This window comes from Lathyrus oleraceus, chromosome 7 (assembly GCF_024323335.1).
Source record: "Lathyrus oleraceus cultivar Zhongwan6 chromosome 7, CAAS_Psat_ZW6_1.0, whole genome shotgun sequence".
Lineage (NCBI taxonomy): Eukaryota > Viridiplantae > Streptophyta > Magnoliopsida > Fabales > Fabaceae > Lathyrus > Lathyrus oleraceus.
Genome location: NC_066585.1, coordinates 25,771,962 through 25,844,050, shown reverse-complemented (window position 1 = coordinate 25,844,050; position 72,089 = coordinate 25,771,962). Strand labels below are relative to the sequence as shown.

The window sequence follows — 72,089 nt, the reverse complement described above, 5'->3', positions numbered from 1 at the left end:
ATAAATGTCTATGGGCCCAATATTGAACTGGACAAGGATGACACGGTCTATGCCTTGTGTTCAATATAGACATAAGGGCAAAAGGGTAATTATACACATAAGTATTATCACAGAAGGAATTGTCAGATCACATGACATTTTCGTGTCTTGGGTAGCAGTGATGTGTTGCTAGATACCGCTCACTATTTATTATGTTAAATACATGATTTAATATAACTGCCAATGCCGTGAAAACCTACAGGGTTACACACAAAGGACGGATTGATGAGAGATAGAGTAACTAAGGAATACCGTAAGGGACAGTGCCCTTAAGTGAATTGTAGAACATCGTAAAGGTACGGTGTACTTAAGTAGAATACGAAATATGGTAAGGTACCATGAGCTTAAGTGATTTTGGGCATATTATAAGATATGGGCCAAAATACACTTAAGTGGGCTTTTTAGCTTGAAGCCCACACAAGTGGTTCTATAAATAGAACCCTTGTGCAGAAGCATTCATTGCGGTTGCATTATTTTCGTTTTCTCTCTCTCTCTCTCTCTCTCTCTCTCTCTCTCTCTCTCTCACACACACACACACACACACACACATACTCAAAGCCTTCATTCGTACCAGCTAGCACTGAGATTGAAGGAATCCGTTCGTGTGGACTGAGTAGAGACATTGTCATCATTCAATGTTCGTGATCGCTCCGTGGATCTGCATCAAAGGTTTTGATCGTCACAAGAGATTTGCACCAAAGGTTTCAATCGTCACAAGAGGTAAATATTCTATCACTGATCATGACCATTCGTAAGGATCTCTAAAGGAGAAAATTTTAATTTCCGCTGCGTTTTGGATCGCAATTCTCCTTCAGTGGTATCAGAGCCACTTACGAAACCATGAATCGGATAGCTGTTTATTTTCTATATTAATATGATTAAAAGACATAATGAATCAATTAATTAAACGGGTAATTAAATTTGGCATCATATGTGTACGAGTTGGATGATTGATGTTGACTATGCTTCGGAACCGACATTTGTATGGTGAAGCAGCGATACATCGATCGTCCATAGGTTACGCAATTGAGATCGATCAACTTATATATGATATAAGTAATCCTAATGCAAAGTACAATATATATGATAAACCGTTTCTGTTTCGTTCGTTCAAACACTAAATGATTGTTTTCCTTTGAGCGATCAATGGTCATTTGCTTCGGAATCTGGCATTAGTATGGTGAAGCAATGACCTGTTGATCAATCATACTGAATCAACAATCGAGGTGTGTTTGACGGTCTGAAATTGGTGCATTAGGGTTAGTGACGGCGCAAGGGTTATGCCGTCAAGAAGTTGTGAATTAAGGGCTTGTTGGAACACGTCTGTTGACTATTTCAAAGCGCTGGTTTTTGGCCGCGTGACGATCGTCATGGACTTGTGACGATCGTAACAAGCTGAACGTGACGGTCTTCACGTGCTTTGTGACGGTCGTCACATTCACAAATCCAGAATTCTAGGCGTTTCTGTTTTTGGCCGCGTGACGTTCGTCATGGGCCTGTGACGGTCGTCATGGGCCTGTGACGGTCGTAACATGCTTGTGACGATCGTCACACTCACAGAGTCAGAATTCTCGGGGTTTCTGTTTTGTGACTGCGCAAGAGTCTGCGTAGTATGATCGGTCGCCGAAATTTAATTTGGTTTTAATTAATTAAAGGAATTAAAAATTAATAATAATAATAATGTGTTTATCATTATTGCCTTATGGTGATCAGTTATGGCCTTAGTCTTCCTTCATTTTGTTTTGGGTTTTTAAATACGACCTGCGTGTCGTGCCTCTCCTTTTAATCTCTTAATGTAACTTCTTTTCTCATCTCAATCCCTCGTATGTAAAATGAGTTTCTTCTGTAATGTAATGTTATGAAGAATGAGAAGAAGACAATATTATGAAGATAGAGAAGATTTCAATATCAAAGGAGACAACCTTGAAGATCAAAGGAGGACAGCCTTGAAGATCTTGCTTGGAGAAGCTTAGATCGTTATTAGGTTAGCTTAGGTTCTCTCATTGGCTTGGGAGAACAATTGCGCTAGGGGCCATAAATGTTTCATTATGTATGTATGTTGATGCATGTGAATATATATGTTGATGCATGTGAGAGACGATTTATATGATAAATAAGTCGGTGAGATCATAACGATTACAATTCCCTCAAATTAAATATTAAGTTTATGCTTTCCAAGTTTTAGCACTCATCAAGACTAGTATCGGATAATGTAGGTTTCGCCTACGCGAGGTGCATGTTCTATATTAGTAAGGTGCGATGGGATAATTGTAATATCCAACTGCTAAAACAATGGGTCAAACTTAACTAAACAAATTATAATAAGATTATATATGTTTAGAAGTAAGAGTTGGGAATGATCCATATGATGGATTGGAATAAGGAGTTATTCACCCAACTGAAATTTTCGAGAGTTGTATGAGATACAATTGGAAGGAGTTCCTACCTAAATAACCTAGTTTTATGTAATCCGCCTACGCGGACTTAGAACAAAGTGAAATATGGATCTCGACCCACTAGAAAATCTTCCAACGGGATTTTCCGAATCAAATGATGAGGGTCATTTGTTTTGAGTAAAATAGTGGGAGCATATTTAATTAAAGGCCTAATTAAATATGTTATTGATACTTATATTTTCATTAATTCTTATGTATATTACCATGACAACAAACACCTCTAACAACATCTTGCGATCAATCCTTGACAAGGAAAAATTGTCTGGGACAAATTTCCTGGATTGGCACCGAAACCTGAGGATTATCCTCAAACATGATAAAAAGCTGTATGTCTTGGAGAAACCTGTTCCTGAAGAGGAACCTCCTAGTTCTGCACCTAAGGCAGAAAGAGATGCTTATAAGAAGCATGTCGATGATGCCAATGAAACTGCTTGTCTCATGCTAGCTACCATGAACTCAAAATTGCAAAAGCAACATGAGAACATGGCAGCATTCGATATGATGATGCTCTATCAAGAGCAAGCAAGGCATGAGAGGTTTGAAGTTTCAAAAGCCCTTTTTCAAAGCAAGTTAACTGAGGGAGCCCCTGTAAGTCCCCATGTGCTCAAGATGATTGGGTATGTGGAAAACCTTGAGAGGTTGGGTTTTCCCCTCGGAAAGGAACTTGCGACTGATTTGATCTTGCAATCGTTGCCAGATAGATTCAGTCAATTTGTCCTAAATTTCAATATGAATGATATGGTTAAATCTCTTCCTGAACTGCTAGGCATGTTAAGAACAGCTGAGCAGAATCTGAAGACAAAAGGGAAGTCCATTCTGATGATCGGAAATGGAAAGAGACAGAACAAAAGGCCCACCAAGCAGGGTGATAAAGGGAAAGGCAAGAAAGTTGTCAAACCCAGACCCACTGTTGCTGCTTTGAAGCCTAGTGGAGGCATAGCAAAGGCAGGCACCTGCTTCCATTGCGGTAAGACCGGACACTGGAAGAGAAACTGCCCAAAGTACCTGGAAGATACGAAGAATGGAGTAGAGACTTCAACTTCAGGTATTTTTGTTATTGAAATATATTTATCTACTTCTGCATCATGGGTATTAGATACTGGATGCGGTTCTCACATTTGTATAAATGTGCAGGGGCTAAAAAGGAGTAGAGATTTGGCAAAAGGTGAAGTTGACCTACGAGTTGGCAATGGAGCAAAGGTTGCTGCTTTAGCCGTAGGAACTTATGTATTAACTTTACCTAGTGGTTTAATAATTCAGTTAGAGAACTGTTATTATGTACATGCAATTAGCAGGAATATTATTTCCATTTCTTGTTTGGACAAGTTTGGTTTTTCATTTATAATAAAGAACAATTGTTGCTCAATTTATTTGAATGATATATTCTATGCTACTGCACAAATGAGCAATGGACTGTATGTCCTTGACCTCGAAATGCCTATATATAACATTAATACTAAAAGGATGAAACCTAACGAGTTAAATCCAACTTACCTTTGGCATTGTCGATTAGGCCACATAAATGAGAAACGCATTTTCAAACTCCATAAAGATGGACTCTTGGACTCTTTTGATTATGAATCATATGAGACATGCATATCTTGTTTAATTGGAAAGATGACAAAGTCTCCATTCACAGGAAAAGGTGAAAGAGCGAATGATCTTTTGGGCCTAATACCTACTGATGTATGTGGACCACTGAACATACCAGCCAGAGGAGGTTTTCAGTACTTCATCACATTCACTGATGATTTCAGTAGATATGGTTATGTGTATTTAATGAAACACAAATCAGAGTCCTTTGAAAAGTTCAAGGAATTCAAGAATGAAGTACAAAACCAACTAGGTAAGAATATTAAAACTCTTCGATCGGATCGAGGTGGTGAGTATTTAAGCCTAGAGTTTGATGACCATCTGAAAGAGTGTGGGATCCTATCCCAACTTAGTCCTCCTGGAACACCCCAATGGAATGGTGTATCTGAGAGAAGAAATCGAACCCTGTTAGACATGGTCCGATCCATGATGAGTCACGCCGATCTTCCAAACTCCTTTTGGGGACATGCACTATTGACAACAGCTTACACACTAAGTCGTGTTCCATCCAAAAAGGTTGAGAAGACACCATATGAGATATGGAGTGGTAAGAAACCACATATGTCTTACATAAAGATTTGAGGTTGCGAGGTTTATGTGAAACGACAAATTTCAACTAAGCTTGAGCCCAAATCTAACAAATGCTTATTTGTGGGGTATCCTAAAGAAACAAGAGGGTATTACTTCTACAATCCTTTTGAGGGCAAAGTGTTTGTCGCTCGAACTGGAGTTTTCCTAGAAAAGGATTTTATTTCCAAAGGAACTAGTGGGAGGAAAGTAGAGCTTGAAGAAATTCAAGAATCACAAAGCATAGATACACCTATGGAGGAATTAGAGCAGGAAACACAAGAAGTTGTGGAAGAGCAACCTGCTCAAGTAGAACAAGACCAGCGTAGGTCAAGCAGGATACGTCAACTACCTGAGAGATATGGATATCTCATAACTGATCAAGGTGATGTATTACTCGTGGATCAAGATGAGCCTGTGACCTACCAAGAGGCCATAACTGGTCCCGAGTCTGAGAAGTGGCTAGAAGCCATGAAATCTGAAATGGATTCCATGTACACAAACCAAGTTTGGACCTTGGTAGAGCCTCCTGTAGGAGTTAACCCTATAGGATGCAAGTGGGTCTTCAAAAGGAAGACTGACATGGATGGTAAGGTACATACCTATAAGGCAAGACTGGTTGCAAAAAGGATATAAACAAATTCATGGGATTGACTATGATGAAACCTTTTCACCAGTTGCAATGCTTAAATCTGTTCGGATTTTACTTGCTATCGCTGCATATCATGATTATGAAATATGGCAGATGGATGTCAAAACTGCTTTCCTTAATGGAAATCTTCTTGAGGATGTGTACATGACACAACCTGAAGGATTGACATACTAGAGGAAGCCCAAAAGATATGTAAGTTACAAAGATCAATCTATGGATTGAAGCAAGCTTCCAGAAGCTGGAATCTTCGTTTTGATGAAACAGTAAAACAATATGGATTCATCAAGAACGAAGATGATCCTTGTGTCTACAAGAAGGTTAGTGGGAGCATGATCATTTTCCTGGTATTATATGTAGATGACATATTACTCATTGGAAACGATATCCCTACCCTACAACAAGTAAAGTCTTGGTTGGGGAAATGCTTTTCTATGAAGGACCTAGGTGAAGCAGCCTATATATTAGGAATCAGAATCTATAGAGATAGATCACAAAAACTGCTTGGCCTAAGTCAGAGTACATACATAGACAAAGTGTTGAGACGCTTTAATATGCATGATTCCAAAAAAGGATTCATAGCTATGCAACATGGCCCGTGTCTATCAAAAACACAATCCCCTTTAACTAAGGAAGAAAGGGATCGCATGAATAAGATTCCATATGCATCTGCAATAGGATCTATCATGTATGCCATGTTATGTACTCGACCAGATGTCTCGTATGCTTTAAGTGCAATGAGTAGGTACCAATCTGATCCTGGTGATGCTCACTGGGTAGCTGTCAAGAATATCCTTAAGTATTTGAGAAGGACTAAGGACTCATTCTTGATATATGGAGGTCAGGAAGAGTTGGCTGTAATTGGATACACCGATGCTAGCTTCCAGACAGATAAGGATGACTTTAGATCACAATCTAGTTATGTGTTTTGCTTAAACGGTGGCGCTGTGAGCCGGAAAAGTTCAAAGCAAGATACAGTTTCTGATTCTACAACCGAGGCCGAGTATATTGTTGCCTCAAGTGCAGCAAAGGAAGTTGTTTTGATCAAAAAGTTCATTAGTGAACTTGGCATAGTTCCTAGCATTGTGGATCCCATTGGTCTCTACTGTGATAACAATGGTGCTATCGCACAAGCCAAGGAGCCTAGATCTCACCAACGATCCAAACACATACTTAGGCGTTATCATCTCATTCGAGAGATAATAGATAGAGGAGATGTGAAAATATGCAGAGTACCTACACTTGACAATATTGCTGACCCACTGACAAAGCCTCTTGCGCAGCAGAAGCATGATGGCCATACTAGATCTATGGGTATTAAGGGTATGCCTGATTGGCTCTAGTGCTAGTGGGAGATTGTTGGTGTAAGCCCTAGAGGCCAATACTTTTGGTACTTGTATCGAATTATTTATTAATAATAAAAGGCTTTTTCTTTATTACGTTTGTTTAATAAAGTCCCTAGAATAGCTAGTCTGTTTAATGTATCAAGTATGACTTAATCATGAGACCACATTAAACATAAGGACACTATTCTTAAAGTATCCGTAGTCGAGCTTTATTGTGAAATGGGATGACATTAAAGCATTAAGACTATTATGTATATAGACTGATGATCACATCTCATGGATCATGGATAAGGAGTTATCAAGTCTTAAACATATGTATGAATATTAAGAGTAATATTTATACCGGATTGACCCGCTATGAGAATATTATATAGAAAGTTATGCAAAGTGTCATAAGTTATTCTCATGGTGATAATGGTGTATACCACTCTTCGACCTGAAACCACTATGGACCCTAGATGTAGAGTCGAGTGCTTTATTGCTGATCAAACGTTGTCCGTAACTGGATAACCATAAAGACAGTTGATGGGTACTCCACGAAGCATGCTGAGGGACATGAGTGACCTAGATGGAATTTGCCCATCCTGCATAACAGGATAAATGTCTATGGGCCTAATATTGAACTAGACAAGGATGACACGGTCTATGCCTTGTGTTCAATATAGACATAAGGGCAAAAGGGTAATTATACACATAAGTATTATCACAGAAGGAATTGTCAGATCACATGACATTTTCGTGTCTTGGATAGCAGTGATGTGTTGCTAGATACCACTCACTATTTATTATGTTAAATACATGATTTAATATAATTTCCAATGCCGTGAAAACCTACATGGTCACACACAAAGGACGGATTGATGAGAGATAGAGTAACTAAGGAACACCGTAAGGTACGGTGCCCTTAAGTGAATTGTAGAACATCGTAAAGGTACGGTGTACTTAAGTAGAATACGAAATATGGTAAGGTACCATGAGCTTAAGTGATTTTGGGCATATTATAAGATATGGGCCAAAATACACTTAAGTGGGCTTTTTAGCTTGAAGCCCACACAAGTGGTTCTATAAATAGAACCATTGTGCAGAAGCATTCATTGCGGTTGCATTATTTTCGTTCTCTCTCTCTCTCTCTCTCTCTCTCTCTCTCTCTCTCTCTCTCTCTCTCTCTCTCTCACTCAAAGCCTTCATTCGTACCAGCTAGCACTGAGATTGAAGGAATCCGTTCGTGTGGACTGAGTAGAGACGTTGTCATCATTCAACGTTCGTGATCGCTCCGTGGATCTGCATTAAAGGTTTTGATCGTCACAAGAGATCTGCACCAAAGGTTTCAATCGTCACAAGAGGTAAATATTCTATCACTGATCATGACCATTCGTTAGGATCTCTAAAGGAGAAAATTTTAATTTCCTCTGCATTTTGGATCGCAATTCTCCTTCATTTATTAGTAGCAAGTTCGTTGAAAATAGGCTTCCCAAGTGCATTTAAATGATTAATGAGATGAGTGAATCTCTTTTGCATGTCGGATATGGATTCTCCTTGTTTCATGCGAAAGAGTTCAAACTCTTGAGTAAGTGTGTTTATGTGGGACTATTTAACTTCGTTAGTTCCCTCATGGGTAACTTGTAACGCATCCCATATTGTCGCATCCGCGAAAAAACAACCGGCGGGCTAAAACAAAAAAAACAAACAGAGCCGCCACCTTGCGTTATTTATCCCAAAAGAGGGAAAGGAAACGCTCAGAGTAAACCTGGAAAAAGCATGGTCTCGCGACCAAAGAGAATGGGATCGGGAGTCGGTTATGCGAAGGGAAGGTATTAGCACCCCTACGCATCTGTCGTACTCGACGGGATCCACGCTCTAAAGAAAGAAAAGGTTGCTAACACAAACACCACACACACACGCACCGAAACAACACAGGTGGGGGAAAAGAGGAACGGGCTCGCTAGGATATCGCATCCTATGCCTACGTATCTCATCTGGAATGAGAATCAGAGCTACCGTAGTTCGGCTCACGCACGCCAAACAAAACAAACACACAAGCAGGCAAACATGGAACCCGAATGCCAATCGCTGGACTTACATCAGCTTCCGAACCAAACAAACCCACACTGGAAACCAGATGCCACTGAATGGACTTATACCGGACTCCAAGCACACAACAAGAGGATACAGACTGCCAATCGCTGGGCTTACATCCATCTCCTACACACACAAGAAGAAACAAGCAACAAGTTACTAAGGAGTCGGGAACTCGAGCCTAGCAACTGTCAAGCAAACACACACAAAAAGAAAAAGGGTGCCCGGAGAGATCTCGGAAGACCTCCTGCCTACGTACCTCATCTGGTATGAGGATCAGGGCAACGTAGTTCCCCTTAACAGGGGAGAAACTATCTCCTAACCAGAGACCGGGAAATGACAAACTAAAAGGGAGAGTGACTCGAGCCTAATAGTTATCATGTATTCCACAATGGCCCTAGGTTGAATTTTCTATCTACTTGCACAACAGCAAGCTAATCCTATCCAGGCAAAGCAAGCATGCAAGCATAAACAAAACAAAGCAAACATTCCAAATAGCACACACTATATCCAGTCAAAGTGGGCTCAAACAAGGGGTTAGACTGCCAAAGCAAGTCAACTGTATCAGGGTGGGGTTAGCTCTTAACCCTGACATTGAGAGTCAGGGTGAAGCAGATGAAAGGTGAGTGAAGATAAGACTTCACAGCTCTTATCCCTGGCCAGGGAGAGCTTCAGACAAAGAAGTGTGGGTTCAGAAAATGGGAACCCTTCTACACTTATGACACTGACTCAACTGTACAACTGTACAAGGATCTTGGGTTAGTATCCCAATGCATCAACACCAATTGTGTGAGCAGAGGGATGACTCAACAAGAATAGCAGGAGATGGATTGCACATCTCTTGTATCTGCCAATTGCCTTAAACAAGGTCTTTTCCTGCTTGGCACAAATATAAACAAGCACAAGCATTGCCTCTTAAGGAGGACTTCAGACAGGTGCCTGGCCAAGTAACAGGCCAGGTCTTCCAGACTACATGGAGTTAGTGAGCACTACCTCAATTGGTTAAGCAACCAAGCAATAGCCAACACAAGTTCAAATGAACTATAGCAACTAAAGTACCTGAAATCAATCTAACACAATTAGTATTCAACCCAAACAGTTAAACATACAAGTTAATGGTCACACAGTTAACTGTACACAAGCAATGCATCAAGCAAAGCATAAGCCAATGCTCAACACAAATGACTTATAAACCACCTACAAAACAAAATTAATGTTAATCAACATCATTCAAATGAGCAACTTAAGCCAAGTGCATTAATTCCTCCATTCCATTTGCCTTTTGTCCTGAAACACACTTCAAACATGAGAAGCAAAACCCTAGGACAAAGCCTAGGGTCCAATAGGGATCAAAAGTTCAAAACAGAACATGAAATTTATCAAAAATCAAGTTCAAACAATCAAGAATCAAATCCAATTGGTCTCATGTTCATATCATTCACCATTATCATTTCATGAAGCAAATAGTGCAAAACATGCCATTTAGAAGCTCATTGGACCAAACAGAATGATTTAACTCAAACTCAATCCAAAACAATTCAATAAATACTCAAAAAATTCATGGTTAAACACCATTCATAACATCTCAATCACACCAAATTTCAAGCCAATTGGACAATGGGAAGCAAGTCAATTAAATTCATCAAGTCAACACAAGTTCATACAAGTCCAATACAAGGCATCAAAACATGCATTAACTTCAATCAATCATAAAACAGAAACAAAACATGATAAATGAATGGGACTAAAACCATGGCAAACTTCAATATGTCTATAATACACATGCCAAATTTCAAATCCATCCAATAAACAACCAGAATTTCCCAAATCATATAAAAACATGTCTCACAAGAAGTCAACAATTGGTCAAGCAGGGGAGAAAATGTCACACCTCCAAAGATCATGTCATAACTCTCAATCCAGGAACTCAAAAATTACAAACCACATACCAAAATGACCAGGAACGAGTCTTGTTTAAGCACAAAAAATTTCATGAATTTCTAATGAAGCATCATCATTTTATGAGCAAAAGAGTGAGCATGATGCACAAAATGACATGTCAAAGCAAACCCTAAGCATTTTCAAAATCTACCCGTGCACAATATTATTAAAAATCATTAAAAAATAAAGCACATGATAAGGAGAATGGTGCAAAAAATTGCATGAAATTTGGATTAGAATTGGATGAGTTATGGATTTTTGATTATGGAAAGAAAATAAAAAAAAAGTGAAATGGAGGATGTGAAACATGGATAACATATGAAAATAAATGGCAAGGCAATATGAGAACTGGCGCCACACGGAATCGAATCCGGTCCCCATTCAAACAGGTAGCGCGCGCTCAAACAGGTTAACGCATGAACAGTAGTATACACGAAGATCTAAACCACAATTCTGGAATTTTTTAACGTGTTCTTCGCGCGTTCATCACCAAATTCCAGCATGAACAAATCATCACGAAAATGGACAAATGATATATGGATCGAACCGTCTTCTCAAGCACAACAACAATATCAACATAATTTTCCTTAATTCTAACTATACAACATGAATCGATCAAAGAAAGTTTTGGTGTTCAAACTTTAAATCCAGATTTCTTCATCAGTTCTCAATGAAAACACACGATTCAACTTGCATTGTGCTCAGCAATAAGAGATCTATCAAAGCCATAACCTAATTCTAAAATTAAAAGATTCGAGATCCAACCTCTTGAAGTTGCAGCTGCTCGATTTGATGAATTCAAGGCTCCAAAGTGCAAAACAGATGTAGATTGATGCTTTAGGAGATGAATGAAGTAGATCTTTTAGCTCAATTATGCTCCAGCTCCAAGAATCTTCAAAATGCCATGTGAATGCAAGGTGATGACAGTTGCGATTCTTCAAGGATTTGGCCACAATCTCGTGCAACAGATGCTCAATATCCTATGCAAATGATGATCAATGCAAAAAGAAGCAAGAAGAACGATGCAATTTGATGAAAAATGAGAAAAAAGCTTGAACAAAATTGAGAGAATTTGGATGAATTTTCTGTTTGGATCTGAAAAAGTGATTGTGATTATTTGCATTCAGTTACAATTAAGCATATATACCACTTCCTAATCCAATTGTTAATCAAGATTAGCAAAATCAAGTGAATTAGCAAAATGCAATTTCATGTAACTTGGCCAAAATGCCCTTTTCCAAATAGAACCAATGTAACAGTAAAAATGCCTTTGAAGCAAGTCCAATTTTCTGTTTAGAATGTGTTAGAAGTGGTTTGGCATGAAAATCATGTGTAGTTTTCAAATTCACTATTTTTCCCACCAAAATGCAAATGGATCACTTGAAAAATGCCATTTTGATTTGATGGTTTTTGATGAAATGTAATGATGCATCATGAAAGTACATGTCAAATGTGGTTTGCTCAAAAAAGAATCACCCAAATTGGCCAAATGGTTCAAAAGTTATGGCACTTTGAAGTTCAACTTTTTTCTGAAAATGATTTGATCATAACTTGCCAACCACACATGAGAAATTCATGTTCTTGGACTTTTTGGAAATGGGAGAACAAGATCTTCAACTTTCATGTTGGACAAAATTTCATTTGAAGCATTTTTGGACATGTAATTTTGAGGTGAAAAACTTTCCATTTTTGGCAGTTTTCAATTACAAGTCACTTTCTATTTTTGGAAAGTTTCCATCTGACTTTATTTTCTTCATTCTTGATGTTTGAAATGTCAAATGAAACTTGTTTGGACATGAATGAAGTGTCTCTAACTCTCTCCCACCTCCAAATCCATGAATTCAGGCACAGTTGACCACAGTTGACTTTTCTGACTAATAGATGAATTTCAGCTTGACTGTTGAATTTGAGCCTCAAACTCCTGATGAAATGGCTCAATGATGAAACCCTAGCTTCCATAAGCTCAATATAACCATATGATGATCCCTATATCCATTGAAAACCCCATCTCCTTGCCAAGCCCTGATTGGCACCATGCAGATGATTAGGGTTGACCAGTGGTCAAAACCCTAATCTCAAGGTATCTGATCAATCTCTTGAATCTCTGGGATGATGACAAAACCATGATGATGATGATGTACCATTGCAACCAAGATCAAGCTAAACCCCCTTGAGAATCAAAAACCCTAATTTGAATCACACATCCTCAGATGATTAGTGATCCATTCAATGAAACCCTCAGCTTGCATATCTCAACCTCTTATCTTCTGATCAAAACCTAGGAGGATGACTTGATTGTTGTGGCCAAATGATATGCAAATATGCAATGCCTAATGACCTACAAAATGATATGCAATATGTTAAGCTAGTCCCAAGAGAGGAGGGCAAATTTTGAGGTGTTACACATATCTCCTTGACAGTCGTACAATGGGATACCCTATAATACTCATCAAAATTGAGTGCTGAAATTAAAAAGTTTCGGGCTTTCCAATCGTACGCCCACTTCTTTTCATCATCGACAATCCATTGTACCTCTGGTTTTGGTACAATGTTGCCTTCCGCGTTGGTCTTAGTAATTTCAAAAGGACCATCACGGATGGCAAACCATACATTCCTTTTTATGGAATTTATGTGTACTCGCATGCAGTCTTTCCAATAGCCGTAATTTTCATCGTTGAAAACTGAAGCTCTATTGTAAGCCCCCTTTGGTTCAAAAGCCATATCGTTACGAGAAGATACAAAGCACTAGCGAACCAGCGCTCTGATACCACTTGTTAGACGGTGTGGCAGGTGATCGAGAGGGGGGGGGGGTGAATAGATCACCACAGAGAGATCACGAATTTTAAAACTTTTAATTGATTTTTAAAGGCTAGCGGAAAAGCGCAGTCCCGAATCGACTTCCGTCTATTCTAAACCAACTACTAGAAAACCGGACATGCGATAAACCGATGGATAACGGTATACTGATAACAAATAAACACGCTTGGATAATCGTTTTAATGAAATTCACACACAATATTATATTCCAATGAACAAAAACAACCTTAGATTCTCTTCATGCATTTGAAAAACATCCTAGAGAAGATAACATTGAAAAGATTCTTGGTGAAAAATCTATAGAAAATTCGGTTGTTGATATTCCTATAATAGACATATTTATTGATGACATTCCAAATGATAAAGGCGTGGATGATGAATAATTAAGTGATGAAGAGCCTATAGTCAGACAAGATAACACGGTGAAGGATGTTATCAACAATGATGATGACGTAGCAAAATCCTTGAAAACAAATCTTGATGGTGAAGATGTTAGTGAAGAAACTAATACTAAGGAAGTAGTTGAAGATGTTGAAAAGGAGTCGTTAGAAGAATATGCATATATACAAATGGAAGCCCTCATGAAGAAGAAGTATAAGAGGATGCTAATCACGTAACCCAATAACCTGATCTGGAAAGTGAAGATGTCAAACAAGATATTCTTGACAATATGTTTGACATGTTGGAGATTGAGTTTCCAACTCAAAAGGAGGATGAGAAATTAGCTCCTGATAATCATGAGGTGAAGGATGATGTGAACAATGTAAGTAACAACATTGATGAGAATGTTGATAATTCTGTGAATTTTGATGAAGACCATGTCCCTGAAAATGCTGAACCTATTAATGATACAGTCGTGAGTAAAAAGTCTGCCAAAAAGTCCAAAGTGAAGGCAGGAAAGAAGAAAGCTGCTCTAAAGGCTAAGAGGAATCCTTCGAAGAAGACTCTTAGTATTTCCAAGGCTAAGAATATGTTCAAAAAGAAGGAATATACCCGTAATAAGAAGAAATCTACAACCACCAGTGAGAATTCAGAAAGGAAATAAGAAGGAAACTCCTAATAGGAAAACAACTCCCCTTGTGGAAGATGTTGAGAACAATCTGGATGACATTATGATACCCCTACTCAAGAAAAATAAGAAAATAGTTGGTGGTAAGAATATTCCTATTAATGTTCCTATTGCTCACTTAAACAATGTGTCATTCCACTATAAGGAAAGTTTTCTGAAATGGAAGTTCGTTTATCACAGGAGGACAACCCCTGAAAAGGAGCCGTCAAAAGAGGCTTTTAAATGTGAAGAAAATTTTGAGATCCTCATGGATACTCAGATCCTGAAGATTGTGTCAAATCTTAATCATATTATCCTAAGCTTGTCAAAGAACTCATTGTCAATTATGAAAGACTTCAACAATGTTGGAAGCAAAACTTCAGAAAGGTCCATTTTTGAGGTTGGTGTTTTGGATTCTCTCTTGTTATTATCAATGAGTATTTTGGAAAAGGCAAGTTGATCACTGCCGATAAGGTTCCCTCTCTAAAGGTCATTGCCCAGAAAATCACTGGAAGTGTGCGTGAAGACTGGTCAAGAAAAGGCTTACTTACTCCCTAATGCTAGCTTAAGTGTGAAGTATGCAATTCTGAATAAAATTGGAGTCTCCAACTAATCATAATTTAGATATCACCATTTCTCTTGCCATATTGCTATATCAAATAGGCACTAGGGCAACCTTCAATTTTGGTGAGTATGTGTTTGAACATATTTTGAACCAAGATGAGTCTTTTACTGTAAAGTTACCCATATCTTTTCCATCCATTAATTTTGATGTTTTTATCCATCAAAATCCCGACATTTTAAGTAGTGATGATGTAGTTTGTGTTAAGTCTAGTCCCTTGAACTTTAGTTACCATATGTTTGCTAGAAATTATGTTCCAGACATTATGCTTCCCATGATTCAACAATTCGATATTAATGATCTGAGTGCAAAGGGAAACCTATCTGAGGTCCCTCCCATGTCTGGTACAACTAGAAGTCATGTTTTTTATGGAGTTAATGGTGGTTTCCAAGAGCTTGCAGGATGTGATACTCACATCCATTCCTAGAAAGAATAAGGTGGATGTCTTAATCAAAATGATGAGTTCAAAAGTGGTTGAGGTATCTACTTCCCATGTCACAGGACATGATGTAGGCAATAATAAGGAGAAACAGGACAGTGAAGTCGAGGCTGAAGCCGATGGAAATGGATAAGAGTATGGACTTGTTTCTTCCGATGAATCAGAGGATTAAAGTTTCTCAGAAAATTAGTCATTGTGCATCTGCATGCTATGTCTGCATGCTATGTCATTGTGCATCTGCATGCTATGTCTGTTTTTTCGCTGCTTTATGATAATATCTATATCATGTCACGAAGTTTGTTCTTAGTATTGTGCTACACATCTTACATGTTGTATTTGTCTAAAAAATGGCCAAAAGGGGAGATTGTTGTTACATATGATTGATGTCATTTTAATAGGAAACATGTGGAGTAAGATATCATGACATTATGTGAACATTTTGTCTCTATGAACTCAAACCAATGAGGTAACATGTAGAGCAAGATGTTCCATAGATTGTCATACATTCTGCCTTATGCCAAAGCCAATATGCGCTGAGTAAATCTCACACATGTTGGAGATTTGTTTCCTTTCTTGATCAATCTGATTTAATTGACTTATGCACTTTACAAAAAAAGGAAAGTTTTTCCAAAAGATCAATTTGCTAGATTTAAAGAGACTAAATATGAATGTAGAAGATTTATTAAATCAAAGAATTTAAATCAATTTAGTGAAGAATAATTCTTTAGGCCTTTGGATTTGCTTCTGCCACACGTAATGATACAAGTCTTTTGGGAGGGGCTCTCCATGTAAAGACTCGAATCTTGAGAATATTTTAGTTGTATTAAGTCTTTTGTTTTGAATTTATTTTTGTGTTGTTGAAACTATATTCGGTAATCATATTCCTATATAGAGGAATATAGTTTATTTGAATTGTAATTGGTTTCATCATTCATACAAATATTGTAACTCTCCAAAGACTTGGGAGAGTTCTTAAGACAAAGTGAGAGGAGTCACATATTCAGGGGGAGTCCTAAATAGAAATTCACCGGTAGTATTAAAAAAAGAGGTTTTGAACTAGAAGGGTTCAACTAAGACCAATTTGTACTTTTATTAATAAGAATGGATTTTATTTATTGGGTTAACGCACTCAAGACATATGTGACTTTACACTCAGCTGGATTAGCAACTATGTGTGTCCTTTTATTTTAATCTCATTTTATTTATTTCTACATTAATCTTATCATACACATTGTTCCTCACATTGTGTCTGACATCTTTTCAGTAGACGAACATACTTTCATATATAGTCAAAGTAATAATCAAAATAAAAAAAAATAATACTATCCATAATCCATAATACAAATACTATACTACTACATATGTCAGACCCCCTGTTCTTTCGATGCCTCCCGCACTGCAATATCGCCAATGCCTCAGTAAGAATGACATCTACAATGACCCTCCTAGAAGTGCCTTCCGAAAATTCTTCTCTGTCTATACCCTATCACGCAAGATCCTTAATACGATGACATTCAGGTAACACATCAACAAAATGATATGCCCTAGTCTTCCCTCTCCTTTAATATCTCTTGATGAGCTAGCCTGGGTGGCCCTCCCTCATCATCTGGTATCATGAAAGGATGTGACACTCTAAAATACCACTGAATGTAGCTGAATGCACGACTCCATTCACTAGGAGCTACGACACCTCATGCTTCAACCAGTACCAAATGATTAAGGAAATCATCATACATGACATCTACATATCTACATACCATAGTAAGAGGAGCATATACAAATGGATCTCTTGGAACAACCTCCATATAGCCGAACTGGCGCATGACTCCCTCAGAAAGATGTTGATACTTCATACGTGACCCATAAGCCAACCATTCGGAGTCGAGTGTTATGTCATCTAAGGGACATGTCTAACAGTGAAAATCGTACAATCGGAAGCGTATATCATCTGCTATTGTATGTTCAAGATACACTCTGAAAGACTCAATCAACTGATTTTCTTTTTGTTTGACAAATGCACAAGCATGTGACATATCCTCAATGTAGTATAACCGGTCATGCATAAATCTTGCAATCCAGATAGCTGCATGACATCATGAAACCACTACTCATCAGGCTGTTGCTGCCTAGTTATCCCCCGACCATGGCTGATGCATTTTAAAGCATCACGACACTGCAAAAGTACAGCATCGTCAGAAAGTTCAATATTTTAACAAATGTATTTCAAATAATAAATACAGATAAATTTTACCTCTCCGTCCTACAAATGCCCGATAACATAATCTACATACAGAGGCAAGAGTAATGTGTCATACGGGCCTCCTCCAAATTCCTCAAAAACGACTACATCAACACTATATGCATTAACCTATATAGGTGGAGCTTCTGAGACAGCAGCAGGTGACACATATCTCCTTCGGGAAGACGAAGCTGAAGATGCTTGAACCTTAGAAGTTGACGCATCTTCATCAAATGAACTGACATCGACCGATGGTAGCGAAAGCCAGACTCTTTCCCTACGAACCGGTGCATGCTACGACACTTTACCGAGCCGCAATCGATCTTAGTTATCAGTCATGTTACCTATAATTAAACCATACAAGCAATACAAAGCAAAAAAAAAACCCAAGTGACATTGAAAATCAAACCAGACAATACATACATGCAAAATATAGAAATGCACTTCCGAATTATTTGAAAATCAAATTCTAAACAAATACAAAAGTACGCTTCCGTATTAACCTGCAACTCAGAAAAACGAAATGACAGAAATGTAGGGTACCAAAAATTCACAAAACGCATTTCTCAACTACACTACCTAACAACGACTATAACTACATATATATTAATGTATATTGCCCAGCTTAATGTTCCTATTTTTAAATGCATGTATAGAAAATCAAATGTGAAAAATTTGGATTAAAAAATTTACCAAATGTGTAATTAATGTTGAGAGTAAAAATTTGGAAGTGACTTGTAAGAGTTTATGAGTTTGAGAGTTTGTTGAAAACAAGTAAGAGGAGGATTTTTGACGCATTTTTGATTAAAACCTTCGTCCAGAGATGCACTTTTGTAAGTTATATGGAGATGCATTCTCGGAAATTTTACGGAAATATATTTTCATAATAATTTTTGTCAAAAACGAGGGTCTATATTAATGAGTATAAACTGAGGTGCGTCCGAAATTGACGTCTTTTTACAATGTGAACTCAAGATTGAAGTGTTGCAGCTTTTCAAGCCCACTAATTGAAGTCTTTACTATATGAACTCAAGATTGAAGTGTTGCAGCCCATTCCAATGATGATTGATAACCATACAGCCCATTCCAATGATGATTGATAACCATACATCTATGAATCTTGCCAAAAATGCCAAAAATCCAGTGTGCCATGGTAGAAGTAAATACATTGAAACCATATTTCATTTTTTGAGAAAATGTGACTAAAGGAAACCTTAAAATCCATCATTAAAGGGGAGGGTATGATGCATTTTTGATTTCATATTGACAAATTTAAAGAGCTTAGAAGAAAGCTTGGAGTGATTAGTTTTATGCACATAGATTAAGATTAAGGGATCACGTTAGTAGTTTGTTATAATCCAATTACAAAGTCGTTAGGTGTAATTTATTGAAGTTGGTTATTGTATAACTAACTTGTTAGGTGGTGTTTTTCTTGCAAATTAATAACTTGTTAGTTAATAACTATTATTATAAATAACACTACACATTGTGAACAAGATCATCACATTTTACGTCATTCTATTACTCTCCTTTCTCTATATTCTGTGTTTATACAAGTAAGATAGACAGAGTTACTCTCCTTTATCTATATACTATAGTGTGTTATGCAAGTAAGATAGATAGAAGTGTTCTAAGAGAAAGTATGTCATAGACTATTTTTTAAAGTTATTCTAATAGTCAAATATTTAATTTATATTCAGACTGCGCTAAATTCTTATTAGAGATCAGTGATTGAAATGTAAACGTTTTCTTTATTCAGAGAAAGAAATTCAAGTGCGGTTTCTTTCTATCAATTTTCTCCAGACTAAAATACAAAAGACTAAACTACAACAAAAGTGGAGTAGCTGGGAGAATAAATTATTGCTCAAGATATGAAATCTAGCTATCTTGAGATTTTGATCTATATAATTATTTTAGACATGTCCAATCAGGCACAAAACACAGATAATAAATCATGTTATTATGTAAAACATGGATTGAATAATAGAGAAATACATGGTGTCCAAAATAGTTTTCTGACCAACATTCATATCATAAACAACTCTTGTTTCAAGCTTGTCACCAAGTGCAAGTAGTTCTAAAGAAATTTGAAAAATCACAACTGCAAAACTTTCTTAAGCAATATCAGACACTCCAAGCTAATGAAACATCAAATGATCAAACTTAGGGCCAAATGTTAACTTCTCTAACATATTTAGAATGCATGCAGGGAATTGTAATTGTGAAACCTTCAATTTGAAATTGACACTGTGAATTCATTGTTTTGGTGCCACGATCAAAGATGTCAAATGAACAAACCTATATACGTACAAAGAGCTTTCAAAATTTCTGATTGGTGTTACCTTGCATGCTCTTGCAACAAGCAAAGACTATCAACTCATTCCTTGTCAATTGTTGCTGCAATTCAACCAAATGATCAATTTGGGGCAGAAAGAGAATCCAAAATTCTTGAATTAAAGCAACATAACTATGTAACTCCCTTTTCTCTAGTTGAAAACAATGACAATTTGCACAAACCATAGAAATCACAGAAATCTCCAATATGAATTATTCCTTGGTGCATTCTCATCCAGAGTGCTTAAACTGATTTGTTCATCAAAAGTAGCAGCATCAGGAGTACATTCCTGTAGATAGTGGCATCCATATGTGGCATTGTTGCCATTTTTCATCCTTCAGACAATATATTCAGTAGAAAAGGAGGTCCTGCAAAGGTAAAGATATGGACTGATACTGAGCATCACCAAATTTAGTTTACCAGTTAGTTATCAGACGAAAATGAAATATACATCAACTTATTCAAACCTTGAACCACACTTGAAACAAAACTAGATTCAATACTTTCATCCCTAGAATGAGATCACAAATTAACCTCGGCAAGGGTCAAATTGTGCAACCTACAAGTAAAGAAGTGCTTGTTTAGCATCAGAGTTATAATAAACACTTTAAACAAGCTGATAAAACATAAATAAGTACCTGTTCAGCATCAGTTATAATTAAAAAAACATAGAACAAGTTGATAAGATCAAAGACAAACTGAAAATTTCTTATCAATACAAATTTTGATCTATGCAGGACAGATTTTTTCTCATCTAATAAAAAACTTCAAGATTTCAGCCAACGTGATAAATTTCAAACGGTGAGATACAGATATTGATAATTAAATCAGCCCATCACCCAAATAACAGACAAGCATGAAATAGTGAGTGTGAATAGATGCCCCCAAGAACTACCTTTGAAAATTCATAAGAAACCATTATTTCAGTGACCTTTCAGCCATAATATTTGCCTGTGTATCAATATCAATATTATTTTATTTTGGATAACCTGGTCATTAACAAGAAAAAGTGCAAATTACCATCATGAGATGAGATAATGTGATCAAAGAAAACAAGTCTAAATGACAAGAATTTATATTTATGAAACTCAGTTTAGAGCTCACTCATCCTATGAAAAAAATTTATGCATGATTTCTAAACATGATATGTGTGATATAGAAGTGCAAGTGTACTGTTTCTAGTTCAGACAGCAAAAATGAACAAGTAAACGGAGAAACAACGCCTATCAAATAATGCGTTTAAATATTTCTAAAAAACACATTTACAATTCATAATATTGTTCCATCAATTTAAAATTTTTAACCAAGCTGTGTTGCCAATTATCATATGGTATAGGGATAATAATCTTCGGGTAACATAACAAGAAAAGGGGCTACTTCACACATTAATGTTACATGGAAACACGAATACACCATGCTCTGTGCCACATTTGACATCTATGTACAGCACCGACACTCAAGCCTAGATAGACCATATTTTGTACTTCATAATTGTTTGTAGTCAGTCACCTCAAATAGGGGCTATGCAAATTTGTCAACCATCCAGCACACCAGCACATTCACGGCGTCCATGTCAATGGATACATCACTTGAATATTCTTGACCAAACACTTGGGGAAAGATGCAAGCAAACCACGATGCATTTGCAGCTTCACATATGTATTCTAGGAATCTTCAGACGATTCAAGCCCGGAGATAGAAATACTACAGAATGCAAACAATAAAGGATCAGTGTAGTTACAAATAAAACTCAAGCAGCAAAAGGGACAAGACAACGGTGCGAACCAGAAATCTTTTAAAACACAGCATGTAGAAGAAAATGACCACACTTGACGTTCATTTGGAAGAAGATATGCGCTGCAGAGATGACATCCAGCTACTTGAAGGGCCGATTTTAATCCCTTGCTCATGTCGAGGGTTAGAAGGTTCGGCAGACAAGGCAGGATTCAAGGGGTTCCTTTTTGAAGTACCAGCAGGAGAATGCGAAGTAGAGGGCATATTTGCTTCTCCGAAAATCTACCAAAAAGAGAATAATTAGTAAATGCTAATCTATTTAGTTTTTACAAATAATGTTGGGCAACCACAGAACAATAACTTCAATATTGCATCACAGCCATCATGGGAAGAGTGCGTTTTCTAGGGCAAGCTGACTTACATTCTTGTCAAGAGGGTTATCAGAACTCAAGTTTCTACCAGTTGGTGATTTAAACTGAACTTTAACACCAGAACCAGTAGCGTTTCCTGATTTAATTCGTTCTTCACCGTGCCCTGAATATGCATTAAAAACTGACAATTAGGTCATAACACACAAGGTAATTGATTAAGTAGAAAACTAATTGTCATTCAATCCAATCCAAGACAAGACTTCGACACAAGGATTTAGCCAACCTTGCAGGTTGTCAACGAAAAATACTTTTGTCGCCTTTGCTATAAATTTGTGTAGCAACCAACACAAGTTATTTCTTGATGGGAATTTAGGAAACATCTAAAATTTATAATTAATATAACATACATAAGACACACAAACCTTGATGGTTATCAACATCCATTGGGATTGCACGATTGTTACTTGCCCCGGGAACTGGCTGTGATAAGACAATTTTAATATTGTCAGAAGCAGGGGAAGATTCTAGTTGTGAAATCATCATATTTACCCCACCCCCAAAAAAACTAAATGACAGAGAAAGATCAAAAGATAGGGACTCAAAAATCAAATATACTCACAGATAAGGAAGGTGGCACTCTTTGCTTCTGTGATTGCTGATACTTTAAAATGGTCCAATCAAAAATGAAATCAAACTCATAACCTGATATAAATAAAGGAAAAGTAGAGGGAGGAAAATTATATTTGGTGTAGCAATGAAAAATAAGAGGCCCTTTTGGCATGCTTGACTACTTGGTAAACAACAAAAGGATTCATGTGGATAAATTAAGTAGCACATATATATTAAATCAGAGTCCTCATTCTTGAAAAAATAAGGACTTCTCCTAATCTAATCTCCTCAATGTCCGGCTACATGACTTCTTTGACATCAAGGATATATTTTTTTATTCCTCTAACATACTATTCAAATTTAGACAATCTTGTTTTCACTTTTCGGTAACCAAAACCCAAACATTTTATATCTATACAATTAAACTTTAGTAGATTTAAGTTAGAAAGTTAAATCTTCGGGTGTATTTGAAATTTGTTTAGTTATAACTTGCTAGCTTACGCCCACTCATCTTTTAAAGTATAGGGTGTATTTGACAAATTTGTAGGTATTACTTACTAACTGCTAGTTACAAAGATTGTAGAATAATATCAACACATTACATAGTGTAATGTTTGTAAAGAGTAATACTGTGTATGCTGTGTATCTTCTGAAGAATCTAGCTAATGCCCTAAGTTATTCACTTTCATTGTATTTTTATTTGAAGAAACAAAATTCCCTCCACTTTGATCTCCAAGTGAGATACTTGTTGAAATCCAACTTTTTATGTATTAAAAAGGGAGTACTGTGCGTCGTACAATATTATGAAAATTTTAATATAAATCAGAAGAAAATATTTGAAATTTGTGAATTTGAAATTAAATAGTTATGAAGAGTTTAGACGTTAAGAACCAAAAAAAAATCTGAGTGACTAAATTATATAAGGAGCCCCATGACGCATTGAAAGGAAAATTAGATTAGAAGAGTCAAATTTTATAAAGATTAATAATAATGTCCATGCCTACAAAAAAAATTGCAAAGGCATTCAAATAAAATGGTGCAATTCATTTTTTATATCATTTGAAAAATGAAAAACAATCACCTTCCTGGGCAAATAGGTCTCTAAATAGGCGCTTCAAGAATCCATAATCAGGCCGTTGATCAAACGTCAACGAGTGGCAGTAATGGAAGTATGAAGCAAACTCTACGGGATGAGATTTGCATAGTACCTTTTGGAAAGGAAAAATAAAAAATAAGTATGCCAGTTATTTAGTTTTATTCCGGGTGGCCAATGTGCTTCACAGTACATATATATGCTTTAATACTAACCTCGATAGGAGTTGATACCTTCTTCTGACATATCTTATCATACTTCTGTTTCTTTGTTGCAGCCCTTAAACCTTGCCAAGGAAGGCTAAACAAAAAATATTTAGGAGAGTTCATTATATAGTCACCAGAGATGATATGTTATGGACAAAATACTTAAGGAAAGATCGGGTGGAACAGAATGTCATACCTTCCTCTAAGGAAGTACAGAAGTACATATCCTAGTGATTCCAAATCATCCCGTCTACTTTGCTCTAAAAATAATATAGCAAATGAAAATGTGTAAATATTTATTCAAGGATGAAGGGTTAATATCTTCTTCTAACTTCAGACTTACCAATCCCAAGATGAGTATTGCAACTGGCATATCGAGCAGTCCCTGTTAAGTTTTTGTTCTCCCTGTCAGTTACACTTGTTAGTAATAATCCAGGCATTTTCAAGGGAAAAAAGACAGAAGGGGTGCAAAAACTGATTAAGGTGGTGGGAATGTGAAAAATAACTCATAATCAGATGAGTGCAATTTACAAGATATAAATGTTGAAAATAAAATGAATGAACTAAAAATGGTTACTGAAGAACTACCTGTAAGGAATGTGGCGATTGCTCGTGGAATCCCGATACCGTTTTGCCAACCCAAAATCGATTATGTAAACCTAACAAGAACAACACAATTACACACACTAGTGGAACCTCAAAAAGTAGCAACAAATAGTTGATGGAGGGGCAAGGCCAACTAGCTAGCAATAAAAAGACTGTTACCTGGTTGGCTTTCCGACCAAGTCCCATGAGGAAGTTATCCGGTTTAATATCCCTATGTAAATATCCTTTAGAGTGCACATATTCTATTCTAGTAATCTGCGCATAACAAATAGAAGAAAAAAAGAGAGAGAATTGAACGAATTAGTATCAAATATCATGAAACATATGAATTAAGCATATGTTTTGCTGAAAAACAGAGAAGCCAGACACCATACCATTTGATCAGCTAACAATAACACAGTCTTCAATGAGAACTTCCTTCCACAATACACAAAAAGATCTTCAAGACTAGGACCAAGCAAATCAATGGCAAGTATGTTATCCTCCCCATCAACGCCAAACCATTTTATGCTTGGAATGCCACCTGCAACAAGAAATCCAAAATCTCAACCTCATGACTCACACTCACACCTCTACCTCCATAAAACCACAAATAAAAACAAAAACTAAATAATGCAAAATGCATACTTCCTCCTTGAAGAACATTGTAGAGCTTTGCCTCATAAAGTAGTTGGGGATGCTTTGTTTTACTATTCTCCTGCAACATTCAAAAGAAAGAGTTAGCATAAAACAATCAAGTTAAGTTTCATTCCTCAAATTTGAGGCGCATGTAATAGAATGAATTAATTTGTTATGTTTCAATCCGTCTAATTATAAAAAAAACTAAAACAATGGAATGAAATATTTGTTCCATTCCGCTCCATTCTAGTTCATCAATCCAATCATAACCTAATTCTCAAAATAACGCATGCTGAATTGCTACTAATGCATATTAACGCCAAAATTCAAACATGTAAATTGAATTAGAAAATTAGAGTATAAGAAAACCCTAGCAAATACATGGAAGAGAAACTTACGATCTTGATAGCGACGATTTCAAAGGTATCAATATGCGTAGCTGCAGCAGCAAAAGAATTCATGAAAATACGATTAGAACAATAAACCTAAATTGAAGAATCGTTTTGAAATCAACAACGGAAGAAAGAAGAGGCTAACCAAGGTAGATTTCACCGAACGATCCACTTCCGATCTTGCGGCCGAGCTTGTAGTTGCCGCCAACGATACGCTCCATGCTTTTCTGTTACTTTTCTGCACCGAAAAATAGAAGAAAACAGAGTCACACACAACAGAAGAAGAAAGGCGTCGAGAGGCAAGGGCCTATTTGTCATTTGAAGTGTTACAAGGTTTCTTTCACTCGTTTTCATTATTACTGTTTGACTGCGGAAATGAAATCTGGATGGTCAAAAAGTAACTTGGATTTTCGGTAAAAGCCCAACTTAGATGAGCCCAAAGATGGAGGGTGCAAAAAGCAACTTCGACTTCAATCGTGTTCAGTGAGTGCGATGTGGCGAAGGTGAAAGAGAGAGCAAAGATGGAGAAAATGATTGCAGTGGGAGTGATATGGGGCGCCACCAACGCTATCATGCGCCGTGGTGCACTTCTTTGGGACGAAGCACTCAAATCCTCTTCCGCAAAACAACCACATCCTCAATCAACAAATCTCGCTCAAAAAATCGCTTTCTCTCTACGAAACTGGCTTAAGCTTCTCTCCATTTGGCAATACTCGATCCCTTTTCTCGTTAATCTCTCCGCCTCCGCCACTTTCTTCTCCATTCTCTCCGACGCTCCTCTCTCCCTCGCCGTCCCCGTCACCAATGCCACCACCTTCGCCTCCACCGCTCTCTTTGCTACACTCCTCGGCGAACAAACTAATCTCCCCCGCACTTTCTTCGGTACTGCTCTCATCATCACCGGAATTTGCTTATGTATCAATTCATAGCTTGATTTCTTTCTTTCCGTTTCATTATTTTCATTTCTGTAAAATAGTATGTGTAATTGGAGTTACAAGATTCGAATTCAATTATTAAGATAGGGTTTATGTTTGACATTAATTGAGTATAACAACATTGCAATATGCAGCACCGATATCTCTGAAATGTGATCGTGCCAGTATCCATCCGAAATGGATACGGACCCTTGCGATTGGTGTATGTGCTTCATAGATAACCATTTTTGTTCATGGAAATTTATTATTATTATTACTTCATATATATATAAGATAATATTGTGATTCAATACAAGAATGAAATCAAATCACCAAGATCGTGACAAATTGAATACATAGGGTTATTCATGGCAAATCTTTAGAATATAATTATGAGTTAGGATTGTGTTTTGAAGCATTCATGAGGGATGTGTCCGCTGAATCGTTTGTAGTCTTTGCAGTAGTCATAGATCATGAAATTCTTCCTCACCAAGTTCAACTGTCTTATCTTGCCATAACTCAGCTGTTTGTAGATTGAAGATTTCCACCAATTTGCTTTGACATTGGAGGCGCACTGACTAATGCTAACTGCTCCATTCCACTTGCAAGCTCTTGCTCTGAAATGTTGAAACCCTACCTTGAATGGTGCGTTGCTCCAATCGGTTTTCACAAGTCCACCTCTTGTTGCCCAGTTATCTGCGTTCCATAGGCTGGTATAAACCCTCATTCCTTGTTTGTTTGGATAGTCAATGCCTTCGTTTTCATAGTTTCGGAAAACTCGTATTGGTATGCTATCGACATACCACCTGAGAATTAAGAGCAATTAGATGGGATTTAATTTATATTATAGAAATTTGTTGTGGAACTGAGAAAGTGAATTGCTTTGTTCTGCTTCAACTTACACAATTTCTGTGGGATTCCAGTGAATGGTGTAATTGTGAAAATCAGCACTTGGGTCAAACCAGAGGTGAAATTGTTGTTCTCTGTTTCCTTTTCCTTGTGTATATATGTTAGTATTGACTGTGTAGGGTTGTCCTGAACTGTTACCTAAGAACTCAAAATCTATCTCATCATGATGGCTTCCTGCGGAAGATAACTGTGTTGATTTTAAGTGAGAAGCATTAGCATTTCATTTACTAGCACAATATCATATATTTGACCGTTCTGGAGTACATTTAAATTTGTGGTTTTCAGGGAATTTAAGAAGAGATTGTATGTTGTGTGTATAGTTCTTGTAGGTCGAGTCGACTTACATAGTACGCTGTGACTATTCCTGCGGAATTTCCAGGTATCATTTTGATTAACATTTCAATACTTCCAAATAAGAAAGATCTCTTCGAACGAGCAGCTGATCCTGAAATTCAAAGGCAACATCATATATTTCCACAATAGCCAATAACTGATGAATGCAAAATGTTCAGTAAGATTGCAAATCTTAAGTGCTAGTACAGGAATATATAAACATGATTCTTTCGTATTTGTATCTGGCCATCATATCATGTTTGTCCACCTAATATTCATTTGCAGCATATTATTCACTTTACCTCAGTTTGCATAATGTTTAGTCATGAATATATAAAGTGTTTTCTCTGGTATTAGGCCATAACATCATTTTTCCCTCAGTATTATTCATTTGCAACATATTGAAAAATGCAATAAATTTTTGATTTCCTAGCTCTTCGGTGCAAAATTTCATCCTGCTAGAGGGCACGAATCTATTGAAACCAAAACTGATGCATGCTAAGTATAAATAAATAAAATATTTACCTGAGGTTTTATCCAACACAAGGTGAAGATCTTCACCAACAATTGATGAATGCTGAACACCCCAAGTGAGGTACATGCTCTTTGAAAAGTTGGCATTCACCTGGATTATGTTGGGTAAGAATACACAGAAAAGAAAAGCTACCAACATTTTTTCAAACTTGCCCATGTTTACTCCCATGAAATTTGCACCTATGAAGTTAAAAACTTTGTCGATTTATCATTGGTTTGCCTTGGTGGTTGTATTTATATGTTCGAACCAGCAAAATGAAATCCTAAAGATGTTCAGTTTAAATGTTCATGGGATTTGCAGTCATGACATTATTGCTTCTAAAATTGAGAGCCTAAAGAATTTAATTCAGGATTCATAAATAAATTGGCTCCTGAATGTGTACAAGTGTTTAAATCTGGTTCCATTTTGTTGTTTTGTTTTTGAATTTTTTTTCCTAGCTACCTCAGTCATGTCTCTGATTTTAAATGCTAGTGAATAAAATGTTAGTACTGTACAATGTCATCATTAGGATCAAAATCATTTGAAATAGAGGTGGTATTTTGATTTGTGCGCGTAGGCTTCATGGGAAGCTGGTGTAGCGCTCCAAATGAACCAAACCTGGGTGGGAACTAGGAACATAAATTCTTGCACGAGACTATTAAGATGGGAGTGACTCTCATGGTAATGGTAATCCATCCAGCTGGATGATGATAAGCTAATAATTTTAGAGGGATTTGTCTCACTCTCAACATTCCTAAAAAAACAAAACATGGTTATGAGAGTGTACCTATAGACAATACAACACAATTTTATTTTATTTTTAATGTGATAGAGTAATGTATTAGTTAGCATTATGTATTATTATAGTGCTGAGCTGTAATAGTTAGTGACAACTGTAATAGTTAGTTACATCATGCTGAGCTGTAATAGTTAGTGACAGCGGTAATAGTGACAGCTGTAATAGTTAGTTACATCATTCTTTCTATATAAGTAAAGTCGTTGTATCTCATTTGAACAAAATGCAATATATGAAATTCTAATAGAATTCTAACTGATTTCTCAGATTCTATTAATGTGTACATCTGAAACTAATTTAGGGTGGAGAAAGTTTTTCCTATGTTTGAATCGATGGAATTAGACGAAATGAGATAGTATAAAATTCCATTATTTAGATCAATTAAAATTAGGTGGAGTGGAGTGAAGATTTTATTCCATCTTTTGAATATTTTATGAAGAAAAAAAAGACAAATTCTTTATTATGTGCAAATCTAAAAATATTAGATAATGCACTGTTTGTATTTGATTTTCTTTCTCTCCGCCATAAATCCTAAACCATGACAGCTAGTTGAACATTACGAAAACATAATTTGAACTATATGAATTCCATATTGAGACCAAGAAGAGAATATTATTCATTTTTTGGCCTACTATTTTGAGACTTTCATGTTTTTTTAACGTTACCTAGCTACCTTTGAGATTTTACTTCCATGTATTTGGATTGGATTACCATGCATTAGTGTATTCGAAATAACAATAATCGTTTGATCGGAATTAATATTTTAAATTATAAAACAAATTTTGTATTTTTTAAATTGTCTAATCCAAATAAAATTGTCACCGATATCTCAAATGCGTGATCTTCATGACTACATATATCTGGTTTTCTTTTTTGAATAAGATGTTACAATGTCATAAGTTAGGATCAAAATAATTTAAAATGTTACAGTGTCATAAGTTAAAGATCAACATGTTATGTGGTTGTTAATTATGCAATCCATAAACATGTTGTGCATGTTTATTTGAATGGGATACAATAAACCCCATGATAACAAATTTTTAAAAGTATCCAGTTTCCAAACTAAGACCCATTTATTTAATGAGTAATCATTAATGAGTAATATATGGGATTATTCATCTATTCCAAGTGTAACTGTCATGCATGTAAACCCTTTTTATAAACATGACTCTGTATTGTTAACCAATAAAACATTTGAAGCCTTCTAAGAATGAAAATGTTCTTCTGTTTCTCTAGTAACTCCAAATAAAGAGATTTTCGTGTTTACATTTTTTTCTTGAAAAAAATTCAAAAAAAGAAAAAAAAAATAATGATAAGAAATAGAGTTTGTTCTACTTCTATTGAATGTGCACCCATGTTCCTGTGCTCGGTATACCACGGTGGACAACGAAGAGCAAGTAATATCCAGGAGGAGCAATAGCCCCCGACGGCGGCGCCGCCATCTTAACCCTGTAATTTCCTTGCTCTTGTTCAATGAACTCATCAATCTTGAGAACCACAAGTCTCTGACCCATGGAGAAACCATGAGTAGTGAAAGGTGGTGCATACATTGTCACCTTTATATCATTTGATGTCAAGCCAAACCCATCTTCCACTGAAAATTCAGTTTCAAATAAATCTCCATATCTCAACACTTTCTGAGATGCAACTTCGTTAATTTGTGGCCTATATTTAGAAAAAGCCTCATCCAAATAAGGTGGAGAAAATGCTTCAACCCTAGTCTCAGTTGGATACTTAACTTTATCTTTATAAGTATCATGTGTGTTACTTCCACCAACCCAAATTTTTCCATTAGGAAGTACCACGGAAGTTGAATGATACATTCTTGCAATTCGAGTAGCTTTCATCACCTTGAATCTCAACCCCTTAGGCTTTTCTGGTTCATATAAAGCAGGTGTGTAATTCGGTGCTTCAGCATCCCACCATGCAGCTGTACCTAACTGTGCACCATTGATGAACAAAAGCTGTCCGTTCGGAAGGATTAGAGCGTCTCCCATGGTTCTCCTTGATGGCATCATTTCGGAATCCCATTGAGGGAACCGCTCGGAGATTGTTAACCTACCGCAATCTTGAAGAGCTGGAAGGAATATTTTCTTTGTTTCGGCTAAAAAGAAAGCCTCGGGGCGGTTTCCACCGCAGACGATGACTTCCGCCTTGATGGTTTCCGCGTTGAGGTCTATCGGTAGAAGCGCCGACATACCGGAGGCAGGATAGTTACGCGAGCCCCCGGGTAAAACCGGGAACGTATGTACTACTTTGTGGTTAGTTGGATTCAGAAGGAGGGAACGATTGTTCGAAAAGATAAAGAGGTTTCCGTCGGTCGAAAGATGCACGAAAGGATATAAGTTGTTCTCATCAAAGTCAGATGTTTCGTATAAGTATGGAAAAAAGTAAGATTGTTCTGCTCTCTGTCCTTCTTGTAAGGGAAGAAACTCGTAGCTAAAACTTCTTCGTCCTCCGATCAATATGATTTCTCCGTTTGGAAGAAGTTGTTGAGTTGCATACCTATCAATTCGTGATAATCAAATTAGATATTAAGCGCTTATCGCATAAGTATTCATGATATACATATTTATAGTCGATACCATCTTTCATCAACCAATGTCTCATCATATTCCCTCCATTCGCAATCTTGGCAACCACCACCAAAGTGTCTAATGGTTTTTCCACCGTCGGCGAAACCACCTGTACTCACGAAGGTACCGTCGGCTGTAAGTCCTCCCGACGAACACCAAGGATCTCCGCCATTTATCTAATGGTACATAACAAATTTATAAGCATTCATTGTTATTCCATGTAAATGTAAAAATAAAGAATATATATGCAAAACCTTGAGGGGTCTAATTTGATTTGTTTCAATATCATATTCAACTGAATGAGCAAAACAATCAATTCTATCTTCTTGAGTCTGTAAATCTTTGAATGGAACACATGGTTCTCCTTCTGGTAATCTGATTCTCGACATCCGATAAACCTTAGCATCATATATAATGATTTTATTTGTAGGTAACAAATTAACATGCATTGCTGATACACCAGAATCCTGTGAAATTATCTCCCATTGACCAATAGAAGCTATTGCAAAATCAAGCTTTTTTACAACATCCTTTATAGGAATAGGATCTTTAAGAATGGGAGTTTCATCGTTGTTGTTATTATTATCATCATCATCATTTGGAGGTAGATCAAAAGGTGGAAATCTTGGGAGTAAAGGATTTCTATGAAACCTGGGACGATGTCTGTATTGTATGTGACGTTTAGGTTTGGCTTCCGCGGCAAGGAACAGGATAAAGAGAATTACAACAACATTGATTAAATTGATCAAATGTGTCATAATTGAGAATGAGGAACACAGACACACTTTCACGAGGCTCGTGAAAGCCTCGGATTGAATGAAAATGTGTGAGAAAAAATGGAAGTTGAAAGGGTTTTAATATAAGATTGCATTGGCAAATATAGCATATTAGTGGTTTCGTCCTTGTTTAGAGGGGGCATGATTAGAAACAGTTGCGCTATAACCAGAAAATCCAACATAAATGTGTTTATTATTAAGTGTATAATACCCATTTTTGTGGCAAAGGTAAGTTATGTTATGAAATTTTTTATTTGCATACATTATAAAAGTTGAGAACACCAAAGTTAATAACGAAATATAGCAAATTAAAACATAATATAGTAAATTAGATAATTAGATGGGGAATTCTTATCTACAAGTTAGGTAGAGCTACCTTAAAGTAAATTTCTTTGAAAACAACCAAAAAGATCTTATTTAATAAATAATTAAATATGATAAAATTAAATCTTACTATGTGATTGATGAAAGATACATTACTTAATTACTTAATTTTTTTGTGATGAGTAAAGAAGTTGTCCCTTAATTAGATACATTTGTTATTCAAAAGATTTAAAAATAATTTTTTATGTATTACTGTTTTGTTGAGGAATTATAATTGTTTGATAGACAGTGAAATAGAACTTTGGCACGGCATTCTAATGTTCAAATTAATTAGTGATAAATGATTAAAATTGAGAGTTGATTTCAAAGCTACATTTTTCTTTATATGGGGTCTTTTATATATGAAAATTAGTTGGAGCGGTCAAGGTCGAGATCGAAAATATGAACTTTCTCCTATTTAGTCTTTTGCCGGCCAAAACGATTATAATGACCATAAGAATTATATATATATATATATATATATATATATATATATATATATATATATATATATATATATATATATATATATATTTGAATCAATAATATATTATTATTATTATTATATGTTTTATTGTATCTTTGTAAGGGTAGTTTAGTATTTTTTTATTGTATAATATTTAAATTCTGGTGTAACCCTTATTTTTTAGTTAATGTTCATTCTATCAAAACTTTAAATTAAAGGATTTTTTCCTCCTCTATGTTTCTATATATTCAATATTGTTAATATGGTATCAGGGTTCAGTTTGATTTTGGAAACAACCGTAAAATGACAATTTGCTATCAGAAACGTCATCCATCAGTGTTGAAGATATTGCTAGCGGAAGTGACATTGTGTTGAATTGTAATTCTTTGTGTCGAAGTAGGTTGCTCAATAGAAGTAAGGAAGTGTCGAATCACCTAGTGTGTCGAGTTGTATTAGTGTGTCGAAGTGACGAAGCATGTTGTTTCACACAAGATTTTGACTTAGGCCTATTTTTAGTAGTGTTAACTATTTTGAGTTTTTATAGTTTTGGACTTTGGCTTAGGGAGTAAGTTAACCTAAACCTATAAATAGATTGAGTAACTCTTATTCTTGTAATAGAGAAGTCATAATATTGTATTCACAGAATTTTGTAGTTGCAAAGTGAATAAAGAAGTTTTCCACAAGTTGTGGGCAGAGAGGAAACTCTGTAGAGAATATTTTTCTTCTTCTTCATCGTTCTTTCTTTTCTTTCTAAATTATTATTCTTTTTTCATTATTATTGTGTGCTTGATAACAATCTTGTTCATCAAGATTGATTGAAATTCTCCATAGATTGTGGTGGATTTCCAACATCTGGTATCAAGAGCTCCGATTTAAGCGATTCATGGGAAGAAAATCACGATTGCAATGAATCATCCAAACGAGCATTTTCCAGCAAATCCTCCGATTCTCGAGAACAATAATTATGAGAATTAGTGCAAGTAGATAAATATTGTGTTTTATTATCAAGATCTTTGGGATCTTGTGAAGGAATGAGTAACAACGCTTGTAGAAAACACGACGGATCAAGAAAGGGTTACGCATAAAGAATTGAAAAAGAAAGATTATAAATCTCTCTTTATAATCCATCAATGTGTTGATTCAGATAACTTTGAAAATGTTAGTGATGTAGAGTCAACGAAAGAAGCATTGGAAATTTTGGAAAAGTCATTTGGAGGCGCGAAGAAGGTGAAAGAGGTGAGTTTACAAACTCACAAAAGGACGTATAAATTGCTTCAAATGGAAGACAATGTAAGCATAACTGATTTCTTCATCAAGGTTATGAAACTGGTGAATCAAATCAAGGTATGTGGAGAAGTGTTGACATCAAGATCTGTTGTTGGAAATATCTTAAGGTCGTTGGCTCCAAAGATCGACCACGTGGTAGTAACCATAGAAGAGTCGAAAGATTTGTCAAAACAGACAAATGAAGAGCTTCAAGAGACACTTGAATCTCATGAATAAAGAATGACTGAAAGAGTTGTAGGAAAGTCGAAGAGTAATATGGCTTTGCAGGCGCAATCAGCAAAAGAAAGGAAACGCAAAGGAAGCTGGAATGACAACAAAGGCAGAAGAGGATACAACAATTTGAATAGTCGAAATCAACAAGAAGGAAACTGGTCGAATCAGAGAAAACCCTAGAACTAAGGCAACCAAAGAGGTGGTGCTGCAGGTAGAAGAAAAGGTGGTGGTCAAAAGCCAGACAAGAGTCACATTCAGTGTTGCAATTGTCAGAAGCATGGTCACTATTCTAGTGATTGTCCAAAAAGCAAAAGAATCAAGAAACTTATGCAAAGCTGGTGAAATATGAAGAAGAAGAGATGTTGTTGATGGTTATAGCAAGAGATGAAGAGAGATTCAAGGACCGGTGTTACTTGGACTCATGATGCTCATCACACATGAATGGAAGGAAAAATTGGTTTATCAACATAAAGCTCTAAATGAAGAACATAATAAAATTTGCAAATGGTAACACTCTAGCAGCTGAAGATGTTGGTGATGTTCTGTTTATGAGGAAAGATGGCAAGAGGCCAATAATTTCAAATGTGTTGTACATACCAGGCATGAAGAGCAATTTGCTCAGCATAAGGCAGTTAGTCGAAAAGAACTACAAGGTGTCGATCAAAGATAAGATGATGAGAGTTCTCGACTCAAATGGAAGGTTGATCTTGAAGGATTCAATGTCTCAAAATAGAACCTTCAAGTTTGAGCTTAATGTGATGGAGTATAAGTGCCTTGCAAAGCAACCAACAGAGATGAATGGATATGGCATTATAGACTTGGCCATCTCAATTTCAAAGACATCAGAGATTTGAAGAGAAGAAATATGGTTTCAGGATTACCAAAAATTGACATTCCAAACGAAGTGTGTGAAGAATGTGTGCGGGCGAAGCAGCACAAGAACAACTTCAGTAAGGATGCAGGAAACAGGTCGAAGGCAATTCTTGAAGTCATATACTCTGATGTATATGGTTCTATCCAGATGGGTTCGATTGGAGGTAACAAATACTTTGTTACATTCATAGATGATTTCAGTCAAAAACTGTGGACTTACCTGATCAAGAAGAAAAGTGAAGTGATCGAGGTATTTGCCAAGTTTAAATATATGGTCGAAAGACAAAGCGGTCGAAAGATTAAGACTCTGAGGACTGATGGTGGTGAAGAATATGTGTCGAAAGAATTTGACATATTATGTGTGAAAGAATGGATTATGCATGAGGTGGTGCCACCCTACACCCTATAGCAGAATGTAGTCACAGAAAGGAAGAATAGAACCATCATGAATATTGTGAGAAGTATGTTGAAAGGCAAGCATCTACCCAAAGAATTATGGGGAGAAGCGATGTCGACTGCAACATATATCCTGAACAGATGTCTGACGAAGAATCTAGAAGGAATCACGCTAGAAGAATGTTGGTCTGGTGTCAAGCATAACTTAAGTCATCTGAAGGTGTTTGGATTTATAGACATAGACATGTGTCAGAACAGTTGAGAAGAAAACTTGATGACAAGTCGAGTAAGATGATCCTGATAGGATATCATTCGACTGAAGGATACAAGTTATTTGATCCAATGAACAAGCAAGTGGTGATCAGTAGGGACGTGATCATATATGAGCTTAAGGAATGGGATTAAACTGAGAATGTTATAAATGATTCAGTGAGAGTCTTATGTGATGAACCAACTAGTGAAGTCGAAAGAGAAGTTCGGCAAGAAGTTAGAGGTGAAGCAGGCCCAAGCAGGCCTCAAAGAACAAGACACATGCCTGCAAGGTTGCAAGAATGTGTGATTACATCAGATGATATGGTCAATGAAGAAAGTGAGCTGGTACATTATGCTTTCTACGTAGATGTCGAACCGGTCAATGCAGCCGAGGCATTGAAAGATTCAAAGTGGGCGAAAGCAATGGACAAAGAACTGAAGTCAATCGAAGTCAACAATACTTAGTCACTTGTCAAATTTCCCCAAGACAAGAAGGAAATCGATGTGAAATGGGTATACAAGGTGAAGTTAAATCCCAAAGGAGAAGTGGCTCCACACAAGGCGAGACTTGTGACGAAAGGATTTCTTCAGAAAGAAGGAATCGATATTGATGAAGTTTTTGCACCTATTGCTAGGATCGAAACAATCAGGTTGATTGTTGGTCTAGAAAATATGAATGTCGCATTACGCGAAAAACCGGCGGGAAAAGAAAGAAACAACAGAGCCGCCACCGTGCGTTATTTATCCCAAAAGAGGGAAAGGAAACGCTCGAAGTAAACCTAGGAAAGAACATGGTCTCGCGACCAAAGAGGATGGGTTCGGGAGTCGGTTATGCGAAGGGAAGGTGTTAGGCACCCTACGCATCCGTAGTACTCTACGGGATCCACGCACAAAAGGAAGGAATAATGGTTGCTATAACACTGCTCAAACTCACACACACTGGCTGAAAGAGACGAAAGAAACTGACTGAAACTGACTCGGCAGGATGTCGCATCCTGGGCCTACTTAGTCTATCAGGCATAGACATCAGAGTCGAAGTAGTTCGGACTGGGGAAACGACACATGCTCGCTAGGATGTCGCATCCTATGCATACGTATCTTCTCGGACGAGAGAAGAATCAGAGCATTCGTAGCTCGGCTGACACGCACACAAACAAACAAGACACAGGCGAACGTGGAGCCTGAATGCCAATCGTTGGACTTACATCAGCATCCGAACCTAAAACACACACAAAGAGGCTAACATGGAGCCTGAATGCCAATCACTGGACTTACATCAGCATCCGAACCTAAACACACACAACAGATAGATAGGGAGTCGGGGACTCAGCCTACAACTGTCAAGCACACACAAAAGAAAAGAAAAGGCGCCCGGAGAGATCAGCTCAATCTCCTGCCTACATACTTCATCTGGTGTGAAGATCAGGGCGATGTAGTTCCCCTACGCAGGGACAAAGGACTAGCCTAACCAGATAACAGAGGGAGACACAACTCTAGGGAGACTACGACTCGAGCCTAGATGTTGTCATGCAAAGGTCAACCCTAAGTTAAGGTTTCTAGCTAAATGGCACGAGGGCCAACCTATCCTAGACACGGCTTGCACAAGAAGCAAGGGTCTCGATTGCAACTAGGGCAAGAGAAAGGGGAGGTCTCAATCGCAACGAGGGCGAGAGAAAAGAAGAGATCTCAATCACACAGGGGTGAGAGAAAAGAGTTAGTGTTAGTTGTTAGTCAAACTCGGCAAGACATCGCGTCTCGTGCCTACGTATCTCACCTGAACGTGAGAATCAGAGTTGCCGTAGTTCGGCCTAAAAACTCTAAGCATGGCTCACACAAGGGTTAAGCCACACAACCTACCTTGCACAAGGGCAAGTCCAAACTAACCTAAAGAGGCAAACAAAGCAATCACAAGAAACACACTCTATATGCATACAAGAGGCTCAAGCAAAAGGTTAGGCACTAGGGCCAACTGGAATAGGGTAAGTGTTGCTCTTAACCTTGCCATTGAGGGGCTAAGGTGAAGCAGATGAAAGGATGAAGTGAGGATGAGACCTCACAGCTCTTATCCCTGGCCAGGGAGAGCTAATAGACAAATGAGCATGGGTCCAGAAAGTGGGAACCCTTCTATACTCGAAGACTCTGACACTGTACACTTTGTACAAGATCTTGGGTTTTTATCTGAAGTGCATCAACACAGTGGTGTGAGCAAGACAGAAGACACACTGAATAGTGGGGGATAAATTGCATATCCCTACCTTCCACCAATCGCCTTACTTGAAGGACTTTTCCTGCTTGGGACAAATATAAACAAACACAGGCATTGCCTCTTAAGGAGGACTTCAGACAGTTTGCCCGGTCAAATAACAGCCCGGGTCTCCAGACTACATGAAGAAGAAAGGTTTATACCTCAAAGCAATTGCTAAATAGCAAAGCAAGCAAGTTCAGAGAACTTAAGCAACTAAAGTACCTGAAAAAGTCAAACCAATTAGTAAACAGCTCAACAATCAAAATCAAAGGGAAATGAACCAATAGTCAACCACAGAGGGTCAACTGTGCAAAGCAAGACTCAAGTTACATGAGTCAAACCTACAAAACAAAAGTTAGTACATGATATGTAATCAAAACCAATCACATTTGTATGATCTCAATGGCAATGGTGTTCAACCTGAAACAGGAACTCAATAGTAAGCACAGAAGACCACTAGGACTAGCCTAGGGTCAAGGATGGAAGAAAAAGTCAAGGCAGCAATGAAAAGTCAACTCAAAGTCAAAGTCAACCAATTAGAAAGCAATCACAATTGGGCCCACATTCAAATCATGCATTATGATCATTTCATGAACATTTGAAGTCAAAGTAAGGCAAAGAAAGCATACAAAAGTCAACAGAATGACTTGCATCAAAAGTCGACTCAAACATTTTCAAAAATCATGAAATAAATCACACTCAATCCTAGCATCTAACATGGTATACATGTAAAATTTCATGGCATTTGGATGAGAGGAAAGCAGTCAAGTAAAATCATGAAGTCAAACCAAATTCAAGTAAGCATGGTGAAAGTCAACAAGCATGGGTCAACTTCAAAAAATCATATCAATTTGAAAACAGAAGAGAAATGAATGAGATTAACACCAATGCAAAGCTTGAGATGTCTAGTTATCACATATGAAATTTCATGATCATACAATGTGTTATGAGAATTTCCCAAATGATTTGGCAACATGTAGCACAAAAAGTCAACCATGGACTAGGCAGGGAAGAAAAATCACAAACAAATGGAAAATTGCACAATTAATTCCAAGAAAATTCATACATGAACTAGACATGTGATAGATGATTCATGCAAAATTTGAGGTCATTTGGATAAGAGGAAGCATGTGAACAAAAATTGGGAAAATACATGATCATGGTATAGCACCAAATGTAACACATAACTTCAGAAAATCATAACTCTCAATCCACAAATGATAAATGCACAAACTTTATACCAAAATGAAGGTCAATGTGTCTAGTTTCACCACAATAAATTTCAAGCTCATTGGATACAAAATGACAATTTCACAAAAGGAATGGCTCAATGTATCATTTATGCATACATGTTGGGAAAATAATTATCAATTAAAATCCAACCGATGGAAAAGTAATTAAAATTCACAATTAAATGAAGGACACATTCATGAATATGAGGAAAAAATTTCAAGATTTTTGGAATAAAAATGAATGAGAAATTAATTTGTGAAGTTGGATGAAATAATTGGATGAATATGCACAAGATAGCATGGCAATTGGTCAAATAAAGTCAACAGGATGGTAAACTTGTAATTCTGGGCTCATTAATTAAAACTGCAGCGTTTTGGGGGGCGACCAGGAAATGTTCCTATTGGTCCAAACCCAATGGAACAGTGGACACGGCCAATCATTCAAATTTCTGAGTTTTGGAAAAGCCCTAGGGTTTCTAACATGGCAAAGGCATTCTTCTCACTCATGTTCATGAACAACAATCACAAACAGCATCAAAGATCAATCATGGCATGAAACAACATCATTAAGCAATGTCAACCAACAAACAGACTATGAAACAAGGTGAATTTCTGGACATGGTTATGTTCATGCAAAACAGCAGGAGGGCATACATGTGTAGTTACCAACATCCACACCAAAACTTGGTCAGCAATTACAACAGCATAGCATTTAACAGGATTCTTCAATACAACCATAACACAACAACAAACCAATGCCATCAGTTCATGAGGAAATCTTGCAAGTTTATGGTTCAAGCAATAACAGCAGGGCATAGAAATGTTTCATGCAACATGAGCAACAACAATAGCCAATCCTCATGCATCTATGAAGCTGGATTTTTCTGGAAATAATGACAGAGTTCATCATAGCAGGATTTAGCAGCATGGTTCAATTAGCATGGCAGTTGTAAACAATCAGCATTCACTTTCAAACAACGATCATCCATGGGCATGAACAAAACATATCCAGCATATGGCAATGAATATTAACAGCAAAACAACATAATCATGGGAATTCAAAACTGCAGCAGGGTTTGAACATTCAGTGGTTCACCATCCAAGCATCAACATCAACAATCAAAACAAACAATGTAACAGCATTATTAAACAGCATCAGCCAACAGCAAGGCAAGCATTAATCAAGGGAGAAATCTAGTCATGGTTCATGTAAATTTTCTAAGCATGCTCATAATGTTTTAAACTGCAGCAAGGTATATTTAGCATGGCAGCTCATGTGTTCATCAAAATCATCATTAATTGAAGTTCCAACCAACAAGCAACCAAACAACAGCATGGCTAACATGTTCAGCTCATAAGCAACATCCCACAATAAAAGGCATTGGTTCAGGTAATATCATCCAGCAACTAATAAACACGAACATGGCAAATTTCTGGACAGCACATCAGGTTTTAAACAGCAGCATGGTATTGAAATATTTCAAGCAGCATGAGCAACAACAATAGACAATCTTCATAAAACACGATTTTTGGAAAAAACCAAGGTTTCAACAACAGCCGCACTCATGTTCATCCAACATTAAGCAATCAACATTCGAATTGAATCAAACACACGGCATGGCAATGATCACATAGCAAGCAGTCAAAAGCATTAACAATTAATCATGGCAAGGAAGTACTGTCATCATGCAGTAACATCAATCAACAGCAAAACAAAACACAATCATAGGAAACTCTGGGCATGGTAGGTTTCACACAGCAGCATGTAAACATTCATCATCATGTTAAACCAAACAACAGCACACAATAGCATATAAACAGCAAGCAGTATTTCATTATCAATGTTCATCATCACATAGACACTTCAAGCAGGCACAATCAACAGCATGGCCAATGGAATACCATTTTGCAACATCAAAATAACAACAAACCAAACACAACATTAATCATGAAACTTCTGGACAGAACCATGGATTATGCAACAGCAGTACTCATCGTCATCATGTAAAATCAACATGAACAAATGTGCCCAGAAATCAACCATATGCATATCAATAGCATTAACATACATCAAACAACAAGCACGCATCAAACAATTTCATTAAATCCTTTCCAGCCAAGCAAATCGAGCAGAGTTTGCCATGAACACAGAAAAATGAAATTCAATTTTCTCACAATAGAATCAGCCATTTAACATGATGTAATTTGCAATAGACTCAGTGATGTGTATTCTACCAAAATCATACCATGGTTTGGAGAAAAAGGAAGGTCGAGCAACTTACTTATTCTTGAAGAAATGGAGATGCAGTGGTCCTTTAGTGGTTGTAAGCAAAAACAGGTGAGCACAATGGTTGATAATGATGAATGCTTGAGGAAAATCAGTTCAAGCTTGCTTGGTTTCACTCTAAACTCGAACTGCCACTGAAGGATTCCTTTGAAAACAGAACATGATAAGAGCTGTGCAGAGGATGTTTTGTGCTCGAAAGGAGTTCCAAAGAATGTCCAGATGAAGAATCAATCCCAGTTGTTCAAGGGTTTTTCGGGTTTTAAGCAGAAAATGCCAAATGCAAAAAAGGGAGAATGAGAAAGTATGAAGGTTTTTTGGTCTGTGGCTCTGAAAACTAGGGTTGCAAATGACAGCAAACATGCTTTATATTTGCTGTTTAAGTTTGGCTAATGATGTACTAACAAGGATTAGCTCAAATGGGACCATTTGCCTTTTTGCTAATCTTTGTACAAGTGAAGTGGAGGGTGTATACTTGCACGAATTGGGCCTGTGAAATGCTGCAGAAGGACAACATGTTTTGCTGTTTTTGGTTATACATGGAAGGCTGTACCTTGCTTTGTTCTTATGCTTCAATTTGCAAAAATAACAACTTGTGCAACTTTGGTCAAAATGAGGTGTAAAGGTGGTATGGTTATGATTTTAAGCTTGAGGCAAGTCACAAATGATATATGGAACATTTTCCAATTGGCAAAAATGAGAAAAAGTCCATAAATCAAAAAGTCAACTGTGAGTCAAACTTTGATTTTAAATGAAAAGGTCCAAAAATGCCATTTTGAATGGTAATGTTTTAGGTCATGAAATTTATATTTTTGGAAAGAGGATGAAAAATGTGGTTTGTAGGAAAAACCCCACCAAATTTGGCCTTATGGTTTGAGAGATATGCCCCTTTGAAGTTCAAAAATTGATGAAAATGATTTGATCATATCTTGACAACCACACATGGGATTTGAGAGTTCTTGGACTTTTTGAAAATGGGAGAACAAGATCTTCAACTTTCATGTTGGGCAAAAATTCATTTGAAGCTTGTATCATGATGCAAGTTTAAGATCAAGAAGTTTCCATTTTTGGCAGTTGAAATTACAGGTCCACTTTCTATTTCTGGAAAATTTCTGATTGGCTTGAAATTCTTCAATGATGTTGATTGCCATGACATATAAGACCTATTAGGACATGAATAAGCCTCTTCAAACCATTTCCATCCATCAAATCACTGATTAAATCAACTGTTGACCAAGTTTGACTGTCTGTTGACTTTTCTAGGGTTTTGAATGATTGAACTTCTTCTGATGAATTCCAAACCCTAATTCCTTGAGAACTTGACTTCAAATGATGTCTCAAGTTGTTTGAACTCTTGATTATTGACCATGGTGCCCAAATTCTACAAGAATGGCCACCATCCACTGCTTTGACTGATTGTTGACTGTTTAGGGTTTTGACCTGGTTGTGCATTGACTGCTGACCTCTGAGGCTTCAACCTTTGACTTGAACACTTCAGAAAGACCTCCAAGTCATGTGAACTTGATGGGCAAACCCTAGGACCTTGATTCCTTGAGAAACACCCTTGCTTGATTGGTTGACTGATCTCCTGATCAGTTTGACCTAATTCTTGCTTGCTTGCTCTTGAGGCAACTAGGGACAATGCAAATGATCATGATATGCTATGACCTAATATGAGATGGTATGTATAATGATAGGTGCAAATTTGAGGTGCTACAGCTGCCCCTATTCAATCAGCTGGGAACCCGAACGGATGATAGCAGTGGCTGTCAGACTTTCAGGGTAAACAGGGATTGAATACTAAGAACCGTAGAAATTTGCACCGACTGGAATCCACCAATGGAAACGTCCACTGGGGTTTGATTCTTATTACTGTGTATTTTTTGGTTTTTTGTTTTCAAAGGGTACAACCACATCCAGACATCGCAACGACGATGAATGGGAAAAGAAAATCACAACTAGCTGCCGACGGACAACTAGGAAAAACTCAACGTTTATCGGAACCAACGGAGAGGTAACCAGACATTATGAATGACTGGGAGGAATACAACCATACGTCAACGGACGACATGGGAAAAACTCAACGTTTACCAAGACCAACGGAGAGGTAACCAGACATTAATGAATGACTGGAAGAGGTACAACCATACGTCAACGGACGACATGGGAAAAACTCAACGTTTACCAAGACCAACGGAGAGGTAAACAACTGGGGACGACCAGGAAAAACTCGACGTTTACAGACATCGAAAGATGATGTTTACAGACACCAAAAGGATCAACCAGACATTTACAGATGAATGGGAAGGCTCGACCAGACATCAACGGATGAATGGGAGAAAACTCGACGTTTACAGACATCGAAGGATGATGTTTACAGACACCAAAAAGATCGACCAGACATTTACAGATGAATGGGAATAAGAGAAAAACAACCAGACGTCAACGGACGACTGGGAAAAACTCAACGTTTATCGAAACCAACGGAGAGGTAAATCCACATGGGGAGGGTACAACTAGACGTCATAGGACGAATAGGAAAAACTCGACGTTTATCGACACCAACGGAGAGGAGAAATCTTCACTAGGGAAGGGATAACGATGTTACGAACATCGAAAGATGATGTTTACAGACATCAAAGGAAAACCAGACACTTACGCATGACTGGAAATCACCGAAAGATGGTGTTTACCGACACCAAAGAAGACCAGACACTTACGCATGACTGGAAATCACCGAAAAATGGTGTTTACCGACACCAAAGAAGACCAGACACTTACGCATGACTGGAAATCACTGAAAGATGGTGTTTACCGACACCAAAGAAGACCAGACACTTACGCATGACTGGAAATCACCGACGGATGGTGTTTACCGACACCAAAGAAGACCAGACACTTACGCATGACTAGAAATCACCGAAAGATGGTGTTTACCGACACCAAAGAAACAAACACACGCGGGTGCTGACGGGGTATTGATATTCTCAAGAGGACAGGGCTAGGCTGAACACTTGCAGGGGGTCTCACTGGGGAGAAACAAACTTTCTGTCACCAACAGGTGAGGAAATAAACCTCTGTGGGGACACCAAATGCTGACTGGAGCAACTGTAGCAAATGCGTTGTACAGGTTGAACAAAAATCCGTCTCTGCAGGGGATACGGTCTGATGGGGTTTCGAACACATGAATGCATATGTTTGAATTTTTCTATAGCGTAATGCTCCATTTAGGAATGGAAATGCTACGCGATTTTTGAAGATGCAATGATCACTACATGCAAAATGCAAATGAACCCTGGCTTGGGAGCCAAAAAGATCAGACATTCCAACTCTGTGGGGAGGTTCTGACTGAGGAAATACTCTGCGGGGAGAGCCTTCATGGGGAATAGCAAAGCGACTTCACTGGGAAGAAGACCCAACCAATCCTCGGATAGGATAAACTCTGCTTGGAGAATATCTGTTATTCCGCTGGAGGTGACCCATGCCGACTATAGGTAGAATCAACTCAGCCGGGGATGCAAATATCAGTCTACTATAGGAACTCGTCCAATCCACTGGTAGGATGAACTCTGCTGGAGTGAATAATTCTACTCTACTAGGGACGACCCAACCAATCCATATGTAGGAGAATTACTGCTGGAGATGTATTTCACTGAAACCCGCTCCACTCGGGGAACTTGCTGAGAAAAAAAAACCACACCATTCTGTTGAGGAGAACAACCAAAGTGGGGAGAACAACCATAGTGGTGAGAATAACAACTCTGTTGGGGATGATAACACGTCATATCATACTGGAGACGAATTCCCAGACCTACTGGGGATACGCACTCAAGGCCAAACTGGAGATAACAGCATCACAAACCAATTGTTGGGAAACATACAAGCAATCTACTGATAAACTCCACTGGGGTGCTCCCGGGGAAAATAAATGCCAGGCGCTCGGCGGGGATTCTCAACTGGGTAAATCTGCAAGCACGGGCCTGCTGGGGAGAAGCAATCTTTAGATCTGCTGGGAAAATAACTCTGATAGCTTCAAAACGGGTTGGGGAAACGTCTTTCATCCTGGGAAACATCTGCCCCTGACACTCCCACCGGGGACGTGACAACCTTCAGGCTTGCTAAGGAGACACTGATCTCGACTCTGTCGGGGAAATCACACTCTCAATCCTCTTGGGAGACATAGCTTGTTTGACAGGGATGTTGGCCAACTCGTCGAACACTGGTATCCATCATCCACCCACAGTGTTGACTTTCCACTTTTAAGAACTCCCAGACTCTTCTGGACTTTTCTGCTCCATCATCTTGTATTCCCAACTCGTCCGTACTTCACGGAGATCGAACTCCTGGGGTTTATACATACTTTCCAGTTATCAGACTTTGAAGAGTCTTCTTGATTAACTTTCCAGGATCGTCGTTGTGACTCTGTCGCGGTCTTCACACTGTTCAACTATCTCTTGCCCCTGATCAGGCTCCGCAGCAGAGATCGTTAGATAAAAGCGTGCCCCAGGTATGCCCCAGATGTTCTGGTATTTCAACACTTAGGTCATTCAGACTTCCGAGTAAGATTTCCAGGTTTTAATCTCACAAGCACGCATCGGAAGGGACCTCTATGTTTCAAAATGCAATTATTCTTATCAAACTAAACGGATGTTTTCGTAATCAAAACGGTAATGTCACAAAAACAAAATTTATTTGACTGAACACGCATTTTATTGATTGGAATAATAAAAAAAACAAAAAAAAGGCTCACAATCGAGCAACGCACAGGAAGCAAACCCTGGAAAGAGGTGATTGCACATAAAAGGAAAAAAACTATCCTAATGGCAACGTGAAACCATGATCTCATCGGGTTCCCACTCAGTTACACCTCATATGTCCTCAAGACCTTTCCGCACTTTCTGTCTTCTGAACAAGACACTTCTAATCGGTCTCTATCGGAGATTAGCCAAGTCATCAAGAGCACAAACGATCATGCTGGACGCAGTTGTTCGTTTCATTCCCTCTTTTGCCTGGACCGCCCTTTCGGGTTTCAGTCCACCGGGATACCCTTTTTTGCCCAAGTCGCCCTTGCGGGTTTTCAACTTGCCGGGTGTACAGTTCTTTTCTTTTATTTTTCCCTAACTTTTGCCCGAACCTTCCTCTTTTTCTTGGTTCGCCGGGATGCCCCCTTTTTTTGCCTGGACTCTTTATTCTTTTTGTCCAGCGGGTCTCTTTCACGAAGTATTTTCTAACTGCGTCCGCACTCAAAGTGGATAGAAAATCGTCGTCATCCGTGGTTATCAACAATCTGGCCTGGTCCGAGAAAACCCTCTTGACCACGAATGAGACACTCATAATTGTTTATCCATCTGCCCCACGATCGTCTTGAGGAGGAAGGATCCTTTTCAACCAATTCTTCCACGTGGTACGCTCGAGGTCACACTTCTCAGTTAACACCACGCTTCGCTCACTGAGTACAATTGCCCCAGGTAGATGCACGTACCGACGTACAGCACTCAGGATACCAACTTCGTACTCAGCCACCATCGTTGGTGCATTCAAATGTTAACGGGGAAACACTAGCTCCTTCACTTTAAACTTTCCCCATCAGACATCAAAATCCGTTCGAATTCAGGGCCAGACCCCTCCTCCGGGATTGGTCACTCTCATTCTTTCGATTCGAGTACCTCGAGATGTCCTCATCAGGGACTTCAGACTTCCTTGATTGAGAATCAACGATGAGTTGCTACTAGCTTTTCAAACATATACCAAATCCATTTTGGATATCCACGAAGTGGTATGAATCAACATACACTGTCTCAGTCGGCGAGCAGCCTATGCCAAAGTACATCAAGTTTTTTCGAACAGTGAGTGTATTGTTTCACCGTCGATAAACTCTTTGCTTAGGTAAATTGCATACTCTTTTCGACAAGACTAGTCATGCTGACTCAGTACGCACCTCATAAACCCCTCGAGGGCTGCCGAGTACCAGATTAACAAACATCCCCCTGGGAAGCATCGGAATCAGAAGTTCCTGCCATTTATCTTTTTTCAATGTCCTTTGGCAATCATTATTCCGCCTGACAATTTGATTTACTTCTTTTTTTTTTTTTTTTTTTTTTTTTTTTTTTTTTAGCAGGATCGACCCCGATTCCTCTGATTCGCTCACAACAAGCCTCGGTAGCTTGATGGACAGCACTCCATAAGTGCACTGATTTAGACTCAAAAGTATGAGTTATCTCAAACGGTCAAACCATTTGCCCCAGGTCTACCGGATGCCCCTGTTCTCTTCGGGACTTTGTCATCATGTCCTCAACATGGGATTTGCTTTCACGATGAATCATATCATGAAACAAAGTCACCGTAGACTTTTGATACGTGGCACCGGCCTCTTGTGATTGAACGACATCACCTTAGAACGAGAAGGTGCCCCTTGTGTGATGGACCTGGCTTACTTCATATCATCTGGCAGCAATTCAATCTGGTCTTGGCCAAGAAGCCATCCATGAAAATAAACACTGAGACCTGAGCCATATAATCAACCAATACTTCATTGTGAAGTACCGGGAATTCATCCTTCATATTAGCTCTGTTCGCATCTTGGTGGTCCATACACTCTCTCATCTTTCAGCAACAGTTTCCGCTTCACTAGAGGACAGTCTTCTCTTAAGGGTAGCTCGTGCCCCACAACATTGGTATTACGCCCTGGTGTATCTTGATACAATCAGGCATACGTATCAACCTGCTCTTCTAACAGGGCTACCACTCTGTTCTCGACTTGTCTCTGGAGCGGCCTCAACCTTCACTTTCCCTTCTGACCTCGGCGGTTCCTGGGATGACAAACTTGACTCGCTCCTCGTGCGGTTGAATCATCTTCTCCTCTTGTTTCAACGACCTGGCTAATTCCAGCTGATCACAATCTTCTGCGCCTTCTTCTTCGGCATGATAGCTTGGATTGTCGAAGTCATATGGAGGTGTAACCAAATTGTTATCGATGAGCTCAGGAGAATCATTTTTAAGGTTGGAACCAAATGAATCAAAAGGAAAGAGAATAAAAACATTGCCATTTTTTATTATATTTTTTTTTTAAAAAAAACTGCAAAAAAATGAAAAACAGGGAACACCGCTTTTTGATTGAAAAAACATCCATTTATTAATGATGCCGAAATGTTGCAAAATGAAACATGAGGTGGCCCTTACAATGGACCATTACGTGTCGGGCAACACGTATGGCTTTCATGCAAACAAAATTAAGACACTGAAATACTACACTTCCGGATGAGCGACAGTGATGCTTTCGGAGGCCCTCCAATCGCCTGGCACGCACGACTTTATCCACGCCTCAAGCTCGCGGTCGCTGTCAACATCTTCACCCACTGAACGGGCATGGCCAGGATCCAACATCCCTGCACTGACGAAGGTGTAAGGTGGGCGACATCCTCTATTTGATCTAGACGACTCTTGACCCGGCTGATAACCGACCCCAAACATGTCTGCTTTTATCACGATGTCGATAATCCTTCCCCAGCCTTGGGCTTCTTTGTTCTTCACCACCTCCAGAGCTTGTTTATAAGAAGAAATGGACAGCTTCTTCTCTTTCTCGGCGACAAGAGCGTTCTCCACCTGGACGGTTTCAACTGCCAGACTGGGTGCCTTACATCTTTCATTGTCCATTTCTACTTTCTTCATCTTCTGGGTCGGGTCTTCCATCAATACACACCTTTCTGTAGTGATAGTCGCACAAGCATTATCAACAGCAGGGAAAGCTCCATCCTGCATCAGAGATCTTGGGACCACAGCCATTGGAACCTTTAGCTGATCCTCCTTAATCATCTTCATTCCCTTCTTGGCCTTCTGCACCATCTTGACTTGTGCAGAACCCTTCCTGAGCACAGGGTTGACATCCTCCTTCATAATCTGGGCCAAGTTAATGGTCTCGGAGTCCACCAAGTCCTGGACAACCTGCTTAAAAGCTCTGCAGCCCTCAATGTTGTGTCCAGGTGCCCCAGAGTGAAACTCGCATTTGGTATTCTCATCATAGTTTGGTGGCCTCTTCTGCCGTTCTATAGGAAGCAATATCCTTGGCCGTACCAAAGCAAGATCCATCAACCTTTGGAACAGAAGGGCGTAAGTCACGGGTGGTTCCTCGAACCGACGATCCTTTCTACTCTTTTTTACCTGGCTTTCCGCCCTCAGTGTCTTCTGTTGAGGTGGTAGTTGTTGCTGTTGAGCAGGTGGATTAGTGACAGGAGTGGTTACAGTGGCGGCATAAGGATGATAACGATCTTTACTACGTTCCTTCTTTGCAGGCACACCAACCGGCTCAACCTTCTTCTTAAATGAACCACTGTCGGAGGGTTTCTTTGCTACAGTACCAGAAGGTTTGTTCACTTCGGAAGACGGAGCCTTCCCCTGGACTTTCTCCACTATCAACCATTTCTCGATCCTTTCCAAACTCTCAGACATGGCTTTCTGCCCCAAGGCAAGTCCTTGCACAACACTGAACAACTCCCTCATCATCTCTTTCAGCTCAAAGATGTCGGCGTTGGGAAGATCCATCAGCTTGGCTTTGTTGACCTACGCGCGCTGGTTGAAAACCAATGTGGTTTTTGATCCGCTATCCTGTCTCACAAAGGAACCGGAGTGAGAAGACAGCACAAGGACACCTGTTATGCAAATGATATGAGTATGATATTAAATGATGCGTATGATGCACATGATATGCTCATTCCTCAGGCATTCAAAGAGCCTGACCCATTCTGAAAAGATGGCAACTTACAAGAACAGATCAAACAGATACAGGGAAAGAGAGAGCAACAGGGAAAATCAGACATCCTTATATATGAATAAGGGTAAAAAAGGTCATACAACTGAATATTCGAAAGCAGAGTACAAGGAAAAAGAATCCCATCCAACAAGCCTGGAGGTGATTCTCAACCATAAAGATCCAAAGAGATGGGTTACACACAAATGAATCCCATCCAACAAGCCTGGCGGTGATTCAACAAAAAGATACAAACAAAGATACAGTCTAAGGCAGACGGTCTTCTGGAATGAGGGTCTTCAGGTAATGACACTGGTCTATCAGCAGTGAACATTCTGAACAATCTGGTAGAGGAGTGATCTTTTCCTTCAACTGTCTTCTGAGCTCTAAGACTTCTCCTCCAAGATAATCCTCTGACTTCTGTCTCAACTCCATCTCTTCCTTCAGCTGAATGTCTTTGTCTTTGAGTTGCTTCTCCAAGTCTCTGATCTTCTTTTGGTAGTTGACCTCAGCTCTCTGCAGTCTCAGACACTCCCTATGCTCTGTATCCAACATGGACTCTATCTCATCATATGATCTCTTCTTACTCCTTGCTCTGATAGCATCCTCTCCTTGCACCTCCCTTAGTTGATGGGCCAAGTGCAACTTGTCAGCCTTAGCTTTATACAACTCCATCTGAGTGTCCTGCTCCTTCTCCCTCAGACGACGACTCTCCATCAATGCTTGCTTATAGTGCTCAGCAGGCACACTATCAGCGAGTACCAAGGGTGGTTGCTCTTGCAACGGCTCCATCCTATCGTAGGGAAGCAGCAAAGTTTCCACTCTCTTCTTTACCCAATCGGTGTAATCGGGCATTGCGATGGCAAACTTCTTTCCTAGGACGGATCCATCCTTCACTCCAACATCTCTCCAGGCTTTCCCTATCTGCTCCAACTTAGCAGGGTCATCCTTCTTCTCAAAACAAAAACTCTCAGCTATCTCTGCTTCGAGCGGCCTTCTACACATGACAAACCCTAGCTGGCGAAGGGAGAGAACTGGGTTATAGTTGATGCAACCCTTGGTCCCTATGAGTGGCACACCCCGGAATTCACCACAACTTATGATGACATCCTTCACATCCATCCGGTACGACTGCCACCTGATGTCGTAGGAAGTGAGCGACATGACCCTCTGAGTCCACTTCAGAGTGCTCTGGGTATCCACAAATGGTCCACTAGCTGGCAGAAGAGACATGAACCATTTAAACAGAAGAGGTAGACAACATCTAATGGCTCCACCCTTACCATGCCTACTGTGGATGGCATAGTAAGTATCTGCTAAGAGGGTAGGGACTGGATTCCCTCTGATGAAAATGCTGATGGCAGCATAGTCAATGAAGTTCGGCATACTGGGAAACAAGATGATCCCATAGATCATAGCAGCTAGCTGTGCATGAAAAACTTCCCAATTACCCTTATCTGCTTCAGCTCTGGCTACTCTCAACAGAAACTTCAATGGCAGACCTACAACCTCCCCACAGGGCTTCCAATTCTTACCAACCTCCTCAATACTCAACTGGAGAGCTCTGGCAATCAATCTGAAGTCGACCTCCTTTGGGACGTCCAAGAAGGGAGTCTGATGCTGTACTGGGATACTCAACAGGATGGAATACTCTTCGAGAGTAGGTGCAAGCTGGTAATCCTGGAATGTGAAGCATCTGAGCTCTGGATCATAGAACTGAAGTAGTGTCTGCAGCGGTACTGGATCCACTATCGTCTTCAACACTGTCAAGATGTCTCCATACCGCCCAACGAAACTCTTCAATCGATCGTCTGTCACGAGGCTACCCAACTCTACTAGTGGAGTCAATGGCTCACGGTGGAAACTGTAGGAACAGGTCTTCCGCTTCAACTCGGGAACTGTTGCCATCTCTATCAGTAGACAAGCTCGGGAATGTACCTGAGAAATGATATGCATGCAGAGATTAGTTTTTTTTTTTTTTCTTTTTCTTTTTTTTTTCAATATTTTTTCGATTTTTTTTTCAATGCGTTTCTTTTGAAAAATAAATATGCTATGATGCACATGATGCAGGCCGGACTGGCTGGTTGCGCAATCTCTGACTAGGTCGAAGCTTCAGTCAAAACTCGGAACTTAAATCCAACTTAAGGTCAAACTGATCACACCGTCTGAACATAAAGTCACCATCAGAACCAAAGTCACCAACGGTACCTGTAATGAATAACCCTTCCCCACTCACGGGTGTAGTCTAGGCCAGGGTAAAGCTGAGAGAAACGCAGCATAAATAACCTTTCGCAGAAATACTATCATATACACACCCGAAGTATGTAACGACAGTATCCTACCAGGGTCTGAACTGCTCGTGATATCAATGTTCCGCTAAGTGGCGCCATACCACCCGCTTCCCATGAATCACTCTATTCCTAATCATCCTAGATTTTCACTCATGGTCTGGGTATTGGACCTTTTACCTCAACTGACTCCCCCCCCACACAAAGAAAACAGACAACCAGCCAGGCAACAGCAAATGATGAATATGAATGCAAACATCAATGCGCACAAATAATGCAATCAATAAATGTACATATATACAATGAATGCAATAAAATACAACAAGCAGAAAGCAACCGAAATCCTAATCCTAGAGAGCGCTAGGAGAGACTCGCTCAGGGAAGATGGACCAGCATAGGTCAACTTCTCTAGGTCCCCAGCAGAGTCGCCAGCTGTCGCATTACGCGAAAAACCGGCGGGAAAAGAAAGAAACAACAGAGCCGCCACCGTGCGTTATTTATCCCAAAAGAGGGAAAGGAAACGCTCGAAGTAAACCTAGGAAAGAACATGGTCTCGCGACCAAAGAGGATGGGTTCGGGAGTCGGTTATGCGAAGGGAAGGTGTTAGGCACCCTACGCATCCGTAGTACTCTACGGGATCCACGCACAAAAGGAAGGAATAATGGTTGCTATAACACTGCTCAAACTCACACACACTGGCTGAAAGAGACGAAAGAAACTGACTGAAACTGACTCGGCAGGATGTCGCATCCTGGGCCTACTTAGTCTATCAGGCATAGACATCAGAGTCGAAGTAGTTCGGACTGGGGAAACGACACATGCTCGCTAGGATGTCGCATCCTATGCATACGTATCTTCTCGGACGAGAGAAGAATCAGAGCATTCGTAGCTCGGCTGACACGCACACAAACAAACAAGACACAGGCGAACGTGGAGCCTGAATGCCAATCGTTGGACTTACATCAGCATCCGAACCTAAAACACACACAAAGAGGCTAACATGGAGCCTGAATGCCAATCACTGGACTTACATCAGCATCCGAACCTAAACACACACAACAGATAGATAGGGAGTCGGGGACTCAGCCTACAACTGTCAAGCACACACAAAAGAAAAGAAAAGGCGCCCGGAGAGATCAGCTCAATCTCCTGCCTACATACTTCATCTGGTGTGAAGATCAGGGCGATGTAGTTCCCCTACGCAGGGACAAAGGACTAGCCTAACCAGATAACAGAGGGAGACACAACTCTAGGGAGACTACGACTCGAGCCTAGATGTTGTCATGCAAAGGTCAACCCTAAGTTAAGGTTTCTAGCTAAATGGCACGAGGGCCAACCTATCCTAGACACGGCTTGCACAAGAAGCAAGGGTCTCGATTGCAACTAGGGCAAGAGAAAGGGGAGGTCTCAATCGCAACGAGGGCGAGAGAAAAGAAGAGATCTCAATCACACAGGGGTGAGAGAAAAGAGTTAGTGTTAGTTGTTAGTCAAACTCGGCAAGACATCGCGTCTCGTGCCTACGTATCTCACCTGAACGTGAGAATCAGAGTTGCCGTAGTTCGGCCTAAAAACTCTAAGCATGGCTCACACAAGGGTTAAGCCACACAACCTACCTTGCACAAGGGCAAGTCCAAACTAACCTAAAGAGGCAAACAAAGCAATCACAAGAAACACACTCTATATGCATACAAGAGGCTCAAGCAAAAGGTTAGGCACTAGGGCCAACTGGAATAGGGTAAGTGTTGCTCTTAACCTTGCCATTGAGGGGCTAAGGTGAAGCAGATGAAAGGATGAAGTGAGGATGAGACCTCACAGCTCTTATCCCTGGCCAGGGAGAGCTAATAGACAAATGAGCATGGGTCCAGAAAGTGGGAACCCTTCTATACTCGAAGACTCTGACACTGTACACTTTGTACAAGATCTTGGGTTTTTATCTGAAGTGCATCAACACAGTGGTGTGAGCAAGACAGAAGACACACTGAATAGTGGGGGATAAATTGCATATCCCTACCTTCCACCAATCGCCTTACTTGAAGGACTTTTCCTGCTTGGGACAAATATAAACAAACACAGGCATTGCCTCTTAAGGAGGACTTCAGACAGTTTGCCCGGTCAAATAACAGCCCGGGTCTCCAGACTACATGAAGAAGAAAGGTTTATACCTCAAAGCAATTGCTAAATAGCAAAGCAAGCAAGTTCAGAGAACTTAAGCAACTAAAGTACCTGAAAAAGTCAAACCAATTAGTAAACAGCTCAACAATCAAAATCAAAGGGAAATGAACCAATAGTCAACCACAGAGGGTCAACTGTGCAAAGCAAGACTCAAGTTACATGAGTCAAACCTACAAAACAAAAGTTAGTACATGATATGTAATCAAAACCAATCACATTTGTATGATCTCAATGGCAATGGTGTTCAACCTGAAACAGGAACTCAATAGTAAGCACAGAAGACCACTAGGACTAGCCTAGGGTCAAGGATGGAAGAAAAAGTCAAGGCAGCAATGAAAAGTCAACTCAAAGTCAAAGTCAACCAATTAGAAAGCAATCACAATTGGGCCCACATTCAAATCATGCATTATGATCATTTCATGAACATTTGAAGTCAAAGTAAGGCAAAGAAAGCATACAAAAGTCAACAGAATGACTTGCATCAAAAGTCGACTCAAACATTTTCAAAAATCATGAAATAAATCACACTCAATCCTAGCATCTAACATGGTATACATGTAAAATTTCATGGCATTTGGATGAGAGGAAAGCAGTCAAGTAAAATCATGAAGTCAAACCAAATTCAAGTAAGCATGGTGAAAGTCAACAAGCATGGGTCAACTTCAAAAAATCATATCAATTTGAAAACAGAAGAGAAATGAATGAGATTAACACCAATGCAAAGCTTGAGATGTCTAGTTATCACATATGAAATTTCATGATCATACAATGTGTTATGAGAATTTCCCAAATGATTTGGCAACATGTAGCACAAAAAGTCAACCATGGACTAGGCAGGGAAGAAAAATCACAAACAAATGGAAAATTGCACAATTAATTCCAAGAAAATTCATACATGAACTAGACATGTGATAGATGATTCATGCAAAATTTGAGGTCATTTGGATAAGAGGAAGCATGTGAACAAAAATTGGGAAAATACATGATCATGGTATAGCACCAAATGTAACACATAACTTCAGAAAATCATAACTCTCAATCCACAAATGATAAATGCACAAACTTTATACCAAAATGAAGGTCAATGTGTCTAGTTTCACCACAATAAATTTCAAGCTCATTGGATACAAAATGACAATTTCACAAAAGGAATGGCTCAATGTATCATTTATGCATACATGTTGGGAAAATAATTATCAATTAAAATCCAACCGATGGAAAAGTAATTAAAATTCACAATTAAATGAAGGACACATTCATGAATATGAGGAAAAAATTTCAAGATTTTTGGAATAAAAATGAATGAGAAATTAATTTGTGAAGTTGGATGAAATAATTGGATGAATATGCACAAGATAGCATGGCAATTGGTCAAATAAAGTCAACAGGATGGTAAACTTGTAATTCTGGGCTCATTAATTAAAACTGCAGCGTTTTGGGGGGCGACCAGGAAATGTTCCTATTGGTCCAAACCCAATGGAACAGTGGACACGGCCAATCATTCAAATTTCTGAGTTTTGGAAAAGCCCTAGGGTTTCTAACATGGCAAAGGCATTCTTCTCACTCATGTTCATGAACAACAATCACAAACAGCATCAAAGATCAATCATGGCATGAAACAACATCATTAAGCAATGTCAACCAACAAACAGACTATGAAACAAGGTGAATTTCTGGACATGGTTATGTTCATGCAAAACAGCAGGAGGGCATACATGTGTAGTTACCAACATCCACACCAAAACTTGGTCAGCAATTACAACAGCATAGCATTTAACAGGATTCTTCAATACAACCATAACACAACAACAAACCAATGCCATCAGTTCATGAGGAAATCTTGCAAGTTTATGGTTCAAGCAATAACAGCAGGGCATAGAAATGTTTCATGCAACATGAGCAACAACAATAGCCAATCCTCATGCATCTATGAAGCTGGATTTTTCTGGAAATAATGACAGAGTTCATCATAGCAGGATTTAGCAGCATGGTTCAATTAGCATGGCAGTTGTAAACAATCAGCATTCACTTTCAAACAACGATCATCCATGGGCATGAACAAAACATATCCAGCATATGGCAATGAATATTAACAGCAAAACAACATAATCATGGGAATTCAAAACTGCAGCAGGGTTTGAACATTCAGTGGTTCACCATCCAAGCATCAACATCAACAATCAAAACAAACAATGTAACAGCATTATTAAGCAGCATCAGCCAACAGCAAGGCAAACATTAATCAAGGGAGAAATCTAGTCATGGTTCATGTAAATTTTCTAAGCATGCTCATAATGTTTTAAACTGCAGCAAGGTATATTTAGCATGGCAGCTCATGTGTTCATCAAAATCATCATTAATTGAAGTTCCAACCAACAAGCAACCAAACAACAGCATGGCTAACATGTTCAACTCATAAGCAACATCCCACAATAAAAGGCATTGGTTCAGGTAATATCATCCAGCAACTAATAAACACGAACATGGCAAATTTCTGGACAGCACATCAGGTTTTAAACAGCAGCATGGTATTGAAATATTTCAAGCAGCATGAGCAACAACAATAGACAATCTTCATAAAACACGATTTTTGGAAAAAACCAAGGTTTCAACAACAGCCGCACTCATGTTCATCCAACATTAAGCAATCAACATTCGAATTGAATCAAACACACGGCATGGCAATGATCACATAGCAAGCAGTCAAAAGCATTAACAATTAATCATGGCAAGGAAGTACTGTCATCATGCAGTAACATCAATCAACAGCAAAACAAAACACAATCATAGGAAACTCTGGGCATGGTAGGTTTCACACAGCAGCATGTAAACATTCATCATCATGTTAAACCAAACAACAGCACACAATAGCATATAAACAGCAAGCAGTATTTCATTATCAATGTTCATCATCACATAGACACTTCAAGCAGGCACAATCAACAGCATGGCCAATGGAATACCATTTTGCAACATCAAAATAACAACAAACCAAACACAACATTAATCATGAAACTTCTGGACAGAACCATGGATTATGCAACAGCAGTACTCATCGTCATCATGTAAAATCAACATGAACAAATGTGCCCAGAAATCAACCATATGCATATCAATAGCATTAACATACATCAAACAACAAGCACGCATCAAACAATTTCATTAAATCCTTTCCAGCCAAGCAAATCGAGCAGAGTTTGCCATGAACACAGAAAAATGAAATTCAATTTTCTCACAATAGAATCAGCCATTTAACATGATGTAATTTGCAATAGACTCAGTGATGTGTATTCTACCAAAATCATACCATGGTTTGGAGAAAAAGGAAGGTCGAGCAACTTACTTATTCTTGAAGAAATGGAGATGCAGTGGTCCTTTAGTGGTTGTAAGCAAAAACAGGTGAGCACAATGGTTGATAATGATGAATGCTTGAGGAAAATCAGTTCAAGCTTGCTTGGTTTCACTCTAAACTCGAACTGCCACTGAAGGATTCCTTTGAAAACAGAACATGATAAGAGCTGTGCAGAGGATGTTTTGTGCTCGAAAGGAGTTCCAAAGAATGTCCAGATGAAGAATCAATCCCAGTTGTTCAAGGGTTTTTCGGGTTTTAAGCAGAAAATGCCAAATGCAAAAAAGGGAGAATGAGAAAGTATGAAGGTTTTTTGGTCTGTGGCTCTGAAAACTAGGGTTGCAAATGACAGCAAACATGCTTTATATTTGCTGTTTAAGTTTGGCTAATGATGTACTAACAAGGATTAGCTCAAATGGGACCATTTGCCTTTTTGCTAATCTTTGTACAAGTGAAGTGGAGGGTGTATACTTGCACGAATTGGGCCTGTGAAATGCTGCAGAAGGACAACATGTTTTGCTGTTTTTGGTTATACATGGAAGGCTGTACCTTGCTTTGTTCTTATGCTTCAATTTGCAAAAATAACAACTTGTGCAACTTTGGTCAAAATGAGGTGTAAAGGTGGTATGGTTATGATTTTAAGCTTGAGGCAAGTCACAAATGATATATGGAACATTTTCCAATTGGCAAAAATGAGAAAAAGTCCATAAATCAAAAAGTCAACTGTGAGTCAAACTTTGATTTTAAATGAAAAGGTCCAAAAATGCCATTTTGAATGGTAATGTTTTAGGTCATGAAATTTATATTTTTGGAAAGAGGATGAAAAATGTGGTTTGTAGGAAAAAACCCCACCAAATTTGGCCTTATGGTTTGAGAGATATGCCCCTTTGAAGTTCAAAAATTGATGAAAATGATTTGATCATATCTTGACAACCACACATGGGATTTGAGAGTTCTTGGACTTTTTGAAAATGGGAGAACAAGATCTTCAACTTTCATGTTGGGCAAAAATTCATTTGAAGCTTGTATCATGATGCAAGTTTAAGATCAAGAAGTTTCCATTTTTGGCAGTTGAAATTACAGGTCCACTTTCTATTTCTGGAAAATTTCTGATTGGCTTGAAATTCTTCAATGATGTTGATTGCCATGACATATAAGACCTATTAGGACATGAATAAGCCTCTTCAAACCATTTCCATCCATCAAATCACTGATTAAATCAACTGTTGACCAAGTTTGACTGTCTGTTGACTTTTCTAGGGTTTTGAATGATTGAACTTCTTCTGATGAATTCCAAACCCTAATTCCTTGAGAACTTGACTTCAAATGATGTCTCAAGTTGTTTGAACTCTTGATTATTGACCATGGTGCCCAAATTCTACAAGAATGGCCACCATCCACTGCTTTGACTGATTGTTGACTGTTTAGGGTTTTGACCTGGTTGTGCATTGACTGCTGACCTCTGAGGCTTCAACCTTTGACTTGAACACTTCAGAAAGACCTCCAAGTCATGTGAACTTGATGGGCAAACCCTAGGACCTTGATTCCTTGAGAAACACCCTTGCTTGATTGGTTGACTGATCTCCTGATCAGTTTGACCTAATTCTTGCTTGCTTGCTCTTGAGGCAACTGGGGACAATGCAAATGATCATGATATGCTATGACCTAATATGAGATGGTATGTATAATGATAGGTGCAAATTTGAGGTGCTACAATGAACAACTGGAAAATGTGTCATATGGATGTGAAATGCGCATTCTTGAATGGCTCCTTAGAAGAAGAAGTTTATCTTGCACAACTGATCATGTGAATTCGCAAGTGCACGAATCGCGTCAAAGTAATATAAAAGAATATCGATCCCACAGAGACCAAATCGTCAATCTATCAATTACTATCGTTACGATGTTTATCTAAGGCGGTATAAAAGAGATATTGGGTTTGCAAAACGACGGTAAATAATAAATGCAGGTAAAGACATGTTGAATGTATTTCACGCCAGTTAAGTGATGTTTCGACTGTCTAAATAGAACTACTTATGAGGCAATATTTTCTAGTCTTGAAAAGAATCCATTTAACAGGAACTGTCGCTTTCGCGTATTCAGAACCGAGTTTACCCTTAAATTAAGGCCTTTTATTGTCACTTATAAAAGGTGCGCAAAACGCTAAAGTAGTAAACTTATTTTTAAGAAATAAGACTCATAAACTTAGTTGAAAAGTGATTTTGATTTGGAAAGTTTTACCCAAGGAGTTTCCTGATTTTAAATCTATCAACGCGTCCGAAAACAGTTTCAAAAATAGTTTTTCCTTAAAGTGATAAAAATCCGTAGTTAACTAAGCCAGGGTGCCTTTGCATTCCTTGAATAGTTAAAATTAACCAAGTTTGTTTTAGAAAAGTCATGTTAAAAATCAAAACTACCTTTAAAATATTTCTACTGATTCAATATGTGAGACATCTCTGTAACCGCGATCCTTACATTCTAACCTTTAAAAGATTTAGTCAGACATGGTAACACAAACAAACACAATGGTATTGATCATGATGAAAAGTCTGTTTTAGAAAGTAAGGCTTAAAGAACGAGTAAAGTGCGTAAAGTAAATAAAGTAAAGCGAGTGCGGAAAATAAATAAAGTAAAGCGAGGCGGAAAATAAATAAAGTAAAGCGAGTGTGGAAAATAAACAAAGTAAAGCGAGTGCGGAAAATAAATAAAAATAAAGCGTAGACAAAAAGTAAATAAAGTAAAGCGAGACAAGTAAATAAATAAAAGCGATGAATAAGAACCTGCTCCAAACGGAGGGCTTTAAATCTGGTACAAGAAAAATAAACCTCCGACTCCTGAAGATAAAGACGACAGCAACTCGAAGTGACCCAACTTAATCTCACTAAGGTGCGATAACCCCCCGATGTGACGGATTACCGCTTTACAAATAATAAATATAGGCTTAGTGTTGTAAACTAAGTTGGATGGTTTGAAAATGAAATGGAACGAACTATTTATAGAGGATTTCAGCAGCTTGCAAAGACCATGGTGCCCTCCAACTTCTCCTTAGTGGGAACGTGATTTCCAAAGGTGGCGCCCGCCATCCCTTCATGGCGCCCGCCATGTGTGTAAATGGGAAAGATCGTGGGAACGTGGCGGTTACCTCCTGGTTGAGGGCTGATGAGTCATGGCTTCTCCTATAGCGGCCGCCATATGCAACGCCATGTGTACAATTTTCGCCGAAAAACCCTAATTTTAGGTCCTTTTGCTTCGTTTCTTATAAAAGGGTCCGAAAGTGCTAAATATCTGAAAACGACATAAAAGAGAGCATAATACAAACAAAATGATAATAAAGTCCTAATAAACATGTGAAATCCGAGTCAAAAACACGGTGTAATTCAGTGTGATCAAATTCTCCCACACTTAAACCTTTGCTTGTCCTCAAGCAAAACTCTTTATAGTTTATGCAAGAAAAACAGTATCAACTAGAGTTAATTCAAGGAAAAAAGACTTATAAGTTCATTCAAGGAATGTATCGATAGACACTAACGAATCGAACTAAGGATATTGTAGTGACATTTCCCTCAAATGCGATTGTAGGCTTCGTTCCTATACAAATCAATCCACATTACCCCATCATACCTAGGTCTTCTTTTCTTCTTAAAGTCCTTTTCATTCAGGTACAATCACATTAAGCCTGTTATCTGTACATACTCATAGTAAAGTGACCGATTAGTGATTATGATCTTAAGCATGGGGCTCTGGTACACAAGTTGGTGTAACCCCTTTATTTAACTCAATTTGCAGTTGTGGGGGATTGGATCGTAATCCACCCTACCAAGTTCAGCACCAGATACCTCTGAACCAACCAACAAATAAGCTTATTATTTATTTTTTCATTTTTCTAAGCATGGGGCTCTGGTACATAAGTTGGTGTAACCCCTTTATTCAACCCAATTTGCAGTTGTGGGGGATTGGATCGTAATCCACCCTACCAAGTTCAGCACCAGATACCTCTGAACCAACCAACAAATAGGCTTATTATTTTTTATTTTTCTTCTGCATGCTCCGCATATGTCTTTATTTTGCTGGGTTAAATGACCGTGTGAGAGTCACCTAGCCCGGATTTTCATGCGATTTGAGAACAGAGCAGGAATTTTTGTGATCATTCACTTATTTTCATCGGTCCCCTATGTAGAGCATGCTTAAGTCGGAGCTGACTGCAAGGATAAACTACTTAAGGACTTATTCGGAACAAAAATTGGGGCTACAACATATGGGATATCGGGATCGACTCTTATAATCATGAAGCCTAAGGTGTTAAGACAATACCGATTTTTAGAAAAAGTTTTCCCAAGTCTTTTACATCTCGTCATAAACCTGTCTTATAGCCTGAATGTTCAAGATGTACTGTTTTCTTTGCTAAACTTTTTTTTGGTAAGATTAAAGAAATAGGAGAAATACGGATACACTACAAAGATGACTCGTCAGACACATGTTATTTTATTGAAAGGAAAAGCAAACAACCAAAACACATAAAACATACTAAAAATAAAGGAAAGCGATAAAAAACAATAAAAATAAAGGAAAGTTATAAAAAAGCGATGGAAATCTCCTCCCACACTTAAACCGAACATTGTCCTCAATGTTTCGATATGAGATAGGGTAGGAGTAACCTGAAAGAGAGAGAGAGAGAGAGAGAGAGAGAGAGAGAGAGAGAGAGAGAGAGAGAGAGAGAGAGAGAGAGAGAGAGAGAGAGAGAGAGAGAGAACTAGGGGTTATCACCGGTACCGTCACCGTCACCGCCCTGGTCAGGATGCCTGGGTCGACGATGTCTGCTACTTGGGCCTAAATCTTTTTTTGTCTTCATTTTTGTAAGGGGGTGCATATAGGTTTCTATGAATGCTGTTTTTTTTATTTAAGCTTTGACAAAAGTAAAATAAAAGGAAATAAAATAAAACAAAATAAAACAAAATAAAATAGCAAGGTGAAATAAAACAAAATAAAATAAAATGGACATAAAGGCATAATATATATATATATATATATATATGTGTGTGTGTGTGTGTGTGTGTGTGTGTGTGTGCATGTGTGTGTGTGTGTGTGTGTGAAGAGTTAATAAATCACGAGTCCAGAGATCTTAGAAAAAGCAAGCATAATGTCAAAGGAAACAATAAAAATGAGCATAAATAATAAATAACGGGAAGGTAGGAAAATCAAACGGCATTTCTTGGTTGGTGATGGTATAAATGCTTAGGGTATGGTGGAGTCTCCTCGACTTCGTATCCTCGAAGCTCTGCGATCTGGCGTTGGAGGTTGGCGATCTCATCATTCAGCATATCGGTTTCAGTGTCGTGTGAGGCAACTGATACTTTGACCTACAAAGCAACGTCAACAAGCTCCCGACGAAGCTGGGCTATCTCCATACGAAGCTTAACCAGTTCAGACTGTATGCTTGGATTCTGGAGATTCAGATTGTTGGTGCGGACTTTGATTCTGATAGGTGCGATTTTTGGCTCGTCTACTGTCTCTCCCTGTCCTTCTATGGGGTAGGCCCAGTTGGCCTGATTAATAACACAAATTACCTGAGGGTCCGACAAGGTGAAGTAGTGAATAGTCTCACCCTCGATCAATAGCCTGTATTGATCCGGTTGGAAAGAAGATCTCCTCATGAGGCCACGGTCCAGATAGAAGTCAATATCCATCAGGGTGTATCTGCAATAAGACGTCAGGTGAAACAATCTTCTATCAAGTCCCAGAGCTAAGGCTATATCAGTCACCATGTTGCCAACGTGTATAGGGCTCACAGCGGAGCGAGCATTAAGATATAGACTCTCGATTAGGAAAACTCAGCAATCTACTGGGCGTGACTGAGTGCTTCAGTACATGAAGAAGATATCTTCAACACTCACATGCGCATCAGGGTCACTTTTCCCCAGGAAGGTGTGGGCAATGATCATCTCAAAGTATCTGAAAGCAGGGTTGTGAATCTTGTTGGAGATTTGGGTGGAAGGGTCAGGACTACCTCCGCATGTAATATCACTTCAAAACTTCTCAATGTCTCGGCTCAGGAAATAACTCATGGGGAGCTCGGATGAAGCATCATAAGCAGTCTGAAATCCCAGAAAGTCACCGAAACGCTTGTGGTTGAAGGTGTATTCTGCCTCAAACAACCTAAAATTGATGTATCCACCATCACTAGCGTGACCAACATAGGGCTCGTAGGTCAGCGAGCTCAAGAACTCCAAAGTCAGGTTCCTATAAGTCACATGCATATCATCAGTATATTCATCCCACTGCAACTGATTGCACAAATGCCTGACACTAGGCTCAATGCCTAATGCCTCCATGCAGCTCGAGTCGGGATATCTCGTGGGTAGCATTGGTCGCTGGGAAAGCATGGCGTAGCGCTGCTCTTGAACTGGGTCACGAAAGATTACTGGCATAGTGTCGATATTCTTCATCCTGAAAGGTTAGATTAGAAATAGAGGACACCTAAAATCGCAAATATTATAACTGTTAGTCTCCACATAGATATACATATACATAAAACAAATAAAAATAAAATAGTAAAAGTAAAGCAAAAGAAATCACGGGTTGCCTCCCATGTAGCGCTTGTTTAACGTCGTTAGCTTGACGATTCGAACTTTATATGTTAGAGGTAGGAACTTGAGGGTCGATTAGAGTTTGGTCATGGCATTTTGTGGGGATGTCACCTCCTTGGTATTGCTTTAGTCTTTGTCCATTTACCACGAACGGATTACAAGAATTGTTCTGGATTTCAACTGCTCCTGATTTTAGGATTTTGGAAACCTCAAAGGGGCATGTCCATCTCGAACGCAGCTTACCTGGAAAAAGTCGTAATCTCGAATTGAAGAGGAGAACAGATTCGCCTATATTAAATTCCTTTTTCACAATCCTTTTGTCGTGCCAAGCTTTGGTTCTTTCTTTGTATATAACGACATTCTCGTAAGCGTTCTGGCGGAGTTCCTCCAATTTGTGAATATCAAGGATCCGCTTCTTGCCAGATGCTAGGTAATCCAAATTTAGGGTCTTGATGGCCCAATATGCCTTGTTCTTGAGTTCAAAAGGTAAGTGGCATGACTTCCCGTAGACCAACTGGTATGGTGTAGTTCCAATAGGGGTTTTGTAAGCAGTTCTGTAAGCCCACAGTGCTTCTGTTAGCTTTTCAGACCAATCTTTCCTGGATATCGATACAATTTTCTCCAAGATCTGCTTAATCTCTCTATTAGGTACTTCCAATTGGCCATTAGTCTGGGGATGATATGGTGTTGCTACTTTGTGCTTTACTCCATATTTCCTCAAGAGTTTATTAAATATCCTGGATATAAAATGTGATCCACCATTACTTATGACAAGTCGTGGAACTCCAAATCTGGGAAAGATATTATTCTTGAACATCTTGATGACTACTCTTGTGTCGTTGGTGGGTGCGGCTATAGCTTCTATCCACTTGGATACATAGTCAACGTCTACCAAAATGTACTTGTTTCCCATCGAAGATGGAAAAGGTCCCATGAAATCAATACCCCAAACGTCAAATAGTTCTACTTCTTGGATGTTCTTCAAAGGCATTTCGTCACGTCTTGAGATGTTCCCAACGCGCTGGCACCGGTCACATTGGACAATATAAGTATGGACATCACGCCATAATGTTGGCCAATAAAGACCAGCTTGAAGGATCTTAGCGTATGTCTTGGATGTGCTTGAATGTCCATCATATGGTGAAGAGTGACAATGCTCTATGATATTTCTGACTTCTTCTTCTGGGACGTAACATCAAAATATGTTATCAGTTACTCTTTTGAAAAGGAGTGGTTCGTCCCAATAGAAGTGTATTATATCTTTAAAGAACTTCTTCTTTTGTTGATAGTTGAGGTCAGGTGGTATGATATCAGCGACTAGATAGTTCACAAAATCAGCGTACCATGGTACTCTGCTGATTTCTGAAATTGTCCCAAGGTTGTTTCTATTAGGTTCAAGGGGAACGATATCTAACTTAGCTATTAATTTTTCATAGGTGAAGTCATCATTTATAGGTAAATGGTCCAGCTTCAAATGCTCTAATCTGGAAAGATGGTCAGCAACTACGTTTTTCTGTTCCTTTTTTGTCTCTAATATCTAAGTCGAATTCTTGTAGCAAAAGGATCCACATGAGTAATCTAGGTTTTGCATCCTTTTTGCTTAGAAGGTAACAGATAGCTGCATGGTCTGTATAGACTATAATCTTAGATCCTACAAGATATGACCTAAATTTATCGATTGCAAAGACTACAACTAGGAGTTCCTTATCTGTTGTTGTATAATTTAATTGAGCGGCATCTAGGGTTCTACTAGCGTAATATATTACGTGTAGTTTCTTATCTTTTCTTTGCCCTAAAACAGCTCCTATAGCGAAATCGCTAGCATCACGCATTATTTCGAAGGGTTTAGTCCAATCCGGGGTTTGTAGAATGGATGCTGAAATTAATGCTTGTTTTAAATGGTTAAAGACTTTGATGCATTTTTCATTGAAAATGAATTCAATGTCTTTCATCAGAAGGTCGGTCAGGGGTTTTGTTATTTTAGAGAAAACTTTTATGAAGCGTCGGTAGAAATCGGCGTGTCCAAGGAAACTACGGACTTCTCTAACTGTCTTAGGAGGGTTAAGATTTTCTATAACTTCTATCTTTGCTTTGTCGACCTCAATGCCTCTTTCAGATATTATATGCCCTAACACTATGCCTTATTTAACCATAAAGTGGCACTTCTCCCAGTTTAACACAAGGTTAACTTCTACGCATCTCTCTAGGATTTTCTCAAGGTTAATAAGGCAGTATTCAAAGTCTAATCCACACACCGAGAAATCATCCATGAATACTTCCATAATTCCATTGAGATAGTTTGCGAAGATTGACATCATACAACGTTGGAAAGTAGCTGACGCATTATAGAGTCCAAACGACATTCCTCTGTAAGCAAATATTCCGTAAGGAAAGGTAAAGGTTGTTTTCTCTTGATCCTCGGGGTGTATGGGTATTTGGAAAAATCCAGAATATCCATCAAGATAACAAAAGTAAGAGTGTCTGGCAAGATGCTCAAGCATTTGATCTATGAATGGAAGGGGTAAATGGTCTTTCCTAGTTGCCTTATTGAGCTTCCTATAATCTATGCACATACGCCATCCGCCTTCTATGCGTTTAGCTACATGCTCGCCTTTCTATTTCTGCACGACTGTGATGCCTCCCTTCTTGGGTACCACATGTACAGGACTAACCCATTTACTATCAGAGATCTGATAGATTATACCAGCCTCTAGTAATTTAAGGACTTCCTTCTTCACCACCTCGCTCATTACAGGGTTGATTCTTCTCTGATGTTCTTTGGAAGGTTTTGAATCCTCCTCTAGCGAGATCCTGTGCATACATACGGATGGGCTTAAAACTTTTAAATCAGAGATGTTATACCCTAAGGCAGAGGGGTATCTTCTTAAAACATTCAAGAGTCGATTTGTCTTATCTTGGTTTAAGGTGGCACTAACTATTACTGGGCGGTTCATTTCTTCATCCAAAAACTCATATCTTAGGTTCTTGGGTAGTTCGTTAAGTTCTTGAGCTGGTTTTTGAGGATTTGGTGAAGGGTCTAGAGTAAGATCCAGACATTCGTTAGTGTGAGGTTCCGTTTCCTCTAGCTCGTCATCCTTTTCATCCGGGTTTGAAAATGGTTCGATCTCGGGTTCTTCTCGATCAAATTCCCTTATGCACTCATCTATGATATCGATCGCATAACATGCGTCTCCTAGAATTGGTGCCATCAGGAATTTTGAAAGAATGAACTCGATCTTTTCATCCCCTACTTAGAAGGTTAATTTCACTCTTTTGACATCTATTATAGCTCCGACTGTTGATAAGAATGGTCTACCTAAAAGGATAGAGATGTTTTCGTCTTCTTTGATATCCGTGACCATGTAGTTTGTTGGGATATAAAGTTAACCGATCCTAACTGGGATGTCTTCTAAAATGCCTACAGGATACTTAACAGGCCTATCGGCTAATTGGAGGGACATCTTAGTTGGTTGTAATTCTCCTAAGTTTAACCTTTTACACACAGCTAGGGGAATTAAATTCACACTAGCGCCTAAGTATAGGAGAGCTTTGTCGATCACGTGACTCCCTAAGATGCAAGGTATAGAAAAACTACCAGGGTCTTCCTCCTTCTTAGCGAGTTTATCCTCGGAAATAAAGTTGCATTCCAAAGGTTTTGGATCGTCAAGCCTATACTTGTTGGTTAAGATGTCTTTGAGGAATTTGGCGTAAGACAGAATTTAGGTGATAGCTTCTGTGAAAGGAATCTCTACATGAAGCTTCTCTATTACTTTTATAAATTTTTGGTATTGGTTGTTAATTTTGGTTTGTTTAAGTCTTTGCGGATATGGGATTAGTGGTTTGTACGGGGGTGGTGGTTCGTAAGTTTTATCCTTGGCTTCTCCTTCCTGGTCGGTTTGTTTATCGGGTTCTACCGGTTCCTCTTCTTGGTTGGTAGGTATATTTTCTTTAGAAGTTTTGGACTCGCTCATTGCTGGGTTATGAGGCCCTTCGTAAGCAGTCCCACTTCGTAACGAGATAATGTTAGCTTGCCCTCGAGGGTTTGGTTGAGGTTGTCCAGGGAATTGTCCTCCAGGTGTAGTTTGTGGGGCTTGGTTTTGTGCTACCTGTGAGATCTGGGTTTCAAGGATCTTGTTATGAGTGATTATCTGATCAACCTTGGTTCCTAATTGCGTTATAAGTTCATTTACGTGAATGTTATGGTTTAGGAATTCTTTATTCTGCTGAGTTTGGCCCGATATAAAGCTCTTCATGATCTTCTCAAGGTTAGACTTCTAGGGCACAACTTGCATAGGTTGGTTTGGTTTTTGGGCTTGATAACCTTGCGGTCTCTGAGGTGCATAATTTTGGATAGGGTTCTGGTTTTTATAGGAAAAATTCGGATGATTCTTCCATCCAGGGTTGTAGGTGTTTGAAAATGGGCTACCTTGGGCGTAATTCACTTGGTCGGTGTTCAGGTTGTTTAAAAGGTTACACTTCACTGATTCGTGTCCTTTAGATCCACAAAGTTTGCACTCTGTATGGACTACTGTTGCGGTGTGAGTGTTTGTAGACATATGTTCTATCTTAAGGTATAAAGCGTCCATTTCTCCTGCATCATGTCTAGAGAGCTTACCTCATGTATTCCACCTTGGGTCTCCTTTTTCTCTACTGATGCTCGTTCAGTTCCCCATTCGTAATGGTTTTGGGCCATATCCTCAATTAGGTCACAAGCTTCAAGATAAGGTTTGTTCATCAGCGCGCCACCTGTGGCAGCGTCGATGCTCATCTTGGTGTTATAATGGACTCCATTGTAGAAGGTATGAACGATCACCCATTGTTCTAGGCCATGGTGTGGGCAGACTCTTAATAGCTCTTTATATCTCTCCCAAGCTTCAAAAAGCGATTCTCCTTGGTTTTGAGTAAATCTACTTATTTGGTTTCGAAGAACATCAGTCTTACTAGGGGGAAATATCTAGCAAGGAATACTCTCCTAAGGTATTCCCATGTAGTTATTGAATTAGCTGGAAGTGAATTTAACCATGAACACGCTCTATCCCTAAGGGAGAAAGGAAATAATCTGAAACGGATTGCATCGGGTGAAGCGCCGTTAGATTTAAAGGTGTCGGCTAGTTGGATAAAAACTTTTAAATGTTGATTCGGGTTCTCAATAGCGAGACCCGCGAATTGGTTCTGTTGCACTAATTGCAACAAAGACGGTTTTAGTTCGAAATTGTTAGTAGGAATAAGGGGGTTTACTATACTCGAACTAGGTTCCTCGTCAGAGGGTTGGGCAAATTCCTTAAGAGGTCTCCGGTCGCGATTCTCGGCCATAGCTTTCTTAATTCGGATGAGTAAGAGGCACGTACGAGTGTAACGTTCGGGTTCCGCTAAAGGATCTACTAAATTTCCGGTACTACGGGTTCTTCGCATTTACCGGCTAATAATGCCTTAGTCTAGATGGTGTAACAACAGGGTACGAAATTTGACGAAGTTGGTCCCCGACAACGGCGCCAAAAACTTGATCGTGTGAATTCGCAAGTGCATGAATCACGTCAAAGTAATATAAAAGAATATCGATCCCACAGAGACCAAATCATCAATCTATCGATTACTATCATTACGGTGTTTATCTAAGGCGGTATAAAAGAGATATTGGGTTTGCAAAACGACGGTAAATAATAAATGCAGGTAAAGATAGGTTGAATGTATTTCACGTCAGTTAAGTGATGTTTCGATTGTCTAAATAGAACTACTTATGAGGCAATATTTTCTACTCTTGAAAAGAAACCATTTAACAGGAACTGTCGCTTTCGCGTATTCAGAACCGAGTTTACCCTTAAATTAAGGCCTTTTATTGTCACTTATAAAATGTGCGCAGAACGCTAAAGTAGTAAACTTATTTTTAAGAAATAATACTCATAAACTTAGTTGAAAAGTGATTTTGATTTGGAAAGTTTTACCCAAGGAGTTTCCTGATTTTAAATCTATCAACGCGTCCAAAAACAGTTTCAAAAATAGTTTTTCCTTAAAGTGATAAAAATCCCTAGTTAACTAAGCCAGGGTGCTTTTACATTCCTTGAATAGTTAAAACTAACCAAGTTTGTTTTAGAAAACTCAATTTAAAAATCAAAACAACCTTTAAAATATTTCTACAGATCCAATATGTGAGACATCTCTGTAACCGCGATCCTTACATTCTAACCTTTAAAAGATTTAGCCAGACATGGTAACACAAACAAACACAACGATATTGATCATGATGAAAAGTTTGTTTTAGAATGTAAGGCTTAAAGAACGAGTAAAGTGCGTAAAGTAAATAAAGTAAAGCGAGTGCGGAAAATAAATAAAGTAAAGCGAGACGGAAAATAAAGTAAAGCGAGTGCGGAAAATAAACAAAGTAAAGCGAGTGCGGAAAATAAATAAAAATAAAGCATAGACAGAAAGTAAATAAAGTAAAGCGAGACAAGTAAATAAATAAAAGCGATAAATAAGAACCTGCTCCAAACGGAGGGCTTTAAATCTAGTACAAGAAAAAGAAACCTCCGACTCCTGAAGATAAAGACGACAACAACTCGAAGTGACCTAACTCAATCTCACTAAGGTGCGATAACCCCCCGATGTGACGAATTATCGCTTTACAAATGATAAATATAGGCTTAGTGTTGTAAACTAAGTTGGATGATTTGAAAATGAAATGGAATGAACTATTTATAGAGGATTTCAGTAGCTTGCAAAGAACAAGGTGC

At 38.7% G+C, this 72,089-nt stretch overlaps 4 protein-coding genes, 1 long non-coding RNA gene and 1 other non-coding gene across 6 annotated transcripts; 3 read left to right on the top strand and 3 right to left on the bottom strand.

Moving 5' to 3' along the window:
- Positions 1 to 19,761: 19,761 nt before the first annotated feature.
- LOC127100845 (casein kinase 1-like protein 3) lies at positions 19,762 to 26,157 on the bottom strand. Its single transcript, XM_051038137.1, has 18 exons — positions 25,942 to 26,157; positions 25,803 to 25,843; positions 25,414 to 25,483; positions 25,161 to 25,309; positions 24,946 to 25,041; positions 24,769 to 24,839; positions 24,524 to 24,585; positions 24,377 to 24,440; positions 24,190 to 24,274; positions 23,963 to 24,089; positions 22,892 to 22,974; positions 22,695 to 22,752; positions 22,323 to 22,435; positions 21,953 to 22,183; positions 21,677 to 21,871; positions 21,063 to 21,156; positions 20,635 to 20,726; positions 19,762 to 20,535 (listed from the first exon to the last, which is right to left on the bottom strand). The coding sequence occupies exons 1-14, from the start codon at positions 26,015 to 26,017 to the stop codon at positions 22,004 to 22,006; spliced, it is 1,275 nt and encodes a 424-aa protein (XP_050894094.1). The 5' UTR covers positions 26,018 to 26,157; the 3' UTR covers positions 19,762 to 20,535; positions 20,635 to 20,726; positions 21,063 to 21,156; positions 21,677 to 21,871; positions 21,953 to 22,003.
- A 112-nt stretch (positions 26,158 to 26,269) lies between these two features.
- LOC127100848 (uncharacterized) lies at positions 26,270 to 26,833 on the top strand. Its single transcript, XM_051038139.1, has one exon. The coding sequence runs from the start codon at positions 26,318 to 26,320 to the stop codon at positions 26,723 to 26,725; it is 408 nt and encodes a 135-aa protein (XP_050894096.1). The 5' UTR covers positions 26,270 to 26,317; the 3' UTR covers positions 26,726 to 26,833.
- Positions 26,834 to 26,999: 166 nt separating this feature from the next.
- On the bottom strand, positions 27,000 to 28,681 carry LOC127100847 (probable xyloglucan endotransglucosylase/hydrolase protein 26). The gene is made up of 4 exons (XM_051038138.1): positions 28,478 to 28,681; positions 27,964 to 28,064; positions 27,613 to 27,806; positions 27,000 to 27,516 (listed from the first exon to the last, which is right to left on the bottom strand). Exons 1-4 carry the CDS (start codon positions 28,653 to 28,655, stop codon positions 27,108 to 27,110), a joined length of 882 nt encoding a protein of 293 aa, XP_050894095.1. The 5' UTR covers positions 28,656 to 28,681; the 3' UTR covers positions 27,000 to 27,107.
- Positions 27,275 to 29,521, top strand: LOC127100849 (uncharacterized). The gene is made up of 2 exons (XR_007794505.1): positions 27,275 to 27,423; positions 27,634 to 29,521. It is a non-coding gene; the product is annotated as an uncharacterized LOC127100849 (long non-coding RNA).
- Positions 29,522 to 30,347: 826 nt separating this feature from the next.
- Positions 30,348 to 32,730, bottom strand: LOC127100844 (aldehyde oxidase GLOX1). Its single transcript, XM_051038136.1, has 3 exons — positions 32,093 to 32,730; positions 31,848 to 32,014; positions 30,348 to 31,767 (listed from the first exon to the last, which is right to left on the bottom strand). The coding sequence occupies exons 1-3, from the start codon at positions 32,594 to 32,596 to the stop codon at positions 30,600 to 30,602; spliced, it is 1,839 nt and encodes a 612-aa protein (XP_050894093.1). The 5' UTR covers positions 32,597 to 32,730; the 3' UTR covers positions 30,348 to 30,599.
- Positions 32,731 to 70,184: 37,454 nt separating this feature from the next.
- Positions 70,185 to 70,291, top strand: LOC127108838 (small nucleolar RNA R71). The gene has a single exon (XR_007796347.1). It is a non-coding gene; the product is annotated as a small nucleolar RNA R71 (small nucleolar RNA).
- The last annotated feature ends 1,798 nt before the right edge of the window (positions 70,292 to 72,089 follow it).

Excerpts from the sequence above, each read along its gene's own strand:
- LOC127100844 (XM_051038136.1), bottom strand. The coding sequence starts at position 32,596 with ATGACACATTTGATCAATTTAATCAATGTTGTTGTAATTCTCTTTATC. Across the intron at positions 32,015-32,092 it reads ATCAAATTAGACCCCTCAAG|ATAAATGGCGGAGATCCTTG; the intron begins GTTTTGCATATA and ends ATGTACCATTAG. Across the intron at positions 31,768-31,847 it reads ACATTGGTTGATGAAAGATG|GTATGCAACTCAACAACTTC; the intron begins GTATCGACTATA and ends ACGAATTGATAG.
- LOC127100845 (XM_051038137.1), bottom strand. The coding sequence starts at position 26,017 with ATGGAGCGTATCGTTGGCGGCAACTACAAGCTCGGCCGCAAGATCGGA. Across the intron at positions 25,042-25,160 it reads TATTGTTAGCTGATCAAATG|ATTACTAGAATAGAATATGT; the intron begins GTATGGTGTCTG and ends TGTTATGCGCAG. Across the intron at positions 24,275-24,376 it reads CTGTACTTCCTTAGAGGAAG|CCTTCCTTGGCAAGGTTTAA; the intron begins GTATGACATTCT and ends TTTTTTGTTTAG.
- LOC127100848 (XM_051038139.1), top strand. The coding sequence starts at position 26,318 with ATGGAGAAAATGATTGCAGTGGGAGTGATATGGGGCGCCACCAACGCT.
- LOC127100847 (XM_051038138.1), bottom strand. The coding sequence starts at position 28,655 with ATGGGAGTAAACATGGGCAAGTTTGAAAAAATGTTGGTAGCTTTTCTT. Across the intron at positions 28,065-28,477 it reads TGTGTTGGATAAAACCTCAG|GATCAGCTGCTCGTTCGAAG; the intron begins GTAAATATTTTA and ends TTTGAATTTCAG. Across the intron at positions 27,807-27,963 it reads GAATAGTCACAGCGTACTAT|TTATCTTCCGCAGGAAGCCA; the intron begins GTAAGTCGACTC and ends AAATCAACACAG.